Raw genomic sequence first — 65497 nt, forward strand, 5'->3', positions numbered from 1 at the left:
TAAGGTGTCTTGGCTAATGTGTCTTGGCTAATGTGTCTTGGCTAAGGTGTCTTGGCTAAGGTGTCTTGGCTAAGGTGTCTTGGCTAAGGTGTCTTGGCTAAGGTGTCTTGGCTGATGTGTCTTGGCTAAGGTGTCTTGGCTAAGGTGTCTTGGCTAAGGTGTCTTGGCTAAGGTGTCTTGGCTAATGTGTCTTGGCTAAGGTGTCTTGGCTAAGGTGTCTTGGCTAAGGTGTCTTGGCTAAGGTGTCTTGGCTAAGGTGTCTTGGCTAATGTGTCTTGGCTAAGGTGTCTTGGCTAAGGTGTCTTGGCTAAGGTGTCTTGGCTGATGTGTCTTGGCTAATGTGTATTGGCTAAAGTGTCTTGGCTAATGTGTCTTGGCTAATGTGTCTTGGCTAAGGTGTCTTGGCTAAGGTGTCTTGGCTAATGTGTCTTGGCTAATGTGTCTTGGCTAATGTGTCTTGTCTAATGTGTCTGGGCTAAGGTGTTTTGGCTAAGGTGTCTTGGCTAAGGTGTCTTGGCTAAGGTGTCTTGGCTAAGGTGTCTTGGCTAAGGTGTCTTGGCTAAGGTGTCTTGGCTAATGTGTCTTGGCTAAGGTGTCTTGGCTAAGGTGTCTTGGCTAATGTGTCTTGGCTAAGGTGTCTTGGCTAAGGTGTCTTGGCTAAGGTGTCTTGGCTAAGGTGTCTTGGCTAAGGTGTCTTGGCTAATGTGTCTTGGCTAAGGTGTCTTGGCTAAGGTGTCTTGGCTAATGTGTCTTGGCTAAGGTGTCTTGGCTAAGGTGTCTTGGCTAAGGTGTCTTGGCTAATGTGTCTTGGCTAAGGTGTCTTGGCTAAGGTGTCTTGGCTAAGGTGTCTTGGCTAATGTGTCTTGGCTAAGGTGTCTTGGCTAAGGTGTCTTGGCTAATGTTTCTTGGCTAAGGTGTCTTGGCTAATGTTTCTTGGCTAAGGTGTCTTGGCTAATGTGTCTTGGCTAAGGTGTCTTGGCTAAGGTGTCTTGGCTAATGTGTCTTGGCTAAGGTGTCTTGGCTAAGGTGTATTGGCTAAGGTGTCTTGGCTAATGTGTCTTGGCTAATGTGTCTTGGCTAAGGTGTCTTGGCTAAGGTGTCTTGGCTAAGGTGTCTTGGCAAATGTGTCTTGGCTCATGTGTCTTGGCTAAGGTGTCTTGGCTAATGTGTCTTGGCTAATGTGTCTTGGCTAAGGTGTCTTGGCTAAGGTGTATTGGCTAAGGTGTCTTGGCTAAGGTGTCTTGGCTAAGGTGTCTTGGCTAATGTGTCTTGGCTAAGGTGTCTTGGCTAAGGTGTCTTGGCTAAGGTGTCTAGGCTAAGGTTTCTTGGCTAAAGTGTCTTGGCTAAGGTGTCTTGGCTAATGTGTCTTGGCTAAGGTGTTTTGGCTAAGGTGTCTTGGCTAAGGTGTCTTGGCTAAGGTGTCTTGGCTAAGGTGTCTTGGCTAATGTGTCTTGGCTAAGGTGTCTTGGCTAAGGTGTCTTGGCTAAGGTGTCTAGGCCAAGGTGTCTTGGCTAAAGTGTCTTGGCTAAGGTGTCTTGGCTAATGTGTCTTGGCTAAGGTGTTTTGGCTAAGGTGTCTTGGCTAAGGTGTCTTGGCTAAGGTGTCTTGGCTAAGGTGTCTTGGCTAAGGTGTCTTGGCTAATGTGTCTTGGCTAAGGTGTCTTGGCTAAGGTGTCTTGGCTAATGTGTCTTGGCTAAGGTGTCTTGGCTAAGGTGTCTTGGCTAAGGTGTCTTGGCTAAGGTGTCTTGGCTAATGTGTCTTGGCTAAGGTGTCTTGGCTAAGGTGTCTTGGCTAATGTGTCTTGGCTAAGGTGTCTTGGCTAAGGTGTCTTGGCTAAGGTGTCTTGGCTAATGTGTCTTGGCTAATGTGTCTTGGCTAAGGTGTCTTGGCTAATGTGTCTTGGCTAAGGTGTCTTGGCTAAGGTGTCTTGGCTAAGGAGTCTTGGCTAAGGTGTCTTGGCTAAGGTGTCTTGGCTAAGGTGTCTTGGCTAAGGTGTCTTGGCTAAGGTGTCTTGGCTAAGGTGTCTTGGCTAATGTGTCTTGGCTAAGGTGTCTTGGCTAAGGTGTCTTGGCTAAGGTGTCTTGGCTAAGGTGTCTTGGCTAAAGTGTCTTGGCTAAGGTGTCTTGGCTAATGTGTCTTGGCTAAGGTGTTTTGGCTAAGGTGTCTTGGCTAAGGTGTCTTGGCTAAGGTGTCTTGGCTAAGGTGTCTTGGCTAAGGTGTCTTGGCTAAGGTTTCTTGGCTAAGGTGTCTTGGCTAAGGTGTCTTGGCTAAGGTGTCTTGGCTAATGTGTCTTGGCTAAGGTGTCTTGGCTAAGGTGTCTTGGCTAAGGTGTCTTGGCTAAGGTGTCTTGGCTAATGTGTCTTGGCTAAGGTGTCTTGGCTAAGGTGTCTTGGCTAATGTGTCTTGGCTAAGGTGTCTTGGCTATAGTGTCTTGGCTAAGGTGTCTTGGCTAATGTGTCTTGGCTAATGTGTCTTGGCTAAGGTGTCTTGGCTAATGTGTCTTGGCTACGGTGTCTTGGCTACGGTGTCTTGGCTAAGGTGTCTTGGCTAAGGAGTCTTGGCTAAGGTGTCTTGGCTAAGGTGTCTTGGCTAAGGTGTCTTGGCTAATGTGTCTTGGCTAAGGTGTCTTGGCTAAGGTGTCTTGGCTAAGGTGTCTTGGCTAATGTGTCTTGGCTAAAGTGTCTTGGCTAAGGTGTCTTGGCTAATGTGTCTTGGCTAAGGTGTCTTGGCTAAGGTGTCTTGGCTAAGGAGTCTTGGCTAAGGTGTCTTGGCTAAGGTGTCTTGGCTAAGGTGTCTTGGCTAAGGTGTCTTGGCTAAGGTGTCTTGGCTAATGTGTCTTGGCTAAGGTGTCTTGGCTAAGGTGTCTTGGCTAAGGTGTCTTGGCTAATATGTCTTGGCTAAGGTGTCTTGGCTAAGGTGTCTTGGCTAAGGTGTCTTGGCTAAGGTGTCTTGGCTAATGTGTCTCGGCTAATGTGTCTTGGCTAAGGTGTCTTGGCTAAGGTGTCTTGGCTAATGTGTCTTGGGTAAGGTGTCTTGGCTAAGGTGTCTTGGCTAAGGTGTCTTGGCTAATGTGTCTTGGCTAAAGTGTCTTGGCTAAGGTGTCTTGGCTAATGTGTCTTGGCTAAGGTGTCTTGGCTAATGTGTCTTGGCTAAGGTGTCTTGGCTAAGGTGTCTTGGCTAAGGTGTCTTGGCTAAGGTGTCTTGGCTAAGGTGTCTTGGCTAATTTGTCGCGGCTAATGTGTCGTGGCTAAGGTGTCTTGACTAAGGTGTCTTGGCTAATGTGTCTTGGCTTAGGTGTCTTGGCTAATGTGTCTTGGCTAAAGTGTCTTGGCTAATGTGTCTCGGCTAAAGTGTCTTGGCTAAGGTGTCTTGGCTAAGGTGTCTTGGCTAAGGTGTCTGGGCTAAGGTGTCTTGGCTAAGGTGTCTTGGCTAATGTGTCTTGGCTAAGGTGTCTTGGCTAAGGTGTCTTGGCTAATGTGTCTCGGCTAAGGTGTCTTGGCTAAGGTGTCTTGGCTAAGGTGTCTTGGCTAATGTGTCTCGGCTAAGGTGTCTTGGCTAAGGTGTCTTGGCTAAGGTGTCTTGGCTAATATGTCTTGGCTAAGGTGTCTTGGCTAAGGTGTCTTGGCTAAGGTGTCTTGGCTAATATGTCTTGGCTAAGGTGTCTTGGCTAAGGTGTCTTGGCTAAGGTGTCTTGGCTAAGGTGTCTCGGCTAATGTGTCTCGGCTAATGTGTCTTGGCTAAGGTGTCTTGGCTAAGGTGTTTTGGCTAATGTGTCTTGGCTAAAGTGTCTTGGCTAAGGTGTCTTGGCTAATGTGTCTTGGCTAAGGTGTCTTGGCTAATGTGTCTTTGCTAAGGTGTCTTGGCTAATGTGTCTTGGCTAATGTGTCTTGGCTAAGGTGTCTTGGCTAAGGTGTCTTGGCTAAGGTGTCTTGGCTAAGGTGTCTGGGCTAAGGTGTCTTGGCTAAGGTGTCTTGGCTAATGTGTCTTGGCTAATGTGTCTTGGCTAAGGTGTCTTGGCTAAGGTGTCTTGGCTAATGTGTCTTGGCTAAGGTGTCTTGGCTAAGGTGTCTTGGCTAATGTGTCTTGGCTAAAGTGTCTTGGCTAAGGTGTCTTGGCTAAGGTGTCTTGGCTAAGGTGTCTTGGCTAAGGTGTCTTGGCTAATGTGTCTTGGCTAAGGTGTCTTGGTTAAGGTGTCTTGGCTAATGTGTCTTGGCTAAGGTGTCTTGGCTATAGTGTCTTGGCTAAGGTGTCTTGGCTAATGTGTCTTGGCTAATGTGTCTTGGCTAAGGTGTCTTGGCTAATGTGTCTTGGCTACGGTGTCTTGGCTAAGGTGTCTTGGCTAAGGTGTCTTGGCTAAGGTGTCTTGGCTAAGGTGTCTTGGCTAAGGTGTCTTGGCTAATGTGTCTTGGCTAAGGTGTCTTGGCTAAGGTGTCTTGGCTAAGGTGTCTTGGCTAATGTGTCTTGGCTAAAGTGTCTTGGCTAAGGTGTCTTGGCTAATGTGTCTTGGCTAAGGTGTCTTGGCTAAGGTGTCTTGGCTAAGGAGTCTTGGCTAAGGTGTCTTGGCTAAGGTGTCTTGGCTAAGGTGTCTTGGCTAAGGTGTCTTGGCTAAGGTGTCTTGGCTAATGTGTCTTGGCTAAGGTGTCTTGGCTAAGGTGTCTTGGCTAAGGTGTCTTGGCTAATATGTCTTGGCTAAGGTGTCTTGGCTAAGGTGTCTTGGCTAAGGTGTCTTGGCTAAGGTGTCTTGGCTAATGTGTCTCGGCTAATGTGTCTTGGCTAAGGTGTCTTGGCTAAGGTGTCTTGGCTAATGTGTCTTGGGTAAGGTGTCTTGGCTAAGGTGTCTTGGCTAAGGTGTCTTGGCTAATGTGTCTTGGCTAAAGTGTCTTGGCTAAGGTGTCTTGGCTAATGTGTCTTGGCTAAGGTGTCTTGGCTAATGTGTCTTGGCTAAGGTGTCTTGGCTAAGGTGTCTTGGCTAAGGTGTCTTGGCTAAGGTGTCTTGGCTAAGGTGTCTTGGCTAATTTGTCGCGGCTAATGTGTCGTGGCTAAGGTGTCTTGACTAAGGTGTCTTGGCTAATGTGTCTTGGCTTAGGTGTCTTGGCTAATGTGTCTTGGCTAAAGTGTCTTGGCTAATGTGTCTCGGCTAAAGTGTCTTGGCTAAGGTGTCTTGGCTAAGGTGTCTTGGCTAAGGTGTCTGGGCTAAGGTGTCTTGGCTAAGGTGTCTTGGCTAATGTGTCTCGGCTAAGGTGTCTTGGCTAAGGTGTCTTGGCTAAGGTGTCTTGGCTAATGTGTCTTGGCTAAGGTGTTTTGGCTAAGGTGTCTTGGCTAAGGTGTCTTGGCTAAGGTGTCTTGGCTAAGGTGTCTTGGCTAAGGTGTCTTGGCTAAGGTTTCTTGGCTAAGGTGTCTTGGCTAAGGTGTCTTGGCTAAGGTGTCTTGGCTAATGTGTCTTGGCTAAGGTGTCTTGGCTAAGGTGTCTTGGCTAAGGTGTCTTGGCTAAGGTGTCTTGGCTAATGTGTCTTGGCTAAGGTGTCTTGGCTAAGGTGTCTTGGCTAATGTGTCTTGGCTAAGGTGTCTTGGCTATAGTGTCTTGGCTAAGGTGTCTTGGCTAATGTGTCTTGGCTAATGTGTCTTGGCTAAGGTGTCTTGGCTAATGTGTCTTGGCTACGGTGTCTTGGCTAAGGTGTCTTGGCTAAGGAGTCTTGGCTAAGGTGTCTTGGCTAAGGTGTCTTGGCTAAGGTGTCTTGGCTAATGTGTCTTGGCTAAGGTGTCTTGGCTAAGGTGTCTTGGCTAAGGTGTCTTGGCTAATGTGTCTTGGCTAAAGTGTCTTGGCTAAGGTGTCTTGGCTAATGTGTCTTGGCTAAGGTGTCTTGGCTAAGGTGTCTTGGCTAAGGAGTCTTGGCTAAGGTGTCTTGGCTAAGGTGTCTTGGCTAAGGTGTCTTGGCTAAGGTGTCTTGGCTAAGGTGTCTTGGCTGATGTGTCTTGGCTAAGGTGTCTTGGCTAAGGTGTCTTGGCTAAGGTGTCTTGGCTAATATGTCTTGGCTAAGGTGTCTTGGCTAAGGTGTCTTGGCTAAGGTGTCTTGGCTAAGGTGTCTTGGCTAATGTGTCTCGGCTAATGTGTCTTGGCTAAGGTGTCTTGGCTAAGGTGTCTTGGCTAATGTGTCTTGGGTAAGGTGTCTTGGCTAAGGTGTCTTGGCTAAGGTGTCTTGGCTAATGTGTCTTGGCTAAAGTGTCTTGGCTAAGGTGTCTTGGCTAATGTGTCTTGGCTAAGGTGTCTTGGCTAATGTGTCTTGGCTAAGGTGTCTTGGCTAAGGTGTCTTGGCTAAGGTGTCTTGGCTAAGGTGTCTTGGCTAAGGTGTCTTGGCTAATTTGTCGCGGCTAATGTGTCGTGGCTAAGGTGTCTTGACTAAGGTGTCTTGGCTAATGTGTCTTGGCTTAGGTGTCTTGGCTAATGTGTCTTGGCTAAAGTGTCTTGGCTAATGTGTCTCGGCTAAAGTGTCTTGGCTAAGGTGTCTTGGCTAAGGTGTCTTGGCTAAGGTGTCTGGGCTAAGGTGTCTTGGCTAAGGTGTCTTGGCTAATGTGTCTTGGCTAAGGTGTCTTGGCTAAGGTGTCTTGGCTAATGTGTCTCGGCTAAGGTGTCTTGGCTAAGGTGTCTTGGCTAAGGTGTCTTGGCTAATGTGTCTCGGCTAAGGTGTCTTGGCTAAGGTGTCTTGGCTAAGGTGTCTTGGCTAATATGTCTTGGCTAAGGTGTCTTGGCTAAGGTGTCTTGGCTAAGGTGTCTTGGCTAATATGTCTTGGCTAAGGTGTCTTGGCTAAGGTGTCTTGGCTAAGGTGTCTTGGCTAAGGTGTCTCGGCTAATGTGTCTCGGCTAATGTGTCTTGGCTAAGGTGTCTTGGCTAAGGTGTTTTGGCTAATGTGTCTTGGCTAAAGTGTCTTGGCTAAGGTGTCTTGGCTAATGTGTCTTGGCTAAGGTGTCTTGGCTAATGTGTCTTTGCTAAGGTGTCTTGGCTAATGTGTCTTGGCTAATGTGTCTTGGCTAAGGTGTCTTGGCTAAGGTGTCTTGGCTAAGGTGTCTTGGCTAAGGTGTCTGGGCTAAGGTGTCTTGGCTAAGGTGTCTTGGCTAATGTGTCTTGGCTAATGTGTCTTGGCTAAGGTGTCTTGGCTAAGGTGTCTTGGCTAATGTGTCTTGGCTAAGGTGTCTTGGCTAAGGTGTCTTGGCTAATGTGTCTTGGCTAAAGTGTCTTGGCTAAGGTGTCTTGGCTAAGGTGTCTTGGCTAAGGTGTCTTGGCTAAGGTGTCTTGGCTAATGTGTCTTGGCTAAGGTGTCTTGGCTAAGGTGTCTTGGCTAATGTGTCTTGGCTAAGGTGTCTTGGCTATAGTGTCTTGGCTAATGTGTCTTGGCTAATGTGTCTTGGCTAATGTGTCTTGGCTAAGGTGTCTTGGCTAATGTGTCTTGGCTACGGTGTCTTGGCTAAGGTGTCTTGGCTAAGGTGTCTTGGCTAAGGTGTCTTGGCTAAGGTGTCTTGGCTAAGGTGTCTTGGCTAATGTGTCTTGGCTAAGGTGTCTTGGCTAAGGTGTCTTGGCTAAGGTGTCTTGGCTAATGTGTCTTGGCTAAAGTGTCTTGGCTAAGGTGTCTTGGCTAATGTGTCTTGGCTAAGGTGTCTTGGCTAAGGTGTCTTGGCTAAGGAGTCTTGGCTAAGGTGTCTTGGCTAAGGTGTCTTGGCTAAGGTGTCTTGGCTAAGGTGTCTTGGCTAAGGTGTCTTGGCTGATGTGTCTTGGCTAAGGTGTCTTGGCTAAGGTGTCTTGGCTAAGGTGTCTTGGCTAATATGTCTTGGCTAAGGTGTCTTGGCTAAGGTGTCTTGGCTAAGGTGTCTTGGCTAAGGTGTCTTGGCTAATGTGTCTCGGCTAATGTGTCTTGGCTAAGGTGTCTTGGCTAAGGTGTCTTGGCTAATGTGTCTTGGGTAAGGTGTCTTGGCTAAGGTGTCTTGGCTAAGGTGTCTTGGCTAATGTGTCTTGGCTAAAGTGTCTTGGCTAAGGTGTCTTGGCTAATGTGTCTTGGCTAAGGTGTCTTGGCTAATGTGTCTTGGCTAAGGTGTCTTGGCTAAGGTGTCTTGGCTAAGGTGTCTTGGCTAAGGTGTCTTGGCTAAGGTGTCTTGGCTAATTTGTCGCGGCTAATGTGTCGTGGCTAAGGTGTCTTGACTAAGGTGTCTTGGCTAATGTGTCTTGGCTTAGGTGTCTTGGCTAATGTGTCTTGGCTAAAGTGTCTTGGCTAATGTGTCTCGGCTAAAGTGTCTTGGCTAAGGTGTCTTGGCTAAGGTGTCTTGGCTAAGGTGTCTGGGCTAAGGTGTCTTGGCTAAGGTGTCTTGGCTAATGTGTCTTGGCTAAGGTGTCTTGGCTAAGGTGTCTTGGCTAATGTGTCTCGGCTAAGGTGTCTTGGCTAAGGTGTCTTGGCTAAGGTGTCTTGGCTAATGTGTCTCGGCTAAGGTGTCTTGGCTAAGGTGTCTTGGCTAAGGTGTCTTGGCTAATATGTCTTGGCTAAGGTGTCTTGGCTAAGGTGTCTTGGCTAAGGTGTCTTGGCTAATATGTCTTGGCTAAGGTGTCTTGGCTAAGGTGTCTTGGCTAAGGTGTCTTGGCTAAGGTGTCTTGGCTAATGTGTCTCGGCTAATGTGTCTTGGCTAAGGTGTCTTGGCTAAGGTGTTTTGGCTAATGTGTCTTGGCTAAAGTGTCTTGGCTAAGGTGTCTTGGCTAATGTGTCTTGGCTAAGGTGTCTTGGCTAATGTGTCTTTGCTAAGGTGTCTTGGCTAATGTGTCTTGGCTAATGTGTCTTGGCTAAGGTGTCTTGGCTAAGGTGTCTTGGCTAAGGTGTCTTGGCTAAGGTGTCTGGGCTAAGGTGTCTTGGCTAAGGTGTCTTGGCTAATGTGTCTTGGCTAATGTGTCTTGGCTAAGGTGTCTTGGCTAAGGTGTCTTGGCTAATGTGTCTTGGCTAAGGTGTCTTGGCTAAGGTGTCTTGGCTAATGTGTCTTGGCTAAAGTGTCTTGGCTAAGGTGTCTTGGCTAATGTGTCTTGGCTAAGGTGTCTTGGCTAAGGTGTCTTGGCTAAGGTGTCTTGGCTAAGGTGTCTTGGCTAAGGTGTCTTGGCTAATTTGTCGCGGCTAATGTGTCGTGGCTAAGGTGTCTTGACTAAGGTGTCTTGGCTAAGGTGTCTTGGCTAAGGTGTCTTGGCTAAGGTGTCTTGGCTAATGTGTCTTGGCTAAAGTGTCTTGGCTAATGTGTCTCGGCTAAAGTGTCTTGGCTAAGGTGTCTTGGCTAAGGTGTCTTGGCTAATGTGTCTGGGCTAAGGTGTCTTGGCTAAGGTGTCTTGGCTAATGTGTCTTGGCTAATGTGTCTTGGCTAAGGTGTCTTGGCTAAGGTGTCTTGGCTAATGTGTCTCGGCTAAGGTGTCTTGGCTAAGGTGTCTTGGCTAAGGTGTCTTGGCTAATGTGTCTCGGCTAAGGTGTCTTGGCTAAGGTGTCTTGGCTAAGGTGTCTTGGCAAATATGTCTTGGCTAAGGTGTCTTGGCTAAGGTGTCTTGGCTAAGGTGTCTTGGCTAATATGTCTTGGCTAAGGTGTCTTGGCTAAGGTGTCTTGGCTAAGGTGTCTTGGCTAAGGTGTCTTGGCTAATGTGTCTCGGCTAAGGTGTCTTGGCTAAGGTGTCTTGGCTAAGGTGTCTTGGCTAATATGTCTTGGCTAAGGTGTCTTGGCTAAGGTGTCTTGGCTAAGGTGTCTTGGCTAATATGTCTTGGCTAAGGTGTCTTGGCTAAGGTGTCTTGGCTAAGGTGTCTTGGCTAAGGTGTCTTGGCTAATGTGTCTCGGCTAATGTGTCTTGGCTAAGGTGTCTTGGCTAAGGTGTCTTGGCTAATGTGTCTTGGCTAAAGTGTCTTGGCTAAGGTGTCTTGGCTAATGTGTCTTGGCTAAGGTGTCTTGGCTAATGTGTCTTGGCTAAGGTGTCTTGGCTAATGTGTCTTGGCTAATGTGTCTTGGCTAAAGTGTCTTGGCTAAGGTGTCTTGGCTAATGTGTCTTGGCTAAGGTGTCTTGGCTAATGTGTCTTGGCTAAGGTGTCTTGGCTAAGGTGTCTTGGCTAATGTGTCTTGGCTAAAGTGTCTTGGCTAAGGTGTCTTGGCTAATGTGTCTTGGCTAAGGTGTCTTGGCTAAGGTGTCTTGGCTAAGGTGTCTTGGCTAATGTGTCTCGGCTAAGGTGTCTTGGCTAAGGTGTCTTGGCTAAGGTGTCTTGGCTAATGTGTCTCGGCTAAGGTGTCTTGGCTAAGGTGTCTTGGCTAATATGTCTTGGCTAAGGTGTCTTGGCTAAGGTGTCTTGGCTAAGGTGTCTTGGCTAAGGTGTCTTGGCTAATGTGTCTCGGCTAAGGTGTCTTGGCTAAGGTGTCTTGGCTAATATGTCTTGGCTAAGGTGTCTTGGCTAAGGTGTCTTGGCTAAGGTGTCTTGGCTAAGGTGTCTTGGCTAATGTGTCTCGGCTAATGTGTCTTGGCTAAGGTGTCTTGGCTAAGGTGTCTTGGCTAATGTGTCTTGGCTAAGGTGTCTTGGCTAAGGTGTCTTGGCTAAGGTGTCTTGGCTAATGTGTCTTGGCTAAAGTGTCTTGGCTAAGGTGTCTTGGCTAATGTGTCTTGGCTAAGGTGTCTTGGCTAATGTGTCTTGGCTAAGGTGTCTTGGCTAAGGTGTCTTGGCTAAGGTATCTTGGCTAAGGTGTCTTGGCTAAGGTGTCTTGGCTAATTTGTCGCGGCTAATGTGTCGTGGCTAAGGTGTCTTGACTAAGGTGTCTTGGCTAATGTGTCTTGGCTTAGGTGTCTTGGCTAAGGTGTCTTGGCTAATGTGTCTTGGCTAAAGTGTCTTGGCTAATGTGTCTCGGCTAAAGTGTCTTGGCTAAGGTGTCTTGGCTAAGGTGTCTTGGCTAAGGTGTCTGGGCTAAGGTGTCTTGGCTAAGGTGTCTTGGCTAATGTGTCTTGGCTAATGTGTCTTGGCTAAGGTGTCTTGGCTAAGGTGTCTTGGCTAATGTGTCTCGGCTAAGGTGTCTTGGCTAAGGTGTCTTGGCTAAGGTGTCTTGGCTAATGTGTCTCGGCTAAGGTGTCTTGGCTAAGGTGTCTTGGCTAAGGTGTCTTGGCTAATATGTCTTGGCTAAGGTGTCTTGGCTAAGGTGTCTTGGCTAAGGTGTCTTGGCTAATATGTCTTGGCTAAGGTGTCTTGGCTAAGGTGTCTTGGCTAAGGTGTCTTGGCTTAGGTGTCTTGGCTAATGTGTCTCGGCTAATGTGTCTTGGCTAAGGTGTCTTGGCTAAGGTGTCTTGGCTAATGTGTCTTGGCTAAGGTGTCTTGGCTAATGTGTCTTGGCTAATGTGTCTTGGCTAAGGTGTCTTGGCTAAGGTGTCTTGGCTAAGGTGTCTTGGCTAATATGTCTTGGCTAAGGTGTCTTGGCTAAGGTGTCTTGGCTAAGGTGTCTTGGCTAATATGTCTTGGCTAAGGTGTCTTGGCTAAGGTGTCTTGGCTAAGGTGTCTTGGCTAAGGTGTCTTGGCTAATGTGTCTCGGCTAATGTGTCTTGGCTAAGGTGTCTTGGCTAAGGTGTCTTGGCTAATGTGTCTTGGCTAAAGTGTCTTGGCTAAGGTGTCTTGGCTAATGTGTCTTGGCTAAGGTGTCTTGGCTAATGTGTCTTGGCTAATGTGTCTTGGCTAAGGTGTCTTGGCTAATGTGTCTTGGCTAAGGTGTCTTGGCTAAGGTGTCTTGGCTAAGGTGTCTTGGCTAAGGTGTCTTGGCTAATGTGTCTTGGCTAATGTGTCTTGGCTAAGGTGTCTTGGCTAAGGTGTCTTGGCTAATGTGTCTTGGCTAAGGTGTCTTGGCTAAGGTGTCTTGGCTAATGTGTCTCGGCTAAGGTGTCTTGGCTAATGTGTCTCGGCTAAGGTGTCTTGGCTAAGGTGTCTTGGCTAAGGTGTCTTGGCTAAGGTGTCTTGGCTAAGGTGTCTTGGCTAATGTGTCTTGGCTAAGGTGTCTTGGCTAAGGTGTCTTGGCTAATGTGTCTCGGCTAATGTGTCTTGGCTAAGGTGTCTTGGTTAAGGTGTCTTGGCTAATGTGTCTTGGCTAAAGTGTCTTGGCTAAGGTGTCTTGGCTAATGTGTCTTGGCTAAGGTGTCTTGGCTAATGTGTCTTGGCTAAGGTGTCTTGGCTAAGGTGTCTTGGCTAATGTGTCTTGGCTAAAGTGTCTTGGCTAAGGTGTCTTGGCTAATGTGTCTTGGCTAAGGTGTCTTGGCTAATGTGTCTTGGCTAAGGTGTCTTGGCTAAGGTGTCTTGGCTAATGTGTCTTGGCTAAAGTGTCTTGGCTAAGGTGTCTTGGCTAATGTGTCTTGGCTAAGGTGTCTTGGCTAATGTGTCTTGGCTAAGGTGTCTTGGCTAAGGTGTCTTGGCTAAGGTGTCTTGGCTAAGGTGTCTGGGCTAAGGTGTCTTGGCTAAGGTGTCTTGGCTAATGTGTCTTGGCTAAGGTGTCTTGGCTAAGGTGTCTTGGCTAAGGTGTCTTGGCTAATATGTCTTGGCTAAGGTGTCTTGGCTACTGTGTCTTGGCTAAGGTGTCTTGGCTAAGGTGTCTTGGCTAATGTGTCTCGGCTAATGTGTCTTGGCTAAGGTGTCTTGGCTAAGGTGTCTTGGCTAATGTGTCTTGGCTAAAGTGTCTTGGCTATTGTGTCTTGGCTAATGTGTCTTGGCTAAGGTGTCTTGGCTAATGTGTCTTGGCTAAGGTGTCTTGGCTAAGGTGTCTTGGCTAATGTGTCTTGGCTAAAGTGTCTTGGCTAAGGTGTCTTGGCTAATGTGTCTTGGCTAAGGTGTCTTGGCTAATGTGTCTTGGCTAAGGTGTCTTGGCTAAGGTGTCTTGGCTAAGGTATCTTGGCTAAGGTGTCTTGGCTAAGGTGTCTTGGCTAATTTGTCTCGGCTAATGTGTCTTGGCTAAGGTGTCTTGGCTAAGGTGTCTTGGCTAATGTGTCTTGGCTAAAGTGTCTTGGCTAAGGTGTCTTGGCTAAGGTGTCTTGGCTAAAGTGTCTCGGCTAAAGTGTCTTGGCTAAGGTGTCTTGGCTAAGGTGTCTTGGCTAAGGTGTCTTGGCTAAGGTGTCTTGGCTAATGTGTCTTGGCTAAGGTGTCTTGGCTAATGTGTCTCGGCTAAGGTGTCTTGGCTAAGGTGTCTTGGCTAATGTGTCTTGGCTAAGGTGTCTTGGCTAAGGTGTCTTGGCTAATGTGTCTTGGCTAAGGTGTCTTGGCTAAGGTGTCTTGGCTAAAGTGTCTTGGCTAAAGTGTCTTGGCTTAGGTGTCTTGGCTAAGGTGTCTTGGCTAATGTGTCTTGGCTAAGGTGTCTTGGCTAAGGTGTCTTGGCTAAGGTGTCTTGGCTAAGGTGTCTTGGCTAAGGTGTCTTGGCTAATGTGTCTTGGCTAAGGTGTCTTGGCTAATGTGTCTCGGCTAAGGTGTCTTGGCTAAGGTGTCTTGGCTAAGGTGTCTTGGCTAATGTGTCTTGGCTAAGGTGTCTTGGCTAAGGTGTCTTGGCTAATGTGTCTTGGCTAAGGTGTCTTGGCTAATGTGTCTTGGCTAAGGTGTCTTGGCTAAGGTGTCTTGGCTAAGGTGTCTTGGCTAATGTGTCTTGGCTAATGTGTCTTGGCTAAGGTGTCTTGGCTAAGGTGTCTTGGCTAATGTGTCTTGGCTAAGGTGTCTTGGCTAATGTGTCTCGGCTAAGGTGTCTTGGCTAAGGTGTCTTGGCTAATGTGTCTTGGCTAAGGTGTCTTGGCTAAGGTGTCTTGGCTAATGTGTCTTGACTAAGGTGTCTTGGCTAAGGTGTCTTGGCTAAGGTGTCTTGGCTAAGGTGTCTTGGCTAAGGTGTCTTGGCTAAGGTGTCTTGGCTAAAGTGTCTCGGCTAAGGTGTCTTGGCTAATGTGTCTCGGCTAAGGTGTCTTGGCTAAAGTGTCTTGGCTAATGTGTCTTGGCTAAAGTGTCTTGGCTAAGGTGTCTTGGCTAAGGTGTCTTGGCTAAGGTGTCTTGGCTAAGGTGTCTTGGCTAATGTGTCTTGGCTAATGTGTCTTGGCTAAGGTGTCTTGGCTAAGGTGTCTTGGCTAAGGTGTCTTGGCTAAAGTGTCTCGGCTAAGGTGTCTTGGCTAAGGTGTCTTGGCTAAGGTGTCTTGGCTAAGGTGTCTTGGCTAAGGTGTCTTGGCTAAGGTGTCTTGGCTAAGGTGTCTTGGCTAAGGTGTCTTGGCTAATGTGTCTTGGCTAATGTGTCTTGGCTAAGGTGTCTTGGCTAAGGTGTCTTGGCTAAGGTGTCTTGGCTAAAGTGTCTTGGCTAAGGTGTCTTGGCTAAGGTGTCTTGGCTAATGTGTCTCGGCTAAGGTGTCTTGGCTAATGTGTCTTGGCTAAGGTGTCTTGGCTAAGGTGTCTTGGCTAAGGTGTCTTGGCTAAGGTGTCTTGGCTAAGGTGTCTTGTCTAAGGTGTCTTGGCTAAGGTGTCTTGGCTAAGGTGTCTTGGCTAATGTGTCTCGGCTAAGGTGTCTTGGCTAAGGTGTCTTGGCTAAGGTGTCTTGGCTAAAGTGTCTTGGCTAAGGTGTCTTGGCTAAGGTGTCTTGGCTAAGGTGTCTTGGCTAAGGTGTCTTGGCTAAGGTGTCTTGGCTAATGTGTCTTGGCTAAGGTGTCTTGGCTAAGGTGTCTTGGCTAAAGTGTCTTTGCTTAGGTGTCTCGGCTAATGTGTCTCGGCTAAGGTGTCTTGGCTAAGGTGTCTTGGCTAAGGTGTCTTGGCTAAGGTGTCTTGGCTAATGTGTCTTGGCTAAGGTGTCTTGGCTAAGGTGTCTTGGCTAAGGTGTCTTGGCTAATGTGTCTCGGCTAAGGTGTCTTGGCTATTGTGTCTTGGCTAAGGTGTCTTGGCTAAGGTGTCTTGGCAAAGGTGTCTTGGCTAAGGTGTCTTGGCTAATGTGTCTTGGCTAATGTGTCTTGGCTAAGGTGTCTTGGCTAAGGTGTCTTGGCTAAGGTGTCTTGGCTAATGTGTCTTGGCTAAGGTGTCTTGGCTAAGGTGTCTTGGCTAAGGTGTCTTGGCTAATGTTTCTCGGCTAATGTGTCTTGGCTAAGGTGTCTTGGCTAAGGTGTCTTGGCTAATGTGTCTTGGCTAATGTGTCTTGGCTAAGGTGTCTTGGCTAAAGTGTCTTGGCTTAGGTGTCTCGGCTAATGTGTCTCGGCTAAGGTGTCTTGGCTAAGGTGTCTTGGCTAAGGTGTCTTGGCTAATGTGTCTTGGCTAAGGTGTCTTGGCTAAGGTGTCTTGGCTAAGGTGTCTTGGCTAAGGTGTCTTGGCTAAGGTGTCTTGGCTAATGTGTCTTGGCTAAGGTGTCTTGGCTAATGTGTCTCGGCTAAGGTGTCTTGGCTAAGGTGTCTTGGCTAATGTGTCTTGGCTAAGGTGTCTTGGCTAAGGTGTCTTGGCTAAAGTGTCTTGGCTAAGGTGTCTTGGCTAAGGTGTCTTGGCTAAGGTGTCTTGGCTAATGTGTCTTGGCTAAGGTGTCTTGGCTAAGGTGTCTTGGCTAAGGTGTCTTGGCTAATGTGTCTCGGCTAAGGTGTCTTGGCTAAGGTGTCTTGGCTAAGGTGTCTTGGCTAATGTGTCTTGGCTAAGGTGTCTTGGCTAAGGTGTCTTGGCTAAGGTGTCTTGGCTAATGTGTCTCGGCTAATGTGTCTTGGCTAAGGTGTCTTGGCTAAGGTGTCTTGGCTAATGTGTATCGGCTAAGGTGTCTTGGCTAAGGTGTCTTGGCTAAGGTGTCTTGGCTAATATGTCATGGCTAAGGTGTCTTGGCTAAGGTGTCTTGGCTAAGGTGTCTTGGCTAAGGTGTCTTGGCTAATGTGTCTCGGCTAATGTGTCTTGGCTAAGGTGTCTTGGCTAAGGTGTCTTGGCTAATGTGTCTTGGCTAAAGTGTCTTGGCTAAGGTGTCTTGGCTAATGTGTCTTGGCTAAGGTGTCTTGGCTAATGTGTCTTGGCTAAGGTGTCTTGGCTAAGGTGTCTTGGCTAATGTGTCTTGGCTAAAGTGTCTTGCCTAAGGTGTCTTGGCTAATGTGTCTTGGCTAAGGTGTCTTGGCTAATGTGTCTTGGCTAAGGTGTCTTGGCTAAGGTGTCTTGGCTAAGGTGTCTTGGCTAAGGTGTCTTGGCTAAGGTGTCTTGGCTAATTTGTCGCGGCTAATGTGTCGTGGCTAAGGTGTCTTGACTAAGGTGTCTTGGCTAATGTGTCTTGGCTTAGGTGTCTTGGCTAAGGTGTCTTGGCTAATGTGTCTTGGCTAAGGTGTCTTGGCTAAGGTGTCTTGGCTAATGTGTCTTGGCTAAAGTGTCTTGGCTAAGGTGTCTTGGCTAATGTGTCTTGGCTAAGGTGTCTTGGCTAAGGTGTCTTGGCTAAAGTGTCTTGGCTTAGGTGTCTCGGCTAATGTGTCTCGGCTAAGGTGTCTTGGCTAAGGTGTCTTGGCTAAGGTGTCTTGGCTAATGTGTCTTGGCTAAGGTATCTTGGCTAAGGTGTCTTGGCTAAGGTGTCTTGGCTAAGGTGTCTTGGCTAAGGTGTCTTGGCTAAGGTGTCTTGGCTAATGTGTCTTGGCTAAGGTGTCTTGGCTAATGTGTCTCGGCTAAGGTGTCTTGGCTAAGGTGTCTTGGCTAATGTGTCTTGGCTAAGGTGTCTTGGCTAAAGTGTCTTGGCTAAGGTGTCTTGGCTAAGGTGTCTTGGCTAAGGTGTCTTGGCTAATGTGTCTCGGCTAAGGTGTCTTGGCTAAGGTGTCTTGGCTAAGGTGTCTTGGCTAATGTGTCTCGGCTAAGGTGTCTTGGCTAAGGTGTCTTGGCTAATATGTCTTGGCTAAGGTGTCTTGGCTAAGGTGTCTTGGCTAAGGTGTCTTGGCTAAGGTGTCTTGGCTAATGTGTCTTGGCTAAGGTGTCTTGGCTAATGTGTCTTGGCTAAGGTGTCTTGGCTAAGGTGTCTTGGCTAAGGTGTCTTGGCTAATGTGTCTTGGCTAAGGTGTCTTGGCTAATGTGTCTTGGCTAAGGTGTCTTGGCTAAGGTGTCTTGGCTAATGTGTCTTGGCTAAAGTGTCTTGGCTAAGGTGTCTTGGCTAATGTGTCTTGGCTAAGGTGTCTTGGCTAAGGTGTCTTGGCTAAGGTGTCTTGGCTAATGTGTCTCGGCTAAGGTGTCTTGGCTAAGGTGTCTTGGCTAAGGTGTCTTGGCTAATATGTCTTGGCTAAGGTGTCTTGGCTAAGGTGTCTTGGCTAAGGTGTCTTGGCTAAGGTGTCTTGGCTAATGTGTCTCGGCTAATGTGTCTCGGCTAAGGTGTCTTGGCTAATGTGTCTTGGCTAAGGTGTCTTGGCTAAGGTGTCTCGGCTAATGTGTCTCGGCTAAGGTGTCTTGGCTAAGGTGTCTTGGCTAAGGTGTCTTGGCTAATGTGTCTCGGCTAAGGTGTCTTGGCTAAGGTGTCTTGGCTAAGGTGTCTTGGCTAATATGTCTTGGCTAAGGTGTCTTGGCTAAGGTGTCTTGGCTAATGTGTCTCGGCTAATGTGTCTTGGCTAAGGTGTCTTGGCTAAGGTGTCTTGGCTAATGTGTCTTGGCTAAAGTGTCTTGGCTAAGGTGTCTTGGCTAATGTGTCTTGGCTAAGGTGTCTTGGCTAATGTGTCTTGGCTAAGGTGTCTTGGCTAAGGTGTCTTGGCTAATGTGTCTTGGCTAAGGTGTCTTGGCTAAGGTGTCTCGGCTAATGTGTCTCGGCTAAGGTGTCTTGGCTAAGGTGTCTTGGCTAAGGTGTCTTGGCTAATGTGTCTCGGCTAAGGTGTCTTGGCTAAGGTGTCTTGGCTAAGGTGTCTTGGCTAATATGTCTTGGCTAAGGTGTCTTGGCTAAGGTGTCTTGGCTAAGGTGTCTTGGCTAAGGTGTCTTGGCTAATGTGTCTCGGCTAATGTGTCTTGGCTAAGGTGTCTTGGCTAAGGTGTCTTGGCTAATGTGTCTTGGCTAAGGTGTCTTGGCTAAGGTGTCTTGGCTAAGGTGTCTTGGCTAATGTGTCTTGGCTAAAGTGTCTTGGCTAAGGTGTCTTGGCTAATGTGTCTTGGCTAAGGTGTCTTGGCTAATGTGTCTTGGCTAAGGTGTCTTGGCTAAGGTGTCTTGGCTAAGGTGTCTTGGCTAAGGTGTCTTGGCTAAGGTGTCTTGGCTAATTTGTCGCGGCTAATGTGTCGTGGCTAAGGTGTCTTGACTAAGGTGTCTTGGCTAATGTGTCTTGGCTTAGGTGTCTTGGCTAAGGTGTCTTGGCTAATGTGTCTTGGCTAAAGTGTCTTGGCTAATGTGTCTCGGCTAAAGTGTCTTGGCTAAGGTGTCTTGGCTAAGGTGTCTTGGCTAAGGTGTCTGGGCTAAGGTGTCTTGGCTAAGGTGTCTTGGCTAATGTGTCTTGGCTAATGTGTCTTGGCTAAGGTGTCTTGGCTAAGGTGTCTTGGCTAATGTGTCTCGGCTAAGGTGTCTTGGCTAAGGTGTCTTGGCTAATGTGTCTTGGCTAAGGTGTCTTGGCTAATGTGTCTTGGCTAAGGTGTCTTGGCTAAGGTGTCTTGGCTAATGTGTCTTGGCTAAAGTGTCTTGGCTAAGGTGTCTTGGCTAATGTGTCTTGGCTAAGGTGTCTTGGCTAAGGTGTCTTGGCTAAGGTGTCTTGGCTAATGTGTCTCGGCTAAGGTGTCTTGGCTAAGGTGTCTTGGCTAAGGTGTCTTGGCTAATGTGTCTCGGCTAAGGTGTCTTGGCTAAGGTGTCTTGGCTAAGGTGTCTTGGCTAATATGTCTTGGCTAAGGTGTCTTGGCTAAGGTGTCTTGGCTAAGGTGTCTTGGCTAAGGTGTCTTGGCTAATGTGTCTCGGCTAATGTGTCTTGGCTAAGGTGTCTTGGCTAAGGTGTCTTGGCTAATGTGTCTTGGCTAAGGTGTCTTGGCTAAGGTGTCTTGGCTAAGGTGTCTTGGCTAATGTGTCTTGGCTAAAGTGTCTTGGCTAAGGTGTCTTGGCTAATGTGTCTTGGCTAAGGTGTCTTGGCTAATGTGTCTTGGCTAAGGTGTCTTGGCTAAGGTGTCTTGGCTAAGGTGTCTTGGCTAAGGTGTCTTGGCTAATTTGTCGCGGCTAATGTGTCGTGGCTAAGGTGTCTTGACTAAGGTGTCTTGGCTAATGTGTCTTGGCTTAGGTGTCTTGGCTAAGGTGTCTTGGCTAATGTGTCTTGGCTAAAGTGTCTTGGCTAATGTGTCTCGGCTAAAGTGTCTTGGCTAAGGTGTCTTGGCTAAGGTGTCTTGGCTAAGGTGTCTGGGCTAAGGTGTCTTGGCTAAGGTGTCTTGGCTAATGTGTCTTGGCTAATGTGTCTTGGCTAAGGTGTCTTGGCTAAGGTGTCTTGGCTAATGTGTCTCGGCTAAGGTGTCTTGCCTAAGGTGTCTTGGCTAAGGTGTCTTGGCTAATGTGTCTCGGCTAAGGTGTCTTGGCTAAGGTGTCTTGGCTAAGGTGTCTTGGCTAATATGTCTTGGCTAAGGTGTCTTGGCTAAGGTGTCTTGGCTAAGGTGTCTTGGCTAATATGTCTTGGCTAAGGTGTCTTGGCTAAGGTGTCTTGGCTAAGGTGTCTTGGCTAAGGTGTCTTGGCTAATGTGTCTCGGCTAATGTGTCTTGGCTAAGGTTTCTTGGCTAAGGTGTCTTGGCTAATGTGTCTTGGCTAAAGTGTCTTGGCTAAGGTGTCTTGGCTAATGTGTCTTGGCTAAGGTGTCTTGGCTAATGTGTCTTGGCTAAGGTGTCTTGGCTAATGTGTCTTGGCTAATGTGTCTTGGCTAAGGTGTCTTGGCTAAGGTGTCTTGGCTAATGTGTCTTGGCTAAGGTGTCTTGGCTAAGGTGTCTTGGCTAAGATGTCTTGGCTAATGTGTCTCGGCTAAGGTGTCTTGGCTAAGGTGTCTTGGCTAAGGTGTCTTGGCTAAGGTGTCTTGGCTAATATGTCTTGGCTAAGGTGTCTTGGCTAAGGTGTCTTGGCTAAGGTGTCTTGGCTAATGTGTCTTGGCTAAGGTGTCTTGGCTAAGGTGTCTTGGCTAAGGTGTCTTGGCTAAGGTGTCTTGGCTAATTTGTCGCGGCTAATGTGTCGTGGCTAATGTGTCTCGGCTAAGGTGTCTTGGCTAAGGTGTCTTGGCTAATGTGTCTTGGCTAAGGTGTCTTGGCTAAGGTGTCTTGGCTAAAGTGTCTTGGCTAAGGTGTCTTGGCTAATGTGTCTTGACTAAGGTGTCTTAGCTAAGGTGTCTTGGCTAATGTGTTTTGGCTAAGGTGTCTTGGCTAATGTGTCTTGGCTAAGGTGTCTTGGCTAAGGTGTCTTGGCTAAGGTGTCTTGGCTAAGGTGTCTTGGCTAATGTGTCTTGGCTAAGGTGTCTTGGCTAAGGTGTCTTGGCTAAGGTGTCTTGGCTAATGTGTCTCGGCTAAGGTGTCTTGGCTAAGGTGTCTTGGCTAAGGTGTCTTGGCTAAGGTGTCTTGGCTAAGGTGTCTTGGCTAAGGTGTCTTGGCTAATGTGTCTCGGCTAATGTGTCTTGGCTAAGGTGTCTTGGCTAAGGTGTCTTGGCTAATGTGTCTTGGCTAAAGTGTCTTGGCTAAGGTGTCTTGGCTAATGTGTCTTGGCTAAGGTGTCTTGGCTAATGTGTCTTGGCTAAGGTGTCTTGGCTAAGGTGTCTTGGCTAATGTGTCTTGGCTAAAGTGTCTTGGCTAAGGTGTCTTGGCTAATGTGTCTTGGCTAAGGTGTCTTGGCTAATGTGTCTTGGCTAAGGTGTCTTGGCTAAGGTGTCTTGGCTAAGGTGTCTTGGCTAAGGTGTCTTGGCTAAGGTGTCTTGGCTTATGTGTCTCGGCTAATGTGTCTTGGCTAAGGTGTCTTGGCTAAGGTGTCTTGGCTAAGGTGTCTTGGCTAAGGTGTCTGGGCTAAGGTGTCTTGGCTAAGGTGTCTTGGCTAATGTGTCTTGGCTAAGGTGTCTTGGCTAAGGTGTCTTGGCTTATGTGTCTCGGCTAATGTGTCTTGGCTAAGGTGTCTTGGCTAAGGTGTCTTGGCTAAGGTGTCTTGGCTAAGGTGTCTTGGCTAATGTGTCTCGGCTAATGTGTCTTGGCTAAGGTGTCTTGGCTAATGTGTCTCGGCTAATGTGTCTTGGCTAAGGTGTCTTGGCTAAGGTGTCTTGGCTAATGTGTCTTGGCTAATGTGTCTTGGCTAATGTGTCTCGGCTAAGGTGTCTTGGCTAAGGTGTCTTGGCTAAGGTGTCTTGGCTAAGGTGTCTTGGCTAAGGTGTCTTGGCTAATGTGTCTCGGCTAAATTGTCTTGGCTAAGGTGTCTTGGCTAAGGTGTCTTGGCTAAGGTGTCTTGGCTAAGGTGTCTTGGCTAATGTGTCTCGGCTAAGATGTCTTGGCTAAAGTGTCTTGGCTAATGTGTCTCGGCTAAGGTGTCTTGGCTAATGTGTCTTGGCTAAAGTGTCTTGGCTAAGGTGTCTTGGCTAAGGTGTCTTGGCTAAGGTGTCTTGGCTAATATGTCTTGGCTAAGGTGTCTTGGCTAATGTGTCTCGGCTAAGGTGTCTTGGCTAAGGTGTCTTGGCTAATGTGTCTTGGCTAAAGTGTCTTGGCTTAGGTGTCTTGGCTAATGTGTCTCGGCTAAGGTGTCTTGGCTAAGGTGTCTTGGCTAAGGTGTCTTGGCTAAAGTGTTTTGGCTAAGGTGTCTTGGCTAATGTGTCTCGGCTAAAGTGTCTTGGCTAACGTGTCTTGGCTAAGGTGTCTTGGCTAATGTGTCTTGGCTATTGTGTCTTGGCTTAGGTGTCTTGGCTAATGTGTCTTGGCTAAGGTGTCTTGGCTAATGTGTCTCGGCTAAGATGTCTTGGCTAAAGTGTCTTGGCTAATGTGTCTCGGCTAAGGTGTCTCGGCTAAGGTGTCTTGGCTAAGGTGTCTTGGCTAATGTGTCTTGGCTAAAGTGTCTTGGCTTAGGTGTCTTGGCTAATGTGTCTCGGCTAAGGTGTCTTGGCTAAGGTGTCTTGGCTAAGGTGTCTTGGCTAAGGTGTCTTGGCTAATGTGTCTTGGCTAAGGTGTCTTGGCTAAGGTGTCTCGGCTAAGGTGTCTTGGCTAATGTGTCTCGGCTAAGGTGTCTTGGCTAATGTGTCTTGGCTAAGGTGTCTTGGCTAAGGTGTCTTGGCTAATGTGTCTTGGCTAATGTGTCTTGGCTAACGTGTCTTGGCTAAGGTGTCTTGGCTAATGTGTCTTGGCTATTGTGTCTTGGCTTAGGTGTCTTGGCTAATGTGTCTTGGCTAAGGTGTCTTGGCTAAGGTGTCTTGGCTAAGGTGTCTTGGCTAAAGTGTCTTGGCTAATGTGTCTTGGCTAAGGTGTCTTGGCTAAGGTGTCTTGGCTAAGGTGTCTTGGCTAAGGTGTCTTGGCTAATGTGTCTTGGCTAATGTGTCTCGGCTAAGGTGTCTTGGCTAAGGTGTCTTGGCTAAGGTGTCTTGGCTAATGTGTCTTGGCTAAGGTGTCTTGGCTAATGTGTCTCGGCTAAGGTGTCTTGGCTAAGGTGTCTTGGCTAATGTGTCTTGGCTAAGGTGTCTTGGCTAAGGTGTCTTGGCTAAAGTGTCTTGGCTAAGGTGTCTTGGCTAATGTGTCTTGACTAAGGTGTCTTAGCTAAGGTGTCTTGGCTAATGTGTTTTGGCTAAGGTGTCTTGGCTAATGTGTCTTGGCTAAGGTGTCTTGGCTAAGGTGTCTTGGCTAAGGTGTCTTGGCTAAGGTGTCTTGGCTAATGTGTCTTGGCTAAGGTGTCTTGGCTAAGGTGTCTTGGCTAAGGTGTCTTGGCTAATGTGTCTCGGCTAAGGTGTCTTGGCTAAGGTGTCTTGGCTAAGGTGTCTTGGCTAAAGTGTCTTGGCTAAGGTGTCTTGGCTAAGGTGTCTCGGCTAATGTGTCTTGGCTAAGGTGTCTTGGCTAAGGTGTCTTGGCTAAGGTGTCTTGGCTAAGGTGTCTTGGCTAATGTGTCTCGGCTAAGGTGTCTCGGCTAAGGTGTCTTGGCTAATGTGTCTTGGCTAAGGTGTCTTGGCTAAGGTGTCTTGGCTAAGATGCTGGGCTAAGGTGTCTTGGCTAAGGTGTCTTGGCTAAGGTGTCTTGGCTAAGGTGTCTTGGCTAAGGTGTCTTGGCTAAGGTGTCTTGGCTAATGTGTCTCGGCTAATGTGTCTTGGCTAAGGTGTCTTGGCTAAGGTGTCTTGGCTAATGTGTCTTGGCTAATGTGTCTTGGCTAAGGTGTCTTGGCTATTGTGTCTTGGCTAATGTGTCTTGGCTAAGGTGTCTTGGCTAAGGTGTCTTGGCTAATGTGTCTCGGCTAAGGTGTCTCGGCTAAGGTGTCTTGGCTAAGGTGTCTTGGCTAATGTGTCTTGGCTAAAGTGTCTTGGCTAATGTGTCTTGGCTAAGGTGTCTTGGCTAAGGTGTCTTGGCTAAGGTGTCTTGGCTAAGGTGTCTTGGCTAAGGTGTCTTGGCTAATGTGTCTCGGCTAATGTGTCTTGGCTAAGGTGTCTTGACTAAGGTGTCTTGGCTAAGGTGTCTTGGCTAAGGTGTCTTGGCTAAGGTGTCTTGGCTAATGTGTCTTGGCTAAAGTGTCTTGGCTAATGTGTCTCGGCTAAAGTGTCTTGGCTTAGGTGTCTTGGCTAAGGTGTCTTGGCTAAGGTGTCTTGGCTAAGGTGTCTTTCTAAGGTGTCTTGGCTAATGTGTCTCGGCTAATGTGTCTTGGCTAAGGTGTCTTGGCTAAGGTGTCTTGGCTAAGGTGTCTCGGCTAATGTGTCTTGGCTAATGTGTCTTGGCTAAGGTGTCTTGGCTAAGGTGTCTTGGCTAATGTGTCTTGGCTAATGTGTCTCGGCTAAGGTGTCTTGGCTAATGTGTCTTGGCTAAGGTGTCTTGGCTAAGGTGTCTTGGCTAAGGTGTCTTGGCTAAGGTGTCTTGGCTAAGGTGTCTTGGCTAAGGTGTCTTGGCTAATGTGTCTTGGCTAAGGTGTCTTGGCTAATGTGTCTTGGCTAAGGTGTCTTGGCTAAGGTGTCTTGGCTAAGGTGTCTTGGCTAAGGTGTCTTGGCTAAGGTGTCTTGGCTAAGGTGTCTTGGCTAAGGTGTCTTGGCTAAGGTGTCTTGGATAAGGTGTCTTGGCTAAGGTGTCTTGGCTAAGGTGTCTTGGCTAAGGTGTGTTGGCTAATGTGTCTTGGCTAATGTGTCTTGGCTAAGGTGTCTTGGCTAAGGTGTCTTGGCTAATGTGTCTTGGCTAAAGTGTCTTGGCTAAGGTGTCTTGGCTAATGTGTCTTGACTAAGGTGTCTTAGCTAAGGTGTCTTGGCTAATGTGTTTTGGCTAAGGTGTCTTGGCTAATGTGTCTTGGCTAAGGTGTCTTGGCTAAGGTGTCTTGGCTAAGGTGTCTTGGCTAATGTGTCTTGGCTAAGGTGTCTTGGCTAAGGTGTCTTGGCTAAGGTGTCTTGGCTAAGGTGTCTTGGCTAATGTGTCTCGGCTAAGGTGTCTTGGCTAAGGTGTCTTGGCTAAGGTGTCTTGGCTAAGGTGTCTTGGCTAAGGTGTCTTGGCTAAGGTGTCTTGGCTAAGGTGTCTTGGCTAATGTGTCTCGGCTAAGGTGTCTTGGCTAAGGTGTCTTGGCTAAGGTGTCTTGGCTAATGTGTCTTGGCTAAGGTGTCTTGGCTAAGGTGTCTCGGCTAAGGTGTCTTGGCTAATGTGTCTCGGCTAAGGTGTCTTGGCTAATGTGTCTTGGCTAAGGTGTCTTGGCTAAGGTGTCTTGGCTAAAGTGTCTTGGCTAAGGTGTCTCGGCTAATGTGTCTCGGCTAAGGTGTCTTGGCTAAGGTGTCTTGGCTAAGGTGTCTTGGCTAAGGTGTCTTGGCTAATGTGTCTTGGCTAAAGTGTCTTGGCTAAGGTGTCTTGGCTAAGGTGTCTTGGCTAATGTGTCTCGGCTTAGGTGTCTTGGCTATTGTGTCTTGGCTAAGGTGTCTTGGCTAAGGTGTCTTGGCTAAGGTGTCTTGGCTAATGTGTCTTGGCTAATGTGTCTTGGCTAATGTGTCTTGGCTAAGGTGTCTTGGCTAAGGTGTCTTGGCTAAGGTGTCTTGGCTAATGTGTCTTGGCTATGGTGTCTTGGCTAAGGTGTCTCGGCTTAGGTGTCTTGGCTAAGGTGTCTTGGCTAAGGTGTCTTGGCTTAGGTGTCTCGGCTAATGTGTCTTGGCTAAGGTGTCTTAGCTAAGGTGTCTTGGCTAATATGTTTTGGCTAAGGTGTCTTGGCTAATGTGTCTTGGCTAAGGTGTCTTGGCTAAGGTGTCGTGGCTAAGGTGTCTTGACTAAGGTGTCTTGGCTAATGTGTCTTGGCTTAGGTGTCTTGGCTAAGGTGTCTTGGCTAATGTGTCTTGGCTAAAGTGTCTTGGCTAATGTGTCTCGGCTAAAGTGTCTTGGCTAAGGTGTCTTGGCTAAGGTGTCTTGGCTAAGGTGTCTGGGCTAAGGTGTCTTGGCTAAGGTGTCTTGGCTAATGTGTCTTGGCTAATGTGTCTTGGCTAAGGTGTCTTGGCTAAGGTGTCTTGGCTAATGTGTCTCGGCTAATGTGTCTTGGCTAAGGTGTCTTGGCTAATGTGTCTTGGCTAATGTGTCTTGGCTAAGGTGTCTTGGCTAATGTGTCTCGGCTAATGTATCTTGGCTAAGGTGTCTTGGCTAAGGTGTCTTGGCTAATGTGTCTTGGCTAATGTGTCTTGGCTAATGTGTCTTGGCTAATGTGTCTCGGCTAATGTGCCTTGGCTAATGTGTCTTGGCTAAGGTGTCTTGGCTAATGTGTCTTGGCTAATGTGTCTTGGCTAAGGTGCCTTGGCTAATGTGTCTTGGCTAATGTGTCTCGGCTAATGTGCCTTGGCTAATGTGTCTTGGCTAAGGTGTCTTGGCTAATGTGTCTCGGCTAAGGTGTCTTGGCTAAGGTGTCTTGGCTTAGGTGTCTCGGCTAATGTGTCTTGGCTAAGGTGTCTTAGCTAAGGTGTCTTGGCTAATGTGTTTTGGCTAAGGTGTCTTGGCTAATGTGTCTTGGCTAAGGTGTCTTGGCTAAGGTGTCTTGGCTAAGGTGTCTTGGCTAAGGTGTCTTGGCTAATGTGTCTTGGCTAAGGTGTCTTGGCTAAGGTGTCTTGGCTAAGGTGTCTTGGCTAAGGTGTCTTGGCTAATGTGTCTCGGCTAAGGTGTCTTGGCTAAGGTGTCTTGGCTAATGTGTCTTGGCTAAAGTGTCTTGGCTAAGGTGTCTTGGCTAATGTGTCTCGGCTAAGGTGTCTTGGCTAAGGTGTCTTGGCTAATGTGTCTTGGCTAATGTGTCTCGGCTAATGTGTCTTGGCTAAGGTGTCTTGGCTAAGGTGTCTTGGCTAATGTGTCTTGGCTAATGTGTCTTGGCTAAGGTGTCTTCGCTAAGGTGTCTTGGCTAATGTGTCTCGGCTAAGGTGTCTTGGCTAATGTGTCTTGGCTTAGGTGTCTTGGCTAAGGTGTCTTGGCTAAGGTGTCTTGGCTAAGGTGTCTTGGCTAAGGTGTCTTGGCTAATGTGTCTTGGCTAAGGTGTCTTAGCTAAGGTGTCTTGGCTAATGTGTTTTGGCTAAGGTGTCTTGGCTAATGTGTCTCGGCTAAGGTGTCTTGGCTAAGGTGTCTTGGCTAAGGTGTCTTGGCTAAGGTGTCTTGGCTAAGGTGTCTTGGCTAAAGTGTCTTGGCTAATGTGTCTCGGCTAATGTGTCTTGGCTAAGGTGTCTTGGCTAAGGTGTCTTGGCTAATGTGTCTTGGCTAATGTGTCTCGGCTAAGGTGTCTTGGCTAATGTGTCTTGGCTAAGGTGTCTTGGCTAAGGTGTCTTGGCTAAAGTGTCTTGGCTAAGGTGTCTTGGCTAAGGTGTCTTGGCTAAGGTGTCTTGGCTAATGTGTCTTGGCTAAGGTGTCTTGGCTAAGGTGTCTTGGCTAATGTGTCTTGGCTAAGGTGTCTTGGCTAATGTGTCTCGGCTAAGGTGTCTTGGCTAAGGTGTCTTGGCAAAGGTGTCTTGGCTAAGGTGTCTTGGCAAAGGTGTCTTGGCTAAGGTGTCTTGGCTAAGGTGTCTTGGCTAAGGTGTCTTGGCTAAGGTGTCTTGGCTAAGGTGTCTTGGTTAATGTGTCTTGGCTAATGTGTCTTGGCTAAGGTGTCTTGGCTAAGGTGTCTTGACTAAGGTGTCTTGGCTAAGGTGTCTTGGCTAATGTGTCTTGGCTAAGGTGTCTTGGCTAAGGTGTCTTGGCTAATGTGTATTGGCTAAGGTGTCTTGGCTAAGGTGTCTTGGCTAAGGTGTCTTGACTAAGGTGTCTTGGCTAATGTGTCTTGGCTAAGGTGTCTTGGCTAAGGTGTCTGGGCTAAGGTGTCTTGGCTAAGGTGTCTTGGCTAATGTGTCTTGGCTAAGGTGTCTTGGCTAAGGTGTCTTGGCTTATGTGTCTCGGCTAATGTGTCTTGGCTAAGGTGTCTTGGCTAAGGTGTCTTGGCTAAGGTGTCTTGGCTAAGGTGTCTTGGCTAATGTGTCTCGGCTAATGTGTCTTGGCTAAGGTGTCTTGGCTAATGTGTCTCGGCTAATGTGTCTTGGCTAAGGTGTCTTGGCTAAGGTGTCTTGGCTAATGTGTCTTGGCTAATGTGTCTTGGCTAATGTGTCTCGGCTAAGGTGTCTTGGCTAAGGTGTCTTGGCTAAGGTGTCTTGGCTAAGGTGTCTTGGCTAAGGTGTCTTGGCTAATGTGTCTCGGCTAAATTGTCTTGGCTAAGGTGTCTTGGCTAAGGTGTCTTGGCTAAGGTGTCTTGGCTAAGGTGTCTTGGCTAATGTGTCTCGGCTAAGATGTCTTGGCTAAAGTGTCTTGGCTAATGTGTCTCGGCTAAGGTGTCTTGGCTAATGTGTCTTGGCTAAAGTGTCTTGGCTAAGGTGTCTTGGCTAAGGTGTCTTGGCTAAGGTGTCTTGGCTAATATGTCTTGGCTAAGGTGTCTTGGCTAATGTGTCTCGGCTAAGGTGTCTTGGCTAAGGTGTCTTGGCTAATGTGTCTTGGCTAAAGTGTCTTGGCTTAGGTGTCTTGGCTAATGTGTCTCGGCTAAGGTGTCTTGGCTAAGGTGTCTTGGCTAAGGTGTCTTGGCTAAGGTGTCTTGGCTAAGGTGTCTTGGCTAATGTGTCTCGGCTAAAGTGTCTTGGCTAAGGTGTCTTGGCTAAAGTGTCTTGGCTAAGGTGTCTTGGCTTAGGTGTCTTGGCTAAGGTGTCTTGGCTAATGTGTCTCGGCCATTGTGTCTTGGCTAAGGTGTCTTGGCTAAGGTGTCTTGGCTAATGTGTCTTGGCTAAGGTGTCTTGGCTAATGTGTCTCGGCCATTGTGTCTTGGCTAAGGTGTCTTGGCTAAGGTGTCTTGGCTAAGGTGTCTTGGCTAAGGTGTCTTGGCTAAGGTGTCTTGGCTAAGGTGTCTTGGCTAATGTGTCTCGGCTTATGTGTCTTGGCTAATGTGTCTTGGCTAAAGTGTCTTGGCTAAAGTGTTTTGGCTTATGTTTCTTGGCTAAGGTGTCTTGGCTAATGTGTCTTGGCTAAGGTGTCTTCGCTAAGGTGTCTTGGCTAATGTGTCTCGGCTAAGGTGTCTTGGCTAATGTGTCTTGGCTTAGGTGTCTTGGCTAAGGTGTCTTGGCTAAGGTGTCTTGGCTAAGGTGTCTTGGCTAAGGTGTCTTGGCTAATGTGTCTTGGCTAAGGTGTCTTAGCTAAGGTGTCTTGGCTAATGTGTTTTGGCTAAGGTGTCTTGGCTAAGGTGTCTTGGCTAAGGTGTCTTGGCTAAGGTGTCTTGGCTAATGTGTCTTGGCTAATGTGTCTTGGCTAATGTGTCTCGGCTAATGTGTCTTGGCTAATGTGTCTCGGCTAATGTGTCTTGGCTAAGGTGTCTTGGCTAATGTGTCTTGGCTAATGTGTCTTGGCTAATGTGTCTTGGCTAAGGTGTCTTGGCTAAGGTGTCTTGGCTAATGTGTCTCGGCTAATGTGTCTTGGCTAAGGTGTCTTGGCTAATGTGTCTTGGCTAATGTGTCTCGGCTAAGGTGTCTTGGCTAATGTGTCTTGGCTAAGGTGTCTTGGCTAAGGTGTCTTGGCTAAAGTGTCTTGGCTAAGGTGTCTTGGCTAAGGTGTCTTGGCTAAGGTGTCTTGGCTAAGGTGTCTTGGCTAAGGTGTCTTGGCTAATGTGTCTTGGCTAAGGTGTCTTGGCTAAGGTGTCTTGGCTAATGTGTCTTGGCTAAGGTGTCTTGGCTAAGGTGTCTTGGCTAAGGTGTCTTGGCTAATGTGTCTCGGCTAAAGTGTCTTGGCTAAGGTGTCTTGGCTAAGGTGTCTTGGCTAAGGTGTCTTGGCTAATGTGTCTTGGCTAAGGTGTCTTGGCTAATGTGTCTCGGCCATTGTGTCTTGGCTAAGGTGTCTTGGCTAAGGTGTCTTGGCTAATGTGTCTTGGCTAAGGTGTCTTGGCTAATGTGTCTCGGCCATTGTGTCTTGGCTAAGGTGTCTTGGCTAAGGTGTCTTGGCTAAGGTGTCTTGGCTAAGGTGTCTTGGCTAAGGTGTCTTGGCTAAGGTGTCTTGGCTAAGGTGTCTTGGCTAATGTGTCTCGGCTAAGGTGTCTTGGCTAAGGTGTCTTGGCAAATGTGTCTTGGCTAAGGTGTCTTGGCTAATGTGTCTTGGCTAAGGTGTCTTGGCTAAGGTGTCTTGGCTAAAGTGTCTTGGCTAAGGTGTCTTGGCTTAGGTGTCTTGGCTAAGGTGTCTTGGCTAATGTGTCTCGGCCATTGTGTCTTGGCTAAGGTGTCTTGGCTAAGGTGTCTTGGCTAATGTGTCTTGGCTAAGGTGTCTTGGCTAATGTGTCTCGGCCATTGTGTCTTGGCTACGGTGTCTTGGCTACGGTGTCTTGGCTAAGGTGTCTTGGCTAATGTGTCTTGGCTAAGGTGTCTTGGCTAATGTGTCTTGGCTAAGGTGTCTTGGCTAAGGTGTCTTGGCTAAGGTGTCTTGGCTAAGGTGTCTTGGCTAAGGTGTCTTGGCTAATGTGTCTTGGCTAAGGTGTCTTGGCTAAGGTGTCTTGGCTAAGGTGTCTTGGCTAAGGTGTCTTGGCTAAGGTGTCTTGGCTAATGTGTCTCGGCTAAGGTGTCTTGGCTAATGTGTCTTGGCTAAGGTGTCTTGGCTAAGGTGTCTTGGCTAAAGTGTCTTGGCTAAAGTGTCTTGGCTAATGTGTCTCGGCTAAGGTGTCTTGGCTAAGGTGTCTTGGCTAAGGTGTCTTGGCTAAGGTGTCTTGGCTAAGGTGTCTTGGCTAATGTGTCTCGGCTAAAGTGTCTTGGCTAAGGTGTCTTGGCTAAGGTGTCTTGGCTAATGTGTCTCGGCTAATGTGTCTTGGCTAATGTGTCTTGGCTAAGGTGTCTTGGCTAAGGTGTCTTGGCTAATGTGTCTCGGCCATTGTGTCTTGGCTAAGGTGTCTTGGCTAAGGTGTCTTGGCTAAGGTGTCTTGGCTAAGGTGTCTTGGCTAAGGTGTCTTGGCTAAGGTGTCTTGGCTAAGGTGTCTTGGCTAAGGTGTCTTGGCTAATGTGTCTCGGCTAAGGTTTCTTGGCTAAGGTGTCTTGGCTAAGGTGTCTTGGCTAAGGTGTCTTGGCTAAGGTGTCTTGGCTAAGGTGTCTTGGCTAAGGTGTCTTGGCTAAGGTGTCTTGGCTAAGGTGTCTTGGCTAAGGTGTCTTGGCTAAGGTGTCTTGGCTAAGGTGTCTTGGCTAAGGTGTCTTGGCTAATGTGTCTTGGCTAATCTGTCTTGGCTAATGTGTCTTGGCTAAGGTGTCTTGGCTAAGGTGTCTTGGCTAATGTGTCTCGGCTAAAGTGTCTTGGCTAAGGTGTCTTGGCTAAGGTGTCTTGGCTAAGGTGTCTCGGCTAATGTGTCTTGGCTAATGTGTCTTGGCTAAAGTGTCTTGGCTAAGGTGTCTTGGCTAAGGTGTCTTGGCTAATGTGTCTTGGCTAAGGTGTCTTGGCTAATGTGTCTTGGCTAATATGTCTCGGCTTATGTGTCTTGGCTAATGTGTCTTGGCTAAAGTGTCTTGGCTAAGGTGTCTTGGCTAATGTGTCTTGGCTAAGGTGTCTTGGCTAATGTGTCTTGGCTAATGTGTCTTGGCTAAGGTGTCTTGGCTAAGGTGTCTTGGCTAAGGTGTCTTGGCTAAGGTGTCTTGGCTAAGGTGTCTTGGCTAAGGTGTCTTGGCTAAGGTGTCTTGGCTAAGGTGTCTTGGCTAATGTGTCTCGGCTAAGGTGTCTTGGCTAATGTGTCTTGGCTTAGGTGTCTTGGCTAAGGTGTCTTGGCTAAGGTGTCTTGGCTAATGTGTCTCGGCTAAAGTGTCTCGGCTAAGGTGTCTTGGCTAAGGTGTCTTGGCTAATGTGTCTTGGCTGAGGTGTCTTGGCTAATGTGTCTTGGCTAATGTGTCTCGGCTTATGTGTCTTGGCTAATGTGTCTTGGCTAAAGTGTCTTGGCTAAAGTGTTTTGGCTTATGTTTCTTGACTAAGGTGTCTTGGCTAATGTGTCTTGGCTAATGTGTCTCGGCTAAGGTGTCTTGGCTAATGTGTCTTGGCTTAGGTGTCTTGGCTAAGGTGTCTTGGCTAAGGTGTCTTGGCTAAGGTGTCTTGGCTAAGGTGTCTAGGCTAATATGTCTTGGCTAAGGTGTCTTAGCTAAGGTGTCTTGGCTAATGTGTTTTGGCTAAGGTGTCTTGGCTAAGGTGTCTTGGCTAAGGTGTCTTGGCTAAGGTGTCTTGGCTAAGGTGTCTTGGCTAAGGTGTCTTGGCTAATGTGTCTTGGCTAATGTGTCTTGGCTAATGTGTCTCGGCTAATGTGTCTTGGCTAAGGTGTCTTGGCTAAGGTGTCTTGGCTAATGTGTCTTGGCTAATGTGTCTCGGCTAAGGTGTCTTGGCTAATGTGTCTTGGCTAAGGTGTCTTGGCTAAGGTGTCTTGGCTAAAGTGTCTTGGCTAATGTGTCTTGGCTAAGGTGTCTTGGATAAGGTGTCTTGGCTAAGGTGTCTTGGCTAAGGTGTCTCGGCTAATGTGTCTTGGCTAATGTGTCTTGGCTAAAGTGTCTTGGCTAAGGTGTCTTGGCTAAGGTGTCTTGGCTAATGTGTCTTGGCTAAGGTGTCTTGGCTAATGTGTCTTGGCTAATGTGTCTCGGCTTATGTGTCTTGGCTAATGTGTCTTGGCTAAAGTGTCTTGGCTAAGGTGTCTTGGCTAATGTGTCTTGGCTAAGGTGTCTTGGCTAATGTGTCTTGGCTAAGGTGTCTTGGCTAAGGTGTCTTGGCTAAGGTGTCTTGGCTAATGTGTCTCGGCTAATGTGTCTTGGCTAATGTGTCTTGGCTAAAGTGTCTTGGCTAAGGTGTCTTGGCTAAGGTGTCTTGGCTAATGTGTCTTGGCTAAGGTGTCTTGGCTAAGGTGTCTTGGCTAAGGTGTCTTGGCTAATGTGTCTTGGCTAATGTGTCTTGGCTAAGGTGTCTTTGTTAATGTGTCTCGGCTAAGCTGTCTTGGCTAAGGTGTCTTGGCTAATGTGTCTTGGCTTAAGTGTCTTGGCTTAGGTGTCTTGGCTAATGTGTCTTGGCTAAGGTGTCTTGGCTAAGGTGTCTTGGCTAAGGTGTCTTGGCTAAGGTGTCTTGGCTAATGTGTCTTGGCTAAGGTGTCTTGGCTAATGTGTCTCGGATAAGGTGTCTTGGCTAAGGTGTCTTGGCTAATGTGTCTTGGCTTAAGTGTCTTGGCTAAGGTGTCTTGGCTAATGTGTCTCGGCTAAGGTGTCTTGGCTAAGGTGTCTTGGCTAAGGTGTCTCGGCTAATGTGTCTTGGCTTAAGTGTCTTTGCTAAGGTGTCTTGGCTAATGTGTCTTGGCTAAGGTGTCTTGGCTAAGGTGTCTTGGCTTAGGTGTCTCGGCTAATGTGTCTTGGCTAAGGTGTCTTGGCTAAGGTGTCTTGGCTAATGTGTCTTGGCTAAGGTGTCTTGGCTAAGGTGTCTTGGCTAAGGTGTCTTGGCTAATGTGTCTTGGCTAAGGTGTCTTGGCTAAGGTGTCTTTGCTAAGGTGTCTTGGCTAATGTGTCTTGGCTAAGGTGTCTTGGCTAAGGTGTCTTGGCTAAGGTGTCTTGGCTAAGGTGTCTTGGCTAAGGTGTCTTGGCTAAGGTGTCTTGGCTAATGTGTCTTGGCTAAGGTGTCTTGGCTAATGTGTCTCGGCTAAGGTGTCTTGGCTAAGGTGTCTTGGCTAATGTGTCTTGGCTTAAGTGTCTTGGCTAAGGTGTCTTGGCTAATGTGTCTCGGCTAAGGTGTCTTGGCTAAGGTGTCTTGGCTTAGGTGTCTCGGCTAATGTGTCTTGGCTAAGGTGTCTTAGCTAAGGTGTCTTGGCTAATGTGTTTTGGCTAATGTGTCTTGGCTAAGGTGTCTTGGCTAAGGTGTCTTGGCTAAGGTGTCTTTGCTGAGGTGTCTTGGCTAAGGTGTCTTGGCTAATGTGTCTTGGCTAAAGTGTCTTGGCTAATGTGTCTTGGCTAAGGTGTCTTGGCTAAGGTGTCTTGGCTAAGGTGTCTTGGCTAATGTGTCTCGGCTAAGGTGTCTTGGCTAAGGTGTCTTGGCTAATGTGTCTTGGCTAAAGTGTATTGGCTAAGGTGTCTTGGCTAATGTGTCTTGGCTAAGATGTCTTGGCTAAGGTGTCTTGGCTAATGTGTCTTGGCTAATGTGTCTCGTCTAATGTATCTTGGCTAAGGTGTCTTGGCTAAGGTGTCTTGGCTAATGTGTCTTGGCTAATGTGTCTCGGCTAAAGTGTCTTGGCTAAGGTGTCTTGGCTAAAGTGTCTTGGCTAAGGTGTCTTGGCTAAGGTGTCTTGGCTAAGGTGTCTTGGCTAAGGTGTCTTGGCTAAGGTGTCTCGGCTAATGTGTCTTGGCTAATGTGTCTTGGCTAAAGTGTCTTGGCTAAGGTGTCTTGGCTAAGGTGTCTTGGCTAATGTGTCTTGGCTAAGGTGTCTTGGCTAATGTGTCTTGGCTAATGTGTCTCGGCTTATGTGTCTTGGCTAATGTGTCTTGGCTAAAGTGTCTTGGCTAAAGAGTTTTGGCTTATGTTTCTTGGCTAAGGTGTCTTGGCTAATGTGTCTTGGCTAAGGTGTCTTCGCTAAGGTGTCTTGGCTAATGTGTCTCGGCTAAGGTGTCTTGGCTAATGTGTCTTGGCTTAGGTGTCTTGGCTAAGGTGTCTTGGCTAAGGTGTCTTGGCTAAGGTGTCTTGGCTAATGTGTCTTGGCTAAGGTGTCTTGGCTAAGGTGTCTTGGCTAAGGTGTCTTGGCTAAGGTGTCTTGGCTAAGGTGTCTTGGCTAAGGTGTCTTGGCTAAGGTGTCTTGGCTAAGGTGTCTTGGCTAATGTGTCTTGGCTAAGGTGTCTTGGCTAAGGTGTCTTGGCTAATGTGTCTTGGCTAATGTGTCTCGGCTAAGGTGTCTTGGCTAATGTGTCTTGGCTAAGGTGTCTTGGCTAAGGTGTCTTGGCTAAAGTGTCTTGGCTAAGGTGTCTTGGCTAAGGTGTCTTGGCTAATGTGTCTCGGCTAAGGTGTCTTGGCTAAGGTGTCTTGGCTAAGGTGTCTTGGCTAATGTGTCTCGGCTAAGGTGTCTTGGCTAAGGTGTCTTGGCAAATGTGTCTTGGCTAAGGTGTCTTGGCTAAGGTGTCTTGGCTAAGGTGTCTTGGCTAATGTGTCTCGGCTTATGTGTCTTGGCTAATGTGTCTTGGCTAAGGTGTCTTGGCTAATGTGTCTCGGCTAAGGTGTCTTGGCTAATGTGTCTTGGCTAAGGTGTCTTGGCTAATGTGTCTTGGCTAAGGTGTCTTGGCTAAGGTGTCTTGGCTAAGGTGTCTTGGCTAAGGTGTCTTGGCTAATGTGTCTTGGCTAAGGTGTCTTGGCTAAGGTGTCTTGGCTAAGGTGTCTTGGCTAAGGTGTCTTGGCTAAGGTGTCTTGGCTAAGGTGTCTTGGCTAATGTGTCTCGGCTAAGGTGTCTTGGCTAATGTGTCTTGGCTAAGGTGTCTTGGCTAATGTGTCTTGGCTAAAGTGTCTTGGCTAAAGTGTCTTGGCTAATGTGTCTCGGCTAAGGTGTCTTGGCTAAGGTGTCTTGGCTAAGGTGTCTTGGCTAAGGTGTCTTGGCTAAGGTGTCTTGGCTAATGTGTCTCGGCTAAAGTGTCTTGGCTAAGGTGTCTTGGCTAAGGTGTCTTGGCTAATGTGTCTCGGCTAAGGTGTCTTGGCTAATGTGTCTTGGCTAAGGTGTCTTGGCTAAGGTGTCTTGGCTAAGGTGTCTTGGCTAATGTGTCTCGGCTAAGGTGTCTTTTCTAATGTGTCTTGGCTAATGTGTCTTGGCTAATGTGTCTTGGCTAAGGTGTCTTGGCTAAGGTGTCTTGGCTAAGGTGTCTTGGCTAATGTGTCTCGGCTAAGGTGTCCTGGCTAAGGTGTCTTGGCTAATGTGTCTTGGCTAAGGTGTCTTGGCTAAGGTGTCTTGGCTAAGGTGTCTTGGCTAATGTGTCTCGGCTAAGGTGTCTTGGCTAATGTGTCTTGGCTAATGTGTCTCGGCTAAGGTGTCTTGGCTAATGTGTCTTGGCTAAGGTGTCTTGGCTAAGGTGTCTTGGCTAAGGTGTCTTGGCTAAGGTGTCTTGGCTAAGGTGTCTTGGCTAATGTGTCTCGGTCAAGGTGTCTTGGCTAATGTGTCTTGGCTAAGGTGTCTTGGCTAATGTGTCTTGGCTAAAGTGTCTCGGCTAAGGTGTCTTGGCTAAGGTGTCTTGGCTAAGGTGTCTTGGCTAAGGTGTCTTGGCTAAGGTGTCTTGGCTAAGGTGTCTTGGCTAATGTGTCTTGGCTAAGGTGTCTCGGCTAATGTGTCTTGGCTAATGTGTCTTGGCTAAGGTGTCTTGGCTAAGGTGTCTCGGCTAATGTGTCTTGGCTAAGATGTCTCGGCAAATGTGTCTTGGCTAATGTGTCTTGGCTAAGGTGTCTTGGCTAATGTGTCTTGGCTATTGTGTCTTGGCTAAGGTGTCTTCGCTAAGGTGTCTTGGCTAAGGTGTCTTGGCTAAGGTGTCTTGGCTAAGGTGTCTTGGCTAATGTGTCTTGGCTAATGTGTCTTGGCTATTGTGTCTTGGCTAAGGTGTCTTGGCTAAGGTGTCTTGGCTAAGGTGTCTTGGCTAAGGTGTCTTGGCTAATGTGTCTTGGCTAATGTGTCTTGGCTAATGTGTCTTGGCTAAGGTGTCTTGGCTAAGGTGTCTTGGCTAAGATGTCTCGGCAAATGTGTCTTGGCTAATGTGTCTTGGCTAAGGTGTCTTGGCTAATGTGTCTTGGCTATTGTGTCTTGGCTAAGGTGTCTTCGCTAAGGTGTCTTGGCTAAGGTGTCTTGGCTAAGGTGTCTTGGCTAATGTGTCTTGGCTAAGGTGTCTTGGCTAAGGTGTCTTGGCTAAGGTGTCTTGGCTAAGGTGTCTTGGCTAATGTGTCTTGGCTAATGTGTCTTGGCTAAGGTGTCTTGGCTAAGGTGTCTTGGCTAATGTGTCTTGGCTAAAGTGTCTTGGCTTAGGTGTCTTGGCTAATGTGTCTCGGCTAAGGTGTCTTGGCTAAGGTGTCTTGGCTAAGGTGTCTTGGCTAATGTGTCTCGGCTAATGTGTCTTGGCTAAGGTGTCTCGGCTAATGTGTCTTGGCTAAGGTGTCTTGGCTAAGGTGTCTTGGCTAATGTGTCTTGGCTAATGTGTCTTGGCTAAGGTGTCTTGGCTAATGTGTCTTGGCTAATGTGTCTTGGCTAAAGTGTCTTGGCTAAGGTGTCTTGGCTAATGTGTCTCGGGTAATGTGTCTTTGCTAAGGTGTCTTGGCTAAGGTGTCTTGGCTAAGGTGTCTTGGCTAAGGTGTCTTGGCTAATGTGTCTTGGCTAATGTGTCTTGGCTAAGGTGTCTTGGCTAAGGTGTCTTGGCTAAGGTGTCTTGGCTAAGGTGTCTTGGCTAAGGTGTCTTGGCTAATGTGTCTTGGCTAATGTGTCTTGGCTAATGTGTCTTGGCTAAGGTGTCTTGGCTAAGGTGTCTTGGCTTATGTGTCTTGGCTAAAGTGTCTTGGCTTAGGTGTCTTGGCTAATGTGTCTCGGCTAAGGTGTCTTGGCTAAGGTGTCTTGGCTAAGGTGTCTTGGCTAAGGTGTCTTGGCTAAGGTGTCTTGGCTAAAGTGTCTTGGCTAAGGTGTCTTGGCTAAGGTGTCTTGGCTAAGGTGTCTTGGCTAATGTGTCTCGGCTAAGGTGTCTTGGCTAATGTGTCTCGGCTAATGTGTCTTGGCTAAAGTGTCTTGGCTAATGCGTCTTGGCTAAGGTGTCTTGGCTAAGGTGTCTTGGCTAAGGTGTCTTGGCTAATGTGTCTCGGCTAAGGTGTCTTGGCTAAGGTGTCTTGGCTAAGGTGTCTTGGCTAATGTTTCTTTTCTAAGGTGTCTTGGCTAAGGTGTCTTGGCTAAGGTGTCTTGGCTAATGTGTCTTGGCTAAGGTGTCTTGGCTAATGTGTCTCGGCTAATGTGTCTTGGCTAAGGTGTCTTGGCTAAGGTGTCTTGGCTAAGGTGTCTTGGCTAAGGTGTCTTGGCTAATGTGTCTCGGCTAAGCTGTCTTGGCTAATGTGTCTTGGCTAAGGTGTCTTGGCTAAGGTGTCTTGGCTAAGGTGTCTTGGCTAAGGTGTCTTGGCTAATGTGTCTTGGCTAAGGTGTCTTGGCTAATGTGTCTCGGCTAAGGTGTCTTGGCTAAGGTGTCTTGGCTAATGTGTCTTGGCTAAGGTGTCTTGGCTAAGATGTCTTGGCTAATGTGTGTTGACTAAGGTGTCTTGGCTTAGGTGTCTTGGCTAATGTGTCTCGGCTAAGGTGTCTTGGCTAAGGTGTCTTGGCTAATGTGTCTTGGCTAAAGTGTCTTGGCTAAGGTGTCTTGGCTAAGGTGTCTTGGCTAATGTGTCTTGACTAAAGTGTCTTGGCTTAGGTGTCTTGGCTAATGTGTCTCGGCTAAGGTGTCTTGGCTAAGGTGTCTTGGCTAATGTGTCTTGGCTAAAGTGTCTTGGCTTAGGTGTCTTGGCTAATGTGTCTTGGCTAATGTGTCTCGGCTAAGGTGTCTTGGCTAATGTGTCTCGGCTAAAGTGTCTTGGCTAAAGTGTCTTGGCTAAGGTGTCTTGGCTAATGTGTCTTGGCTAAGGTGTCTCGGCTAATGTGTCTCGGCTAAGGTGTCTTGGCTAAAGTGTCTTGGCAAATGTGTCTCGGCTAAGGTGTCTTGGCCAATGTGTCTTGGCTAAGGTGTCTTGGCTAAGGTGTCTTGGCTAAGGTGTCTTGGCTAATGTGTCTTGGCTAAAGTGTCTTGGCTAAGGTGTCTTGGCTAATGTGTCTCGGCTAAGGTGTCTTGGCTAAGGTGTCTTGGCTAAGGTGTCTCGGCTAATGTGTCTTGGCTAAGGTGTCTTGGCTAAGGTGTCTTGGCTTATGTGTTTTGGCTAAGGTGTCTTGGCTAATGTGTCTTGGCTAAGGTGTCTCGGCTAAAGTGTCTTGGCTAAGGTGTCTTGGCTAAGGTGTCTTGGCTAATGTGTCTTGGCTAAGGTGTCTTGGCTAATGTGTCTTGGCTAAGGTGTCTTGGCTAAGGTGTCTTGGCTAAGGTGTCTTGGCTAATGTGTCTCGGCTAAGGTGTCTTGGCTAAGGTGTCTTGGCTAATGTGTCTTGGCTAAAGTGTCTTGGCTAAGGTGTCTTGGCTAATGTGTCTCGGCTAAGGTGTCTTGGCTAAGGTGTCTTGGCTAAGGTGTCTTGGCTAAGGTGTCTTGGCTAAGGTGTCTTGGATAAGGTGTCTTGGCTAAGGTGTCTCGGCTAATGTGTCTTGGCTAATGTGTCTTGGCTAAAGTGTCTTGGCTAAGGTGTCTTGGCTAAGGTGTCTTGGCTAATGTGTCTTGGCTAAGGTGTCTTGGCTAATGTGTCTTGGCTAATGTGTCTCGGCTTATGTGTCTTGGCTAATGTGTCTTGGCTAAAGTGTCTTGGCTAAGGTGTCTTGGCTAATGTGTCTTGGCTAAGGTGTCTTGGCTAATGTGTCTTGGCTAAGGTGTCTTCGCTAAGGTGTCTTGGCTAATGTGTCTCGGCTAATGTGTCTTGGCTAATGTGTCTTGGCTAAGGTGTCTTGGCTAAGGTGTCTTGGCTAAAGTGTCTTGGCTAAGGTGTCTTGGCTAATGTGTCTTGACTAAGATGTCTTAGCTAAGGTGTCTTGGCTAATGTGTTTTGGCTAAGGTGTCTTGGCTAATGTGTCTTGGCTAAGGTGTCTTGGCTAAGGTGTCTGGGCTAAGGTGTCTTGGCTAAGGTGTCTTGGCTAATGTGTCTTGGCTAAGGTGTCTTGGCTAAGGTGTCTTGGCTAAGGTGTCTTGGCTAAGGTGCCTTGGCTAATGTGTCTCGGCTAAGGTGTCTTGGCTAAGGTGTCTTGGCTAAGGTGTCTTGGCTAATGTGTCTCGGCTAAGGTGTCTTGGCTAATGTGTCTTGGCTAATGTGTCTTGGCTAAAGTGTCTTGGCTAAGATGCTTGGCTAAGGTGTCTTGGCTAAGGTGTCTTGGCTAAGGTGTCTTGGCTAATGTGTCTTGGCTAAGGTGTCTTGGCTAAGGTGACTTGGCTAAGGTGTCTTGGCTAAGGTGTCTTGGCTAAGGTGTCTTGGCTAATGTGTCTCGGCTAATGTGTCTTGGCTAAGGTGTCTTGACTAAGGTGTCTTGGCTAATGTGTCTTGGCTAAGGTGTCTTGGCTAAGGTGTCTTGGCTAAGGTGTCTTGGCTAAGGTGTCTTGGCTAATGTGTCTTGGCTAAGGTGTCTTGGCTAATGTGTCTTGGCCAATGTGTCTTGGCTAAGGTGTCTTGGCTAATGTGTCTCGGCTAAGGTGTCTTGGCTAATGTGTCTTGGCTAATGTGTCTTGGCTAAAGTGTCTTGGCTAAGGTGTCTTGGCTAATGTGTCTTGGCTAAGGTGTCTTGGCTAAGGTGTCTTGGCTAAGGTGTCTTGGCTAATGTGTCTCGGCTAATGTGTCTTGGCTAATGTGTCTTGGCTAAGGTGTCTTGGCTAATGTGTCTCGGCTAAGGTGTCTTGGCTAAGGTGTCTTGGCTAAGGTGTCTTGGCTAAGGTGTCTTGGCTAAGGTGTCTTGGCTAATGTGTCTTGGCTAAGGTGTCGTGGCTAAGGTGTCTTGGCTAAGGTGTCTTGGCTAAGGTGTCTTGGCTAAGGTGTCTTGGCTAAGGTGTCTTGGCTAATGTGTCTCGCCTAATGTGTCTTGGCTAAGGTGTCTTGGCTAAGGTGTCTTGGCTAAAGTGTCTTGGCTTAGGTGTCTTGGCTAATGTGTCTTGGCTAAGGTGTCTTGGCTAAGGTGTCTTGGCTAAGGTGTCTTGGCTAAGGTGTCTTGGTTAAGGTGTCTTGGCTAAGGTGTCTTGGCTAAGGTGTCTTGGCTAATGTGTCTCGGCTAATGTGTCTTGGCTAAGGTGTCTTGACTAAGGTGTCTTGGCTAATGTGTCTTGGCTAAGGTGTCTTGGCTAAGGTGTCTTGGCTAATGTGTCTTGGCTAAAGTGTCTTGGCTAATGTGTCTTGGCTAAGGTGTCTTGGCTAAGGTGTCTTGGCTAAGGTGTCTTGGCTAAGGTGTCTTGGCTAATGTGTCTCGGCTAATGTGTCTTGTCTAATGTGTCTCGGCTAAGGTGTCTCGGCTAATGTGTCTTGGCTAAGGTGTCTTGGCTAATGTGTCTCGGCTAATGTGTCTTGGCTAAGGTGTCTTGGCTAAGGTGTCTTGGCTAAAGTGTCTCGGCTAATGTGTCTTGGCTAAGGTGTCTTGGCTAATGTGTCTCGGCTAAGGTGTCTTGGCTAATGTGTCTTGGCTAATGTGTCTTGGCTAAGGTGTCTTGGCTAAGGTGTCTTGGCTAAGGTGTCTTGGCTAAGGTGTCTTGGCTAATGTGTCTTGGCTAAGGTGTCTTGGCTAATGTGTCTCGGCTAATGTGTCTTGGCTAAGGTGTCTTGGCTAATGTGTCTTGGCTAAGGTGTCTTGGCTAAGGTGTCTTGGCTAATGTGTCTTGGCTAAAGTGTCTTGGCTTAGGTGTCTTGGCTAAGGTGTCTCGGCTAAGGTGTCTTGGCTAATGTGTCTTGGCTAATGTGTCTTGGCTAAGGTGTCTTGGCTAAGGTGTCTTGGCTAATGTGTCTCGGCTAAGGTGTCTTGGCTAATGTGTCTTGGCTAAGGTGTCTTGGCTAAGGTGTCTTGGCTAAGGTGTCTTGGCTAAGGTGTCTTGGCTAAGGTGTCTCGGCTAAGGTGTCTTGGCTAAGGTGTCTTGGCTAAGGTGTCTTGGGTAAGGTGTCTTGGCTAAGGTGTCTTGGCTAATGTGTCTTGGCTAAGGTGTCTTGGCTAAGGTGTCTTGGCTTAGGTGTCTTGGCTAATGTGTCTCGGCTAAGGTGTCTTGGCTAAGGTGTCTTGGCTAATTTGACTCGGCTAAGGTGTCTTGGCTAAGGTGTCTTGGCTAATGTGTCTCGGCTAAGGTGTCTTGGCTAAGGTGTCTTGGCTAAGGTGTTTTGGCTAATGTGTCTCGGCTAAGGTGTCTTGGCTAATGTGTCTTGGCTAAGGTGTCTTGGCTAAGGTGTCTTGGCTAAGGTGTCTTGGCTAAGGTGTCTTGGCTAAGGTGTCTTGGCTAAGGTGTCTTTGCTAAGGTGTCTTGGCTAATGTGTCTCGGCTAAGGTGTCTTGGCTAAGGTGTCTTGGCTAATGTGTCTTGGCTAAGGTGTTTTGGCTAATGTGTCTCGGCTAAGGTGTCTTGGCTAATGTGTCTTGGCTAAGGTGTCTTGGCTAATGTGTCTTGGCTAAGGTGTCTTGGCTAAGGTGTCTTGGCTAATGTGTCTCGGCTAAGGTGTCTTGGCTAATGTGTCTTGGCTAAGGTGTCTTGGCTAAGGTGTCTTGGCTAAGGTGTCTTGGCTAATGTGTCTTGGCTAAAGTGTCTTGGCTTAGGTGTCTTGGCTAAGGTGTCTCGGCTAAGGTGTCTTGGCTAATGTGTCTTGGCTAATGTGTCTTGGCTAAGGTGTCTTGGCTAAGGTGTCTTGGCTAATGTGTCTCGGCTAAGGTGTCTTGGCTAATGTGTCTTGGCTAAGGTGTCTTGGCTAAGGTGTCTTGGCTAAGGTGTCTTGGCTAAGGTGTCTTGGCTAAGGTGTCTCGGCTAAGGTGTCTTGGTTAAGGTGTCTTGGCTAAGGTGTCTTGGCTAAGGTGTCTTGGCTAAGGTGTCTTGGCTAATGTGTCTTGGCTAAGGTGTCTTGGCTAAGGTGTCTTGGCTAAGGTGTCTTGGCTAATGTGTCTCGGCTAAGGTGTCTTGGCTAAGGTGTCTTGGCTAATTTGTCTCGGCTAAGGTGTCTTGGCTAAGGTGTCTTGGCTAATGTGTCTCGGCTAAGGTGTCTTGGCTAAGGTGTCTTGGCTAAGGTGTTTTGGCTAATGTGTCTCGGCTAAGGTGTCTTGGCTAATGTGTCTTGGCTAAGGTGTCTTGGCTAAGGTGTCTTGGCTAAGGTGTCTTGGCTAAGGTGTCTTGGCTAAGGTGTCTTGGCTAAGGTGTCTTGGCTAAGGTGTCTTTGCTAAGGTGTCTTGGCTAATGTGTCTCGGCTAAGGTGTCTTGGCTAAGGTGTCTTGGCTAATGTGTCTTGGCTAAGGTGTTTTGGCTAATGTGTCTCGGCTAAGGTGTCTTGGCTAATGTGTCTTGGCTAAGGTGTCTTGGCTAATGTGTCTTGGCTAAGGTGTCTTGGCTAAGGTGTCTTGGCTAATGTGTCTCGGCTAAGGTGTCTTGGCTAATGTGTCTTGGCTAAGGTGTCTTGGCTAAGGTGTCTTGGCTATGGTGTCTTTGCTAAGGTGTCTTGGCTAAGGTGTCTTGGCTAAGGTGTCTTGGCTAATGTGTCTCGGCTAAGGTGTCTTGGCTAAGGTGTCTTGGCTAAGGTGTTTTGGCTAATGTGTCTCGGCTAAGGTGTCTTGGCTAATGTGTCTTGGCTAAGGTGTCTTGGCTAAGGTGTCTTGGCTAAGGTGTCTTGGCTAAGGTGTCTCGGCTAAGGTGTCTTGGCTAAGGTGTCTTGGCTAAGGTGTCTTGGCTAAGGTGTCTTGGCTAAGGTGTCTTGGCTAATGTGTCTTGGCTAAGGTGTCTTGGCTAAGGTGTCTTGGCTAAGGTGTCTTGGCTAATGTGTCTCGGCTAAGGTGTCTTGGCTAAGGTGTCTTGGCTAATTTGTCTCGGCTAAGGTGTCTTGGCTAAGGTGTCTTGGCTAATGTGTCTCGGCTAAGGTGTCTTGGCTAAGGTGTCTTGGCTAAGGTGTTTTGGCTAATGTGTCTCGGCTAAGGTGTCTTGGCTAAGGTGTCTTGGCTAAGGTGTCTTGGCTAAGGTGTCTTGGCTAAGGTGTCTTGGCTAAGGTGTCTTGGCTAAGGTGTCTTGGCTAAGGTGTCTTTGCTAAGGTGTCTTGGCTAATGTGTCTCGGCTAAGGTGTCTTGGCTAAGGTGTCTTGGCTAATGTGTCTTGGCTAAGGTGTTTTGGCTAATGTGTCTCGGCTAAGGTGTCTTGGCTAATGTGTCTTGGCTAAGGTGTCTTGGCTAATGTGTCTTGGCTAAGGTGTCTTGGCTAAGGTGTCTTGGCTAAGGTGTCTTGGCTAATGTGTCTTGGCTAAGGTGTCTTGGCTAAGGTGTCTTGGCTAAGGTGTCTTGGTTAAGGTGTCTTGGCTAATGTGTCTTGGCTAAGGTGTCTTGGCTAATGTGTCTTGGCTAAGGTGTCTTGGCTAAGGTGTCTTGGCTAAGGTGTCTTGGCTAATGTGTCTCGGCTAAGGTGTCTTGGCTAAGGTGTCTTGGCTAATGTGTCTTCGCTAAGGTGTCTTGGCTAAGGTGTCTTGGCTAATGTGTCTCGGCTAAGGTGTCTTGGCTAAGGTGTCTTGGCTAAGGTGTCTTGGCTAAGGTGTTTTGGCTAATGTGTCTCGGCTAATGTGTCTTGGCTAATGTGTCTTGGCTAATGTGTCTTGGCTAAGGTGTCTTGGCTAAGGTGTCTTGGCTAAGGTGTCTTGGCTAATGTGTCTCGGCTAAGGTGTCTTGGCTAAGGTGTCTTGGCTAATGTGTCTTCGCTAAGGTGTCTTGGCTAAGGTGTCTTGGCTAATGTGTCTCGGCTAAGGTGTCTTGGCTAAGGTGTCTTGGCTAAGGTGTCTTGGCTAAGGTGTTTTGGCTAAGGTGTCTTGGCTAAGGTGTCTTGGCTAAGGTGTCTTGGCTAAGGTGTCTTGGCTAATGTGTCTCGGCTAATGTGTCTTGTCTAATGTGTCTCGGCTAAGGTGTCTCGGCTAATGTGTCTTGGCTAAGGTGTCTTGGCTAATGTGTCTCGGCTAATGTGTCTTGGCTAAGGTGTCTTGGCTAAGGTGTCTTGGCTAATGTGTCTCGGCTAAAGTGTCTTGGCTAAGGTGTCTTGGCTAATGTGTCTTGTCTAAGGTGTCTTGGCTAAGGTGTCTTGGCTAAGGTGTCTCGGCTTAGGTGTCTCGGCTGAAGTGTCTTGGCTAATGTGTCTCGGCTAAGGTGTCTTGGCTAATGTGTCTTGGCTAATGTGTCTTGGCTAAGGTGTCTTGGCTAAGGTGTCTTGGCTAAGGTGTCTTGGCTAAGGTGTCTTGGCTAATGTGTCTTGGCTAAGGTGTCTTGGCTAATGTGTCTCGGCTAAGGTGTCTTGGCTAAGGTGTCTTGGCTTATGTGTCTTGGCTAAGGTGTCTTGGCTAAGGTGTCTTGGCTAATGTGTCTTGGCTAAAGTGTCTTGGCTTAGGTGTCTTGGCTAAGGTGTCTCGGCTAAGGTGTCTTGGCTAATGTGTCTTGGCTAATGTGTCTTGGCTAAGGTGTCTTGGCTAAGGTGTCTTGGCTAATGTGTCTCGGCTAAGGTGTCTTGGCTAAGGTGTCTTGGCTAAGCTGTCTCGGCTAAGGTGTCTTGGCTAAGGTGTCTTGGCTAAGGTGTCTTGGCTAAGGTGTCTTGGCTAAGGTGTCTTGGCTAATGTGTCTTGGCTAAGGTGTCTTGGCTAAGGTGTCTTGGCTAAGGTGTCTTGGTTAAGGTGTCTCGGCTAAGGTGTCTTGGCTAAGGTGTCTTGGCTAATTTGTCTCGGCTAAGGTGTCTTGGCTAAGGTGTCTTGGCTAATGTGTCTCGGCTAAGGTGTCTTGGCTAAGGTGTCTTGGCTAAGGTGTTTTGGCTAATGTGTCTCGGCTAAGGTGTCTTGGCTAATGTGTCTTGGCTAAGGTGTCTTGGCTAAGGTGTCTTGGCTAAGGTGTCTTGGCTAAGGTGTCTTGGCTAAGGTGTCTTGGCTAAGGTGTCTTGAATAAGGTGTCTTTGCTAAGGTGTCTTGGCTAATGTGTCTCGGCTAAGGTGTCTTGGCTAAGGTGTCTTGGCTAATGTGTCTTGGCTAAGGTGTTTTGGCTAATGTGTCTCGGCTAAGGTGTCTTGGCTAATGTGTCTTGGCTAAGGTGTCTTGGCTAATGTGTCTTGGCTAAGGTGTCTTGGCTAAGGTGTCTTGGCTAATGTGTCTCGGCTAAGGTGTCTTGGCTAATGTGTCTTGGCTAAGGTGTCTTGGCTAAGGTGTCTTGGCTAAGGTGTCTTGGCTAAGGTGTCTTGGCTAAGGTGTCTCGGCTAAGGTGTCTTGGCTAAGGTGTCTTGGCTAAGGTGTCTTGGCTAAGGTGTCTTGGCTAAGGTGTCTTGGCTAATGTGTCTTGGCTAAGGTGTCTTGGCTAAGGTGTCTTGGCTAAGGTGTCTTGGCTAATGTGTCTCGGCTAAGGTGTCTTGGCTAAGGTGTCTTGGCTAAGGTGTCTCGGCTAAGGTGTCTTGGCTAAGGTGTCTTGGCTAAGGTGTCTTGGCTAAGGTGTCTTGGCTAAGGTGTCTTGGCTAAGGTGTCTTGGCTAATGTGTCTCGGCTAAGGTGTCTTGGCTAAGGTGTCTTGGCTAAGGTGTCTCGGCTAAGGTGTCTTGGCTAAGGTGTCTTGGCTAAGGTGTCTTGGCTAAGGTGTCTTGGCTAAGGTGTCTTGGCTAATGTGTCTTGGCTAAGGTGTCTTGGCTAAGGTGTCTTGGCTAAGGTGTCTTGGCTAAGGTGTCTCGGCTAAGGTGTCTTGGCTAAGGTGTCTTGGCTAATTTGTCTCGGCTAAGGTGTCTTGGCTAAGGTGTCTTGGCTAATGTGTCTCGGCTAAGGTGTCTTGGCTAAGGTGTCTTGGCTAAGGTGTTTTGGCTAATGTGTCTCGGCTAAGGTGTCTTGGCTAATGTGTCTTGGCTAAGGTGTCTTGGCTAAGGTGTCTTGGCTAAGGTGTCTTGGCTAAGGTGTCTTGGCTAAGGTGTCTTGGCTAAGGTGTCTTGGCTAAGGTGTCTTTGCTAAGGTGTCTTGGCTAATGTGTCTCGGCTAAGGTGTCTTGGCTAAGGTGTCTTGACTAATGTGTCTTGGCTAAGGTGTTTTGGCTAATGTGTCTTGGCTAAGGTTTCTTGGCTAATGTGTCTTGGCTAAGGTGTCTTGGCTAATGTGTCTCGGCTAAGGTGTCTTGGCTAAGGTGTCTTGGCTAATGTGTCTTGGCTAATGTGTCTTGGCTAATGTGTCTTGGCTAAGGTGTCTTGGCTAAGGTGTCTTGGCTAATGTGTCTCGGCTAAGGTGTCTTGGCTAATGTGTCTTGGCTAAGGTGTCTTGGCTAAGGTGTCTTGGCTAAGGTGTCTTGGCTAAGGTGTCTCGGCTAAGGTGTCTTGGCTAAGGTGTCTTGGCTAAGGTGTCTTGGCTAAGGTGTCTTGGCTAAGGTGTCTTGGCTAATGTGTCTTGGCTAAGGTGTCTTGGCTAAGGTGTCTTGGCTAAGGTGTCTTGGCTAAGGTGTCTTGGCTAATGTGTCTCGGCTAAGGTGTCTTGGCTAAGGTGTCTTGGCTAATTTGTCTCGGCTAAGGTGTCTTGGCTAAGGTGTCTTGGCTAATGTGTCTCGGCTAAGGTGTCTTGGCTAAGGTGTCTTGGCTAAGGTGTTTTGGCTAATGTGTCTCGGCTAAGGTGTCTTGGCTAATGTGTCTTGGCTAAGGTGTCTTGGCTAAGGTGTCTTGGCTAAGGTGTCTTGGCTAAGGTGTCTTGGCTAAGGTGTCTTGGCTAAGGTGTCTTGGCTAAGGTGTCTTTGCTAAGGTGTCTTGGCTAATGTGTCTCGGCTAAGGTGTCTTGGCTAAGGTGTCTTGGCTAATGTGTCTTGGCTAAGGTGTTTTGGCTAATGTGTCTCGGCTAAGGTGTCTTGGCTAATGTGTCTTGGCTAAGGTGTCTTGGCTAATGTGTCTTGGCTAAGGTGTCTTGGCTAAGGTGTCTTGGCTAAGGTGTCTTGGCTAATGTGTCTTGGCTAAGGTGTCTTGGCTAAGGTGTCTTGGCTAAGGTGTCTTGGTTAAGGTGTCTTGGCTAATGTGTCTTGGCTAAGGTGTCTTGGCTAATGTGTCTTGGCTAAGGTGTCTTGGCTAAGGTGTCTTGGCTAAGGTGTCTTGGCTAATGTGTCTCGGCTAAGGTGTCTTGGCTAAGGTGTCTTGGCTAATGTGTCTTCGCTAAGGTGTCTTGGCTAAGGTGTCTTGGCTAATGTGTCTCGGCTAAGGTGTCTTGGCTAAGGTGTCTTGGCTAAGGTGTCTTGGCTAAGGTGTTTTGGCTAATGTGTCTCGGCTAATGTGTCTTGGCTAATGTGTCTTGGCTAATGTGTCTTGGCTAATGTGTCTTGGCAAAGTGTCTTGGCTAAGGTGTCTTGGCTAAGGTGTCTTGGCTAAGGTGTCTTGGCTAAGGTGTCTTGGCTAAGGTGTCTTGGCTAATGTGTCTTGGCTAATGTGTCTCGGCTAAGGTGTCTTGGCTAAGGTGTCTTGGCTAAGGTGTCTTGGCTAAGGTGTCTTGGCTAAGGTGTCTCGGCTAAGGTGTCTTGGCTAAGGTGTCTTGGCTAAGGTGTCTTGGCTAATGTGTCTCGGCTAAGGTGTCTTGGCTAAGGTGTCTTGGCTAATGTGTCTCGGCTAAGGTGTCTTGGCTAATGTGTCTTGGCTAAGGTGTCTTGGCTAAGGTGTCTTGGCTAATGTGTCTCGGCTAAGGTGTCTTGGCTAAGGTGTCTTGGCTAAGGTGTCTTGGCTAATGTGTCTCGGCTAAGGTGTCTTGGCTAAGGTGTCTTGGCAAATGTGTCTTGGCTAAGGTGTCTTGGCTAAGGTGTCTTGGCTAAGGTGTCTTGGCTAATGTGTCTCGGCTAAGGTGTCTTGGCTAAGGTGTCTTGGCTAATGTGTCTTCGCTAAGGTGTCTTGGCTAAGGTGTCTTGGCTAAGGTGTCTTGGCTAAGGTGTCTTGGCTAAGGTGTCTTGGCTAATGTGTCTTGGCTAAGGTGTCTTGGCTAAGGTGTCTTGGCTAAGGTGTCTTGGCTAAGGTGTCTTGGCTAATGTGTCTTGGCTAATGTGTCTCGGCTAAGGTGTCTTGGCTAAGGTGTCTTGGCTAAGGTGTCTTGGCTAAGGTGTCTTGGCTAAGGTGTCTCGGCTAAGGTGTCTCGGCTAAGGTGTCTTGGCTAAGGTGTCTTGGCTAAGGTGTCTTGGCTAATGTGTCTCGGCTAAGGTGTCTTGGCTAAGGTGTCTTGGCTAATGTGTCTTCGCTAAGGTGTCTTGGCTAAGGTGTCTTGGCTAAGGTGTCTTGGCTAAGGTGTCTTGGCTAATGTGTCTTGGCTAAGGTGTCTTGGCTAAGGTGTCTTGGCTAAGGTGTCTTGGCTAAGGTGTCTTGGCTAAGGTGTCTTGGCTAAGGTGTCTTGGCTAATATGTCTTGGCTAATGTGTCTCGGCTAAGGTGTCTTGGCTAAGGTGTCTTGGCTAATGTGTCTTGGCTAAAGTGTCTTGGCTATTGTGTCTTGGCTAAGGTGTCTTGGCTAAGGTGTCTTGGCTAAGGTGTCTTGGTAAAGGTGTCTTGGCTAATGTGTCTTGGCTAAGGTGTCTTGGCTAAGGTGTCTTGGCTAATGTGTCTCGACTAAGGTGTCTTGGCTAAGGTGTCTTGGCTAAGGTGTCTTGGCTAAGGTGTCTTGGCTAATGTGTCTCGGCTAAGGTGTCTTGGCTAAGGTGTCTTGGCTAAGGTGTCTTGGCTAAGGTGTCTTGGCTAAGGTGTCTTGGCTAAGGTGTCTTGGCTAATGTGTCTTGGCTAAGGTGTCTTGGCTAAGGTGTCTTGGCTAATGTGTCTCGACTAAGGTGTCTTGGCTAAGGTGTCTTGGCTAAGGTGTCTTGGCTAATGTGTCTCGACTAAGGTGTCTTGGCTAAGGTGTCTTGGCTGATGTGTCTTGGCTAAGGTGTCTTGGCTAAGGTGTCTTGGCTAAGGTGTCTTGGCTAATGTGTCTTGGCTAAGGTGTCTTGGCTAAGGTGTCTTGGCTAAGGTGTCTTGGCTACGGTGTCTTGGCTAAGGTGTCTTGGCTAAGGTGTCTTGGCTAATGTGTCTCGGCTAAGGTGTCTTGGCTAATGTGTCTTGGCTAAGGTGTCTTGGCTAAAGTGTCTCGGCTAAAGTGTCTTGGCTAATGTGTCTTGGCTAAGGTGTCTTGGCTAAGGTGTCTTGGCTAAGGTGTCTTGGCTAAGGTGTCTTGGCTGATGTGTCTTGGCTAAGGTGTCTTGGCTAAGGTGTCTTGGCTAATGTGTCTTGGCTAAGGTGTCTTGGCTAAGGTGTCTTGGCTAAGGTGTCTTGGCTACGATGTCTTGGCTAAGGTGTCTTGGCTAAGGTGTCTTGGCTAAGGTGTCTTGGCTAAGGTGTCTTGGCTAAGGTGTCTTGGCTAATGTGTCTTGGCTAAGGTGTCTTGGCTAAGGTGTCTTGGCTAAGGTGTCTTGGCTAAGGTGTCTTGGCTAAGGTGTCTTGGCTAAGGTGTCTTGGCTAAGGTGTCTTGGCTAAGGTGTCTCGGCTAAGGTGTCTTGGCTAAGGTGTCTTGGCTAATGTGTCTTGGCTAAGGTGTCTTGGCTAAGGTGTCTTGGCTAATGTGTCTCGACTAAGGTGTCTTGGCTAAGGTGTCTTGGCTAAGGTGTCTTGGCTAAGGTGTCTTGGCTAATGTGTCTCGGCTAAGGTGTCTTGGCTATTGTGTCTTGGCTAAGGTGTCTTGGCTAAGGTGTCTTGGCTAATGTGTCTTGGCTAAGGTGTCTTGGCTAATGTGTCTTGGCTAATGTGTCTTGGCTAAGGTGTCTTGGCTAAGGTGTCTTGGCTAAGGTGTCTTGGCTAAGGTGTCTTGGCTAAGGTGTCTTGGCTAAGGTGTCTTGGCTAAGGTGTCTTGGCTAAGGTGTCTTGGCTAATGTGTCTCGGCTAAGGTGTCTTGGCTATTGTGTCTTGGCTAAGGTGTCTTGGCTAAGGTGTCTTGGCTAATGTGTCTTGGCTAAGGTGTCTTGGCTAAGGTGTCTTGGCTAATGTGTCTTGGCTAAGGTGTCTTGGCTAAGGTGTTTTGGCTAAGGTGTCTTGGCTACGATGTCTTGGCTAAGGTGTCTTGGCTAAGGTGTCTTGGCTAAGGTGTCTTGGCTAAGGTGTCTTGGCTAAGGTGTCTTGGCTAATGTGTCTTGGCTAAGGTGTCTTGGCTAAGGTGTCTTGGCTAAGGTGTCTTGGCTAAGGTGTCTTGGCTAAGGTGTCTTGGCTAAGGTGTCTTGGCTAAGGTGTCTTGGCTAAGGTGTCTTGGCTAATGTGTCTTGGCTAATGTGTCTTGGCTAATGTGTCTTGGCTAAGGTGTCTTGGCTAAGGTGTCTTGGCTAATGTGTCTCGGCTAAAGTGTCTTGGCTAAGGTGTCTTGGCTAATGTGTCTTGTCTAAGGTGTCTTGGCTAAGGTGTCTTGGCTAAGGTGTCTCGGCTTATGTGTCTCGGCTGAAGTGTCTTGGCTAATGTGTCTCGGCTAAGGTGTCTTGGCTAATGTGTCTTGGCTAATGTGTCTTGGCTAAGGTGTCTTGGCTAAGGTGTCTTGGCTAAGGTGTCTTGGCTAAGGTGTCTTGGCTAATGTGTCTTGGCTAAGGTGTCTTGGCTAATGTGTCTCGGCTAAGGTGTCTTGGCTAAGGTGTCTTGGCTAATGTGTCTTGGCTAAGGTGTCTTGGCTAAGGTGTCTTGGCTAATGTGTCTTGGCTAAAGTGTCTTGGCTTAGGTGTCTTGGCTAAGGTGTCTCGGCTAAGGTGTCTTGGCTAATGTGTCTTGGCTAATGTGTCTTGGCTAAGGTGTCTTGGCTAAGGTGTCTTGGCTAATGTGTCTCGGCTAAGGTGTCTTGGCTAAGGTGTCTTGGCTAAGCTGTCTCGGCTAAGGTGTCTTGGCTAAGGTGTCTTGGCTAAGGTGTCTTGGCTAAGGTGTCTTGGCTAAGGTGTCTTGGCTAATGTGTCTTGGCTAAGGTGTCTTGGCTAAGGTGTCTTGGCTAAGGTGTCTTGGCTAAGGTGTCTCGGCTAAGGTGTCTTGGCTAAGGTGTCTTGGCTAATTTGTCTCGGCTAAGGTGTCTTGGCTAAGGTGTCTTGGCTAATGTGTCTCGGCTAAGGTGTCTTGGCTAAGGTGTCTTGGCTAATGTGTCTTCGCTAAGGTGTCTTGGCTAAGGTGTCTTGGCTAATGTGTCTTGGCTAAGGTGTCTTGGCTAAGGTGTCTTGGCTAAGGTGTCTTGGCTAAAGTGTCTTGGCTAATGTGTCTTGGCTAATGTGTCTTGTCTAAGGTGTCTTGGCAAATGTGTCTTGGCTAAGGTGTCTTGGCTAAGGTGTCTTGGCTAATGTGTCTTGGCTAAGGTGTCTTGGCTAATGTGTCTCGGCTAATGTGTCTTGGCTAAGGTGTCTTGGCTAATGTGTCTCGGCTAAGGTGTCTTGGCTAATGTGTCTTGGCTAAGGTGTCTTGGCTAAGGTGTCTTGGCTAAGGTGTCTTGGCTAAGGTGTCTTGGCTAAGGTGTCTCGGCTAAGGTGTCTTGGCTAAGGTGTCTTGGCTAAGGTGTCTTGGCTAAGGTGTCTTGGCTAAGGTGTCTTGGCTAATGTGTCTTGGCTAAGGTGTCTTGGCTAAGGTGTCTTGGCTAAGGTGTCTTGGCTAATGTGTCTCGGCTAAGGTGTCTTGGCTAAGGTGTCTTGGCTAATTTGTCTCGGCTAAGGTGTCTTGGCTAATGTGTCTTGGCTAATGTGTCTCGGCTAAGGTGTCTTGGCTAATGTGTCTTGGCTAAGGTGTCTTGGCTAAGGTGTCTTGGCTAAGGTGTCTTGGCTAAGGTGTCTTGGCTAAGGTGTCTTGGCTAAGGTGTCTTGGCTAAGGTGTCTCGGCTAAGGTGTCTTGGCTAAGGTGTCTTGGCTAATGTGTCTTGGCTAAGGTGTCTTGGCTTAGGTGTCTTGGCTAAGGTGTCTTGGCTAAGGTGTCTCGACTAAGGTGTCTTGGCTAAGGTGTCTTGGCTAAGGTGTCTTGGCTAAGGTGTCTTGGCTAAGGTGTCTTGGCTAAGGTGTCTTGGCTAATGTGTCTTGGCTAAGGTGTCTTGGCTAAGTTGTCTTGGCTAATGTGTCTTGGCTAAGGTGTCTTGGCTAAGGTGTCTCGGCTAAGGTGTCTTGGCTAATGTGTCTTGGCTAAGGTGTCTTGGCTAAGGTGTCTTGGCTAAGGTGTCTTGGCTAATGTGTCTTGGCTAAGGTGTCTTGGCTAAGTTGTCTTGGCTAATGTGTCTCGGCTAAGGTGTCTTGGCTAAGGTGTCTTGGCTAAGGTGTCTTGGCTAATGTGTCTTGGCTAAGGTGTCTTGGCTAAGGTGTCTTGGCTAAGGTGTCTTGGCTAAGGTGTCTTGGCTAAGGTGCCTTGGCTAAGGTGTCTTGGCTAATGTGTCTTGGCTAAGGTGTCTTGGCTAATGTGTCTTGGCTAAGGTGTCCTGGCTAATGTGTCTTGGCTAATGTGTCTCGGCTAATGTGTGTTGGCTAATGTGTCTTGGCTAAGGTGTCTTGGCTAAGGTGTCGTGGCTAATGTGTCTTGGCTAATGTGTCTTGGCTAAGGTGTCTTCGCTAAGGTGTCTTGGCTAATGTGTCTTGGCTAAGGTGTCTTGGCTAATGTGTCTCGGCTAATGTGTCTTGGCTAAGGTGTCTTGGCTAAGGTGTCTTGGCTAATGTGTCTTAGCTAATGTGTCTTGGCTAAGGTGTCTTGGCTAATGTGTCTTGGCTAAGGTGTCTTGGCTAATGTGTCTTGTCTAAGGTGTCTTGGCTAAGGTGTCTTGGCTAAGGTGTCTCGGCTTATGTGTCTCGGCTGAAGTGTCTTGGCTAATGTGTCTCGGCTAAGGTGTCTTGGCTAATGTGTCTTGGCTAATGTGTCTTGGCTAAGGTGTCTTGGCTAAGGTGTCTTGGCTAAGGTGTCTTGGCTAAGGTGTCTTGGCTAATGTGTCTTGGCTAAGGTGTCTTGGCTAATGTGTCTCGGCTAAGGTGTCTTGGCTAAGGTGTCTTGGCTAATGTGTCTTGGCTAAGGTGTCTTGGCTAAGGTGTCTTGGCTAATGTGTCTTGGCTAAAGTGTCTTGGCTTAGGTGTCTTGGCTAAGGTGTCTCGGCTAAGGTGTCTTGGCTAATGTGTCTTGGCTAATGTGTCTTGGCTAAGGTGTCTTGGCTAAGGTGTCTTGGCTAATGTGTCTCGGCTAAGGTGTCTTGGCTAAGGTGTCTTGGCTAAGCTGTCTCGGCTAAGGTGTCTTGGCTAAGGTGTCTTGGCTAAGGTGTCTTGGCTAAGGTGTCTTGGCTAAGGTGTCTTGGCTAATGTGTCTTGGCTAAGGTGTCTTGGCTAAGGTGTCTTGGCTAAGGTGTCTTGGCTAAGGTGTCTCGGCTAAGGTGTCTTGGCTAAGGTGTCTTGGCTAATTTGTCTCGGCTAAGGTGTCTTGGCTAAGGTGTCTTGGCTAATGTGTCTCGGCTAAGGTGTCTTGGCTAAGGTGTCTTGGCTAATGTGTCTTCGCTAAGGTGTCTTGGCTAAGGTGTCTTGGCTAATGTGTCTTGGCTAAGGTGTCTTGGCTAAGGTGTCTTGGCTAAGGTGTCTTGGCTAAAGTGTCTTGGCTAATGTGTCTTGGCTAATGTGTCTTGTCTAAGGTGTCTTGGCAAATGTGTCTTGGCTAAGGTGTCTTGGCTAAGGTGTCTTGGCTAATGTGTCTTGGCTAAGGTGTCTTGGCTAATGTGTCTCGGCTAATGTGTCTTGGCTAAGGTGTCTTGGCTAATGTGTCTCGGCTAAGGTGTCTTGGCTAATGTGTCTTGGCTAAGGTGTCTTGGCTAAGGTGTCTTGGCTAAGGTGTCTTGGCTAAGGTGTCTTGGCTAAGGTGTCTCGGCTAAGGTGTCTTGGCTAAGGTGTCTTGGCTAAGGTGTCTTGGCTAAGGTGTCTTGGCTAAGGTGTCTTGGCTAATGTGTCTTGGCTAAGGTGTCTTGGCTAAGGTGTCTTGGCTAAGGTGTCTTGGCTAATGTGTCTCGGCTAAGGTGTCTTGGCTAAGGTGTCTTGGCTAATTTGTCTCGGCTAAGGTGTCTTGGCTAATGTGTCTTGGCTAATGTGTCTCGGCTAAGGTGTCTTGGCTAATGTGTCTTGGCTAAGGTGTCTTGGCTAAGGTGTCTTGGCTAAGGTGTCTTGGCTAAGGTGTCTTGGCTAAGGTGTCTTGGCTAAGGTGTCTTGGCTAAGGTGTCTCGGCTAAGGTGTCTTGGCTAAGGTGTCTTGGCTAATGTGTCTTGGCTAAGGTGTCTTGGCTTAGGTGTCTTGGCTAAGGTGTCTTGGCTAAGGTGTCTTGGCTAAGGTGTCTCGGCTAATGTGTCTCGGCTAATGTGTCTTGGCTAAGGTGTCTTGGCTAAGGTGTCTTGGCTAAGGTGTCTTGGCTAATGTGTCTCGGCTAAGGTGTCTTGGCTAAGGTGTCTTGGCTAAGGTGTCTTGGCTAATGTGTCTTGGCTAAGGTGTCTTGGCTAATGTGTCTCGGCTAAGGTGTCTTGGCTAAGGTGTCTTGGCTAATGTGTCTTGGCTAAGGTGTCTTGGCTAAGGTGTCTTGGCTAAGGTGTCTTGGCTAAGGTGTCTTGGCTAAGGTGTCTTGGCTAAGGTGTCTTGGCTAAGGTGTCTTGGCTAAGGTGTCTTGGCTAATGTGTCTTGGTTAAGGTGTCTTGGCTAAGGTGTCTTGGCTAAGGTGTCTTGGCTAATGTGTCTTGGCTAAGGTGTCTTGGCTAAGGTGTCTTGGCTAATGTGTCTTGGCTAAGGTGTCTTGGCTTAGTTGTCTTGGCTAATGTGTCTCGGCTAAGGTGTCTTGGCTAATGTGTCTTGGCTAAGGTGTCTTGGCTAAGGTGTCTTGGCTAAGGTGTCTTGGCTAAGGTGTCTTGGCTAAGGTGTCTTGGCTAAGGTGTCTTGGCTAAGGTGTCTTGGCTAAGGTGTCTCGGCTAAGGTGTCTTGGCTAATGTGTCTTGGCTAAGGTGTCTTGGCTAATGTGTCTTGGCTAATGTGTCTCGGCTAAGGTGTCTTGGCTAAGGTGTCTTGGCTAAGGTGTCTCGGCTAAGGTGTCTTGGCTAAGGTGTCTTGGCTAAGGTGTATTGGCTAATGTGTCTCGGCTAAGGTGTCTTGGCTAAGGTGTCTTGGCTAAGGTGTCTTGGCTAAGGTGTCTTGGCTAAGGTGTCTTGGCTAATGTGTCTCGGCTAATGTGTCTTGGCTAATGTGTCTTGGCTAAGGTGTCTTGGCTAAGTTGTCTTGGCTAATGTGTCTCGGCTAATGTGTCTCGGCTAAGGTGTCTTGGCTAAGGTGTCTTGGCTAAGGTGTCTTGGCTAATGTGTCTTGGCTAAGGTGTCTTGGCTAAGGTGTCTTGGCTAAGTTGTCTTGGCTAATGTGTCTTGGCTAAGGTGTCTTGGCTAAGGTGTCTCGGCTAAGGTGTCTTGGCTAAGGTGTCTTGGCTAAGGTGTCTTGGCTAAGGTGTCTTGGCTAAGGTGTCTCGGCTAAGGTGTCTTGGCTAAGGTGTCTTGGCTAAGGTGTCTTGGCTAATGTGTCTTGGCTAAAGTGTCTTGGCTAAGGTGTCTTGGCTAAGGTGTCTTGGCTAAGGTGTCTTGGCTAAGGTATCTTGGCTAAGGTGTCTTGGCTAAGGTGTCTTGGCTAAGGTGTCTTGGCTAAGGTGTCTTGGCTAAGGTGTCTTGGCTAAGGTGTCTTGGCTAAGGTGTCTTGGCTAATGTGTCTTGGCTAAGGTGTCTTGGCTAAGGTGTCTCGGCTAAGGTGTCTTGGCTAAGGTGTCTTGGCTAAGGTGTCTTGGCTAAGGTGTCTTGGCTAAGGTGTCTTGGCTAAGGTGTCTTGGCTAAGGTGTCTTGGCTAAGGTGTCTTGGCTAAGGTGTCTCGGCTAAGGTGTCTTGGCTAATGTGTCTTGGCTAAGGTGTCTTGGCTAATGTGTCTCGGCTAAGGTGTCTTGGCTAATGTGTCTTGGCTAAGGTGTCTTGGCTAATGTGTCTTGGCTAATGTGTCTTGGCTAAGGTGTCTTGGCTAATGTGTCTTGGCTAAGGTGTCTTGGCTAAGGTGTCTTGGCTAAGGTGTCTCGGCTAAGGTGTCTTGGCTAATGTGTCTTGGCTAAGGTGTCTTGGCTAAGTTGTCTTGGCTAAGTTGTCTTGGCTAATGTGTCTTGGCTAAGGTGTCTTGGCTAAGGTGTCTCGGCTAAGGTGTCTTGGCTAAGGTGTCTTGGGTAATGTGTCTTGGCTAAGGTGTCTTGGCTAATGTGTCTCGGCTAAGGTGTCTCGGCTAATGTGTCTCGGCTAATGTGTCTTGGCTAAGGTGTCTTGGCTAAGGTGTCTTGGCTAAGGTGTCTTGGCTAAGTTGTCTTGGCTAAGGTGTCTTGGCTAATGTGTCTTGGCTAAGGTGTCTTGGCTAAGGTGTCTAGGCTAATGTGTCTTGGCTAAGGTGTCTTGGCTAATGTGTCTTGGCTAAGGTGTCTTGGCTAAGGTGTCTTGGCTAAGGTGTCTTGGCTAAGGTGTCTTGGCTAAGGTGTCTTGGCTAAGGTGTCTTGGCTAAGGTGTCTTGGCTAATGTGTCTTGGCTAAGGTGTCTTGGCTAAGGTGTCTTGGCTAAGGTGTCTTGGCTAATGTGTCTTGGCTAAGGTGTCTTGGCTAAGTTGTCTTGGCTAATGTGTCTTGGCTAAGGTGTCTTGGCTAATGTGTCTCGGCTAAGGTGTCTTGGCTAATGTGTCTTGGCTAAGGTGTCTTGGCTAATGTGTCTTGGCTAATGTGTCTTGGCTAATGTGTCTTGGCTAATGTGTCTTGGCTAAGGTGTCTTGGCTAAGGTGTCTTGGCTAAGGTGTCTTGGCTAATGTGTCTTGGCTAAGGTGTCTTGGCTAAGGTGTCTTGGCTAATGTGTCTTGGCTAAGGTGTCTTGGCTAAGGTGTCTTGGCTAAGGTGTCTTGGCCAAGGTGTCTCGGCTAAGGTGTCTTGGCTAAGGTGTCTTGGCTAAGGTGTCTTGGCTAATGTGTCTTGGCTAAGGTGTCTTGGCTAAGTTGTCTTGGCTAATGTGTCTTGGCTAAGGTGTCTTGGCTAAGGTGTCTCGGCTAAGGTGTCTTGGCTAATGTGTCTTGGCTAAGGTGTCTTGGCTAAGGTGTCTTGGCTAAGGTGTCTTGGCTAATGTGTCTTGGCTAAGGTGTCTTGGCTAAGTTGTCTTGGCTAATGTGTCTCGGCTAAGGTGTCTTGGCTAAGGTGTCTTGGCTAAGGTGTCTTGGCTAATGTGTCTTGGCTAAGGTGTCTTGGCTAAGGTGTCTTGGCTAAGGTGTCTTGGCTAAGGTGTCTTGGCTAAGGTGCCTTGGCTAAGGTGTCTTGGCTAATGTGTCTTGGCTAAGGTGTCTTGGCTAATGTGTCTTGGCTAAGGTGTCCTGGCTAATGTGTCTTGGCTAATGTGTCTCGGCTAATGTGTGTTGGCTAATGTGTCTTGGCTAAGGTGTCTTGGCTAAGGTGTCGTGGCTAATGTGTCTTGGCTAATGTGTCTTGGCTAAGGTGTCTTCGCTAAGGTGTCTTGGCTAATGTGTCTTGGCTAAGGTGTCTTGGCTAATGTGTCTCGGCTAATGTGTCTTGGCTAAGGTGTCTTGGCTAAGGTGTCTTGGCTAATGTGTCTTAGCTAATGTGTCTTGGCTAAGGTGTCTTGGCTATGGTGTCTTGGCTAAGGTTTCTTGGCTAATGTGTCTTGGCTAATGTGTCTTGGCTAATGTGTCTTGGCTAATGTGTCTTGGCTAAGGTGTCTTGGCTAATGTGTCTTGGCTAAGGTGTTTTGGCTAAGGTGTCTTGGCTAAGGTGTCTCGGCTAATGTGTCTTGGCTAAAGTGTCTTGGCTAAGGTGTCTCGGCTAATGTGTCTCGGCTAATGTGTCTTGGCTAATGTGTCTTGGTTAAGGTGTCTTGGCTAAGGTGTTTTGGCTAAGGTGTCTTGGCAAATGAATCTTGGCTAAGGTGTCTTGGCTAATGTGTCTTGGCTAAGGTGTCTTGGCTAAGGTGTCTTGGCTAAGGTGTCTTGGCTAAGGTGTCTCGGCTAATGTGTCTCGGCTAATGTGTCTTGGCTAATGTGTCTTGGTTAAGGTGTCTTGGCTAAGGTGTTTTGGCTAAGGTGTCTTGGCAAATGTGTCTTGGCTAATGTGTCTTGGCTAAGGTGTCTTGGCTAATGTGTCTTGGCTAAGGTGTCTTGGCTAATGTGTCTTGGCTAAGGTGTCTTGGCTAAGGTGTCTTGGCTAATGTGTCTTGGCTAATGTGTCTTGGCTAAGGTGTCCTGGCTAATGTGTCTTGGCTAATGTGTCTCGGCTAATGTGTGTTGGCTAATGTGTCTTGGCTAAGGTGTCTTGGCTAATGTGTCTTGGCTAATGTGTCTTGGCTAAGGTGTCTTGGCTAATGTGTCTTGGCTAATGTGTCTTGGCTAATGTGTCTTGGCTAAGGTGTCTTGGCTAAGGTTTCTTGGCTAATGTGTCTTGGCTAATGTGTCTTGGCTAATGTGTCTTGGCTAATGTGTCTTGGCTAAGGTGTCTTGGCTAATGTGTCTTGGCTAATGTGTCTTGGCTAAGGTGTCTTGGCTAATGTGTCTTGGCTAAGGTGTCTTGGCTAATGTGTCTTGGCTAAGGTGTCTTGGCTAAGGTGTCTTGGCTAATGTGTCTTGGCTAATGTGTCTTGGCTAAGGTGTCTTGGCTAATGTGTCTTGGCTAATGTGTCTTGGCTAATGTGTCTTGGCTAAGGTGTCTTGGCTAAGGTTTCTTGGCTAATGTGTCTTGGCTAATGTGTCTTGGCTAATGTGTCTTGGCTAATGTGTCTTGGCTAAGGTGTCTTGGCTAATGTGTCTTGGCTAAGGTGTCTTGGCTAATGTGTCTTGGCTAAGGTGTCTTGGCTAAGGTGTCTTGGCTAATGTGTCTTGGCTAATGTGTCTTGGCTAAGGTGTCCTGGCTAATGTGTCTCGGCTAATGTGTGTTGGCTAATGTGTCTTGGCTAAGGTGTCTTGGCTAATGTGTCTTGGCTAATGTGTCTTGGCTAAGGTGTCTTGGCTAATGTGTCTTGGCTAATGTGTCTTGGCTAATGTGTCTTGGCTAATGTGTCTTGGCTAAGGTGTCTTGGCTAAGGTGTCTTGGCTAATGTGTCTTGGCTAATGTGTCTTGGCTAAGGTGTCTTGGCTAATGTGTCTTGGCTAAGGTGTCTTGGCTAAGGTGTCTTGGCTAATGTGTCTTGGTTAAGGTGTCTTGGCTAAGGTGTTTTGGCTAAGGTGTCTTGGCTAATGTGTCTCGGCTAATGTGTCTTGGCTAAAGTGTCTTGGCTAAGGTGTCTCGGCTAATGTGTCTCGGCTAATGTGTCTTGGCTAATGTGTCTTGGTTAAGGTGTCTTGGCTAAGGTGTTTTGGCTAATGTGTCTTGGCTAATGTGTCTTGGCTAATGTGTCTTGGCTAATGTGTCTTGGCTAAGGTGTCTTGGTTAAGGTGTCTTGGCTAATGTGTCTTGGCTAAGGTGTCTTCGCTAAGGTGTCTTGGCTAAGGTGTCTTGGCTAATGTGTCTTGGCTAATGTGTCTTGGCTAATGTGTCTTGGCTAAGGTGTCTTGGCTAAGGTGTCTTGGCTAAGGTGTCTTGGCTAATGTCTCTTGGCTAATGTGTCTTGGCTAAGGTGTCTTGGCTAATGTGTCTTGGCTTATGTGTCTTGGCTAAGGTGTCTTGGCTAATGTGTCTTGGTTAAGGTGTCTTGGCTAAGGTGTTTTGGCTAATGTGTCTTGGCTAATGTGTCTCGGCTAATGTGTCTTGGCTAAAGTGTCTTGGCTAAGGTGTCTCGGCTAATGTGTCTCGGCTAATGTGTCTTGGCTAATGTGTCTTGGTTAAGGTGTCTTGGCTAAGGTGTTTTGGCTAAGGTGTCTTGGCTAAAGTGTCTTGGCTAATGTGTCTTGGCTAAGGTGTCTTGGCAAAGGTGTCTTGGCTAATGTGTCTTGGCTAATGTTTCTTGGCTAATGTGTCTTGGCTAATGTGTCTTGGCTAAGGTGTCTTGGCTAAGGTGTCTTGGCTAAGGTGTCTTGGCTAAGGTGTCTTGGCTAAGGTGTATTGGCTAATGTGTCTTGGCTAATGTGTCTTGGCTAAGGTGTCTTGGCTAAGGTGTCTTGGCTAATGTGTCTTGGCTAAGGTGTCTTGGCTAAGGTGTCTTGGCTAAGGTGTCTTGGCTAAGGTGTCTTGGCTAATGTGTCTTGGCTAATGTGTCTTGGCTAATGTGTCTTGGCTAAGGTGTCTAGGCTAAGGTGTCTTGGCTAAGGTGTCTTGGCTAATGTGTCTTGGCTAATGTGTCTTGGCTAATATGTCTTGGTTAAGGTGTCTTGGCTAAGGTGTTTTGGCTAATGTGTCTTGGCTAATGTGTCTCGGCTAATGTGTCTTGGCTAAAGTGTCTTGGCTAAGGTGTCTCGGCTAATGTGTCTCGGCTAATGTGTCTTGGCTAATGTGTCTTGGTTAAGGTGTCTTGGCTAAGGTGTTTTGGCTAAGGTGTCTTGGCTAAAGTGTCTTGGCTAATGTGTCTTGGCTAAGGTGTTTTGGCTAAGGTGTCTTGGCTAATGTGTCTCGGCTAATGTGTCTTGGCTAAAGTGTCTTGGCTAAGGTGTCTCGGCTAATGTGTCTCGGCTAATGTGTCTTGGCTAATGTGTCTTGGTTAAGGTGTCTTGGCTAAGGTGTTTTGGCTAAGGTGTCTTGGCAAATGTGTCTTGGCTAAGGTGTCTTGGCTAATGTGTCTTGGCTAAGGTGTCTTGGCTAAGGTGTCTTGGCTAAGGTGTCTTGGCTAAGGTGTCTTGGCTAATGTGTCTTGGCTAATGTGTCTTGGCTAATGTGTCTTGGCTAAGGTGTCTAGGCTAAGGTGTCTTGGCTAAGGTGTCTTGGCTAATGTGTCTTGGCTAATGTGTCTTGGCTAAGGTGTCTTGGCTAATGTGTCTTGGCTTATGTGTCTTGGCTAAGGTGTCTTGGCTAATGTGTCTTGGTTAAGGTGTCTTGGCTAAGGTGTTTTGGCTAAGGTGTCTTGGCTAATGTGTCTCGGCTAATGTGTCTTGGCTAAAGTGTCTTGGCTAAGGTGTCTCGGCTAATGTGCCTCGGCTAATGTGTCTTGGCTAAAGTGTCTTGGCTAAGGTGTCTTGGCTAATGTGTCTTGGCTAAAGTGTCTTGGCTAAGGTGTCTTGGCTAATGTGTCTTGGCTAAGGTGTCTTGGCTAAGGTGTCTTGACTAAGGTGTCTTGGCTAATGTGTCTTGGCTAAGGTGTCTTGGCTAATGTGTCTTGGCTAAGGTGTCTTGGCTAATGTGTCTTGGCTAATGTGTCTTGGCTAAGGTGTCTTGGCTAAGGTGTCTTGGCTAAGGTGTCTTGGCTAAGGTGTCTTGGCTAAGGTGTCTTGGCTAATGTGTCTTGGCTAATGTGTTTTGGCTACGGTGTCTTGGCTAAAGTGTCTTGGCTAATGTGTCTTGGCTAAGGTGTCTTGGCTTATGTGTCTTGGCTAATATTTCTTGGCTAATGTGTCTTGGCTAATGTGTCTTGGCTAATGTGTCTTGGCTAAGGTGTCTTGGCTAAGGTGTCTTGGCTAAGGTGTCTTGGCTAATGTGTCTTGGCTAATGTGTTTTGGCTAAGGTGTCTTGGCTAAAGTGTCTTGGCTAAGGTGTTTTGGCTAAGGTGTCTTGGCTAATGTGTCTTGGCTAATGTGTCTTGGCTGAGGTGTCTTGGCTAAGGTGTCTTGGCTAAGGTGTCTTGGCTAAGGTGTCTTGGCTAATGTGCCTTGGCTAATGTGTTTTGGCTACGGTGTCTTGGCTAAAGTGTCTTGGCTAATGTGTCTTGGCAAAGGTGTCTTGGCTTATGTGTCTTGGCTAATGTTTCTTGGCTAATGTGTCTTGGCTAATGTGTCTTGGCTAATGTGTCTTGGCTAAGGTGTCTTGGCCAATGTGTCTTGGCTAAGGTGTCTTGGCTAATGTGTCTTGGCTAATGTGTTTTGGCTAATGTGTCTTGGCTAAAGTGTCTTGGCTAATGTGTCTTGGCTAAGGTGTCTTGGCAAAGGTGTCTTGGCTAAGGTGTCTTGGCTAATGTGTCTTGGCTAATGTGTCTTGGCTAATGTGTCTTGGCTAAGGTGTCTTGGCTAATGTGTCTTGGCTAATGTGTCTTGGCTAAGGTGTCTTGGCTAAGGTGTCTTGGCTAATGTGTCTTGGCTAAGGTGTCTTGGCTAATGTGTCTCGGCTAATGTGTCTTGGCTAAGGTGTCTTGGCTAAGGTGTCTTGGCTAATGTGTCTTGGCTAATGTGTCTTGGCTAAGGTGTCTTGGGTAATGTGTCTTCGCTAAGGTGTCTTGGCTAATGTGTCTTGGCTTATGTGTCTTGGCTAATGTGTGTTGGCTAATGTGTCTTGGCTAAGGTGTCTTGGCTAAGGTGTCTTGGCTTATGTGTCTTGGCTAAGGTGTCTTGGCTAATGTGTCTTGGCTAAGGTGTCTTGGCTAATGTGTCTTGGCTAATGTGTCTTGGCTAAGGTGTCTTGGCTAATGTGTCTTCGCTAAGGTGTCTTGGCTAATGTGTCTTGGCTAATGTGTCTTGGCTAATGTGTCTTGGCTAATGTGTCTTGGCTAATGTGTCTCGGCTAATGTGTGTTGGCTAATGTGTCTTGGCTAAGGTATCTTGGCTAATGTGTCTTGGCTAATGTGTCTTGGCTAAGGTGTCTTGGCTAAGGTGTCTTGGCTAAGGTGTCTTGGCTAAGGTGTCTTGGCTAAAGTGTCTCGGCTAATGTGTCTTGGCTAAGGTTTCTTGGCTAATGTGTCTTGGCTAAGGTGTCTTGGCTAATGTGTCTTGGCTAATGTGTCTTGGCTAATGTGTCTTGGCAAAGGTGTCTTGGCTAATGTGTCTTGGCTAAGGTGTCTTGGCTAAGGTGTCTTGGCTAAGGTGTCTTGGCTAAGGTGTCTTGGCTAATGTGTCTTGGCTAATGTGTCTTGGCTAATGTGTCTTGGCTAAGGTGTCTTGGCTAAGGTGTCTTGGCTAATGTGTCTTGGCTAATGTGTCTTGGCTAAGGTGTCTTGGCTAAGGTGTCTTGGCTAAGGTGTCTTGGCTAATGTGTCTTGGCTAATGTGTCTTGGCTAATGTGTCTTGGCTAATGTGTCTTGGCTAAGGTGTCTTGGCTAATGTGTCTTGGCTTATGTGTCTTGGCTAAAGTGTCTTGGCTAAGGTGTCTTGGCTAATGTGTCTTGGCTAATGTGTCTTGGCTAATGTGTCTTGGCTAAGGTGTCTTGGCTAATGTGTCTTGGCTAAAGTGTCTTGGCTAATGTGTCTTGGCTAATGTGTCTTGGCTAAGGTGTCTTGGCTAAGGTGTCTTGGCTAATGTGTCTTGGCTAATGTGTCTTGGCTAATGTGTCTTGGCTAATGTGTTTTGGCTAAGGTGTCTTGGCTAATGTGTCTTGGCTAAGGTGTCTTGGCTAAGGTGTCTTGGCTAATGTGTCTTGGCTAATGTGTCTTGGCTAAGGTGTCCTGGCTAATGTGTCTTGGCTAATGTGTCTCGGCTAATGTGTGTTGGCTAATGTGTCTTGGCTAAGGTGTCTTGGCTAATGTGTCTTGGCTAATGTGTCTTGGCTAAGGTGTCTTGGCTAATGTGTCTTGGCTAATGTGTCTTGGCTAATGTGTCTTGGCTAAGGTGTCTTGGCTAAGGTGTCTTGGCTAAGGTGTCTTGGCTAATGTGTCTTGGCTAATGTGTCTTGGCTAAGGTGTCTTGGCTAATGTGTCTTGGCTTATGTGTCTTGGCTAAGGTGTCTTGGCTAATGTGTCTTGGTTAAGGTGTCTTGGCTAATGTGGCTTGGCTAAGGTGTCTTGGCTAATGTGTCTTGGCTAAGGTGTCTTGTCTAAGGTGTCTTGGCTAAGGTGTCTTGGCTAATGTGTCTTGGCTAATGTGTTTTGGCTACGGTGTCTTGGGTAAAGTGTCTTGGCTAATGTGTCTTGGCTAAGGTGTCTTGGCAAAGGTGTCTTGGCTAATGTGTCTTGGCTAATGTGTCTTGGCTAATGTGTCTTGGCTAATGTGTCTTGGCTAAGGTGTCTTGGCTAAGGTGTCTTGGCTAATGTGTCTTGGCTAAGGTGTCTTGGCTAAGGTGTCTTGGCTAATGTGTCTTGGCTAAGGTGTCTTGGCTAAGGTGTCTTGGCTAATGTGTCTTGGCTAAGGTGTCTTGGCTAAGGTGTCTTGGCTAATGTGTCTTGGCTAATGTGTCTTGGCTAATGTGTCTTGGCTAATGTGTCTTGGCTAAGGTGTCTTGGCTAAGGTGTCTTGGCTAAGGTGTCTTGGCTAATGTGTCTTGGCTAAGGTGTCTTGGCTTATGTGCCTTGGCTAATGTGTCTTGGCTAATGTGTCTTGGCTAAGGTGTCTTGGCTAAGGTGTCTTGGCTAAGGTGTCTTGGCTAAGGTGTCTTGGCTTATGTGTCTTGGCTAATGTGTCTTGGCTAAGGTGTCTTGGCTAAGGTGTCTTGGCTAATGTGTCTTAGCTAATGTGTCTTGGCTAATGTGTCTCGGCTAATGTGTCTTGGCTAAGGTGTCTTGGCTAATGTGTCTTGGCTAATGTGTCTTGGCTAAGGTGTCTTGGCTAAGGTGTCTAGGCTAAGGTGTCTTGGCTAAGGTGTCTTGGCTAATGTGTCTTGGCTAATGTGTGTTGGCTAATGTGTCTTGGCTTATGTGTCTTGGCTAATGTGTGTTGGCTAATGTGTCTTGGCTAAGGTGTCTTGGCTAAGGTGTCTTGGCTAAGGTGTCTTGGCTTATGTGTCTTGGCTAAGGTGTCTTGGCTAATGTGTCTTGGCTAAGGTGTCTTGGCTAATGTGTCTTGGCTAATGTGTCTTGGCTAAGGTGTCTTGGCTAATGTGTCTTCGCTAAGGTGTCTTGGCTAATGTGTCTTGGCTAATGTGTCTTGGCTAATGTGTCTTGGCTAATGTGTGTTGGCTAATGTGTCTTGGCTAAGGTGTCTTGGCTAATGTGTCTTGGCTAAGGTGTCTTGGCTAATGTGTCTTCGCTAAGGTGTCTTGGCTAATGTGTCTTGGCTAATGTGTCTTGGCTAATGTGTCTTGGCTAATGTGTTTTGGCTAATGTGTCTTGGCTAAGGTGTCTTGGCTAATGTGTCTTGGCTAAGGTGTCTTGGCTAAGGTGTCTTGGCTAATGTGTCTTGGCAAATGTGTCTTGGCTAAGGTGTCTTGGCTAATGTGTC

General features: G+C 47.8%; 1 long non-coding RNA gene across 1 annotated transcript; it reads left to right on the forward strand.

Annotated features, from left to right (window-relative positions):
- The first annotated feature begins 10593 nt into the window (after positions 1–10593).
- LOC125774513 (uncharacterized) lies at positions 10594–34784 on the forward strand. Its single transcript, XR_007420991.1, has 4 exons — positions 10594–10728; positions 14845–14900; positions 29501–29808; positions 34611–34784. It is a non-coding gene; the product is annotated as an uncharacterized LOC125774513 (long non-coding RNA).
- Positions 34785–65497: the final 30713 nt, after the last annotated feature.

The sequence above is a fragment of the Anopheles funestus genome, unplaced genomic scaffold (genome assembly GCF_943734845.2).
Source record: "Anopheles funestus unplaced genomic scaffold, idAnoFuneDA-416_04 scaffold_16_ctg1, whole genome shotgun sequence".
NCBI classification, from domain to species: Eukaryota; Metazoa; Arthropoda; class Insecta; order Diptera; family Culicidae; genus Anopheles; species Anopheles funestus.